At 46.5% G+C, this 72,089-nt stretch overlaps 2 protein-coding genes across 9 annotated transcripts; both read right to left on the bottom strand.

Annotated features, from left to right (window-relative positions):
- Window positions 1-3,375: 3,375 nt before the first annotated feature.
- Window positions 3,376-53,832, bottom strand: LOC144127932 (uncharacterized). Of its 8 annotated transcripts, none has more exons than XM_077660946.1 (8): window positions 53,612-53,832; window positions 43,111-43,163; window positions 40,029-40,124; window positions 35,188-35,217; window positions 29,829-29,947; window positions 22,117-22,206; window positions 20,188-20,242; window positions 3,376-3,776 (listed from the first exon to the last, which is right to left on the bottom strand). In XM_077660946.1, exons 1-8 carry the CDS (start codon window positions 53,724-53,726, stop codon window positions 3,768-3,770), a joined length of 567 nt encoding a protein of 188 aa, XP_077517072.1. In that variant the 5' UTR covers window positions 53,727-53,832; the 3' UTR covers window positions 3,376-3,767. The 8 variants fall into 8 exon arrangements, with proteins under 8 accessions (XP_077517072.1, XP_077517067.1, XP_077517068.1 ...); XM_077660941.1 differs by having other exon boundaries at window positions 3,376-3,568; window positions 53,612-53,831; XM_077660942.1 differs by having other exon boundaries at window positions 3,376-3,568; window positions 35,188-35,214; window positions 53,612-53,830.
- Window positions 12,965-17,262, bottom strand: LOC144127931 (uncharacterized). Its single transcript, XM_077660937.1, has one exon. It carries the CDS (start codon window positions 17,259-17,261, stop codon window positions 16,158-16,160), a length of 1,104 nt encoding a protein of 367 aa, XP_077517063.1. The 5' UTR covers window position 17,262; the 3' UTR covers window positions 12,965-16,157.
- Window positions 53,833-72,089: the final 18,257 nt, after the last annotated feature.

Consider the following 72,089-nt stretch of genomic DNA (forward strand, 5'->3'; position numbering starts at 1 on the left):
ATTCCGAAAGCCGGCAAAGCCATAAACACAGACAACCTCCGCCCCATCTCCCTCACGTCTTGCGCGGGAAAGCTGATGGAGACCATGGTGCGGGATAGGCTGTCTGGGTTTCTGGAAAATGAACATACATTCGCAGACACCATGTTCGGTTTCCGCCCGCAGAGGTCCGCTCAAGATGTTCTACTTCAACTCGACCGAGAAATTCTCAACCCTGTCGAATATCCCTTCAACGATAAGGCAGTACTCGCCCTTGACTTGAAGGGGGCTTTCGACAATGTCACACACGAAATCATCCTGCAACATCTCTCCCAAACGAACTGTGGACATAACACGTTTCAGTACATCAAGCAATCTCTCTCGGATCGACGAAGTTTCATCCGAATACAAGACGAAGAACACGGCCCATATAAACTGGGAACGAGAGGAACCCCACAGGGTGCGGTCCTCTCGCCATTACTTTTCAATCTGGCCATGATGAAACTCCCGGCTCAGCTGGCGAAGGTCGAAGGCATCCAGCACGCGCTGTACGCCGACGACATAACCATCTGGGCCAAACACGGATCGGTTGGAGACATTGAGGCCAACCTGCAGCAAGCGGCGGAGATCGTGGACGCTTACGCCCGCCGCTGCGGCCTTCAGTGCTCACCGTCAAAATCCGAATTTGTGCACATTCGCCCGTCGCTTCAGTGCGCCACCAAAATGGAACTATCTCTGGCCAGCGGCCCGATACCCGAACACGATGAGATTAGAGTACTTGGTCTCCTTATCCACAAACATCGACGGGCTGATACCACACTAGCAAAACTGCGCAAGGTGGGGGACCAGGTGGGCCGGATGGTCCGCCGGGTTTCCAACAAACGCGGGGGGTTACGGTGCAGAGACGCTTTGCGGCTGGCGCATGCATTCGTGACCAGTCGAGTCCTCTACTCGACTCCTTACCTCCACCTGCGAAAGTTTGATGAGAACGCCCTCGAAGTGATTCTCAGAAAGATGTACAAGCGTGCCCTCGATCTCCCGATCACCACATCCAACCAGCGTCTCATGGGCCTGGGGATGGTTAACACATTCGCGGAGCTCCGGGAGGCGCACTTGACAAATCAATACACAAGGCTTTCAAAAACGCCGTCGGGTCGCCGCCTATTAGCCCTACACATCCACCACCCAACACTTACGGAAGAGCGCGTACGCATTCCTGAAATCTGGAGATACGCCCTGCACGTACGCACTCTTCCGGCCAACATGACACGTGACGACCACAGTGGCAGGCGCCTTTTCGGGCGGAGGCACTGGCCCGTCACTATGGGAACAAACATGGCATCTTCTACGTGGACGCCTCAGGCACTCACCATGGGGGGTGGCACACGGCCGCAGTCGTCCACCAAAAAATCGTGGTGAATGGCCTAACGTTCCGAGCTCAAGACAACACATGCGGAAGAAGTTGCCATCGCGTTAGCCGCCGCAGACCAGGAGTCGCGAGTGATCGTCACAGACTCGAGAGGGGCCTGCAGAAATATTAAACAGGGGTACATTCCTATCTGCGCATCGCATCCTTCAAAACAGTAACTACCTCGGGGCCCCCGCGTCTCGAACGATTGTATGGGCTCCAGCTCATATGGGCCTCGAAGGCAATGAAACGGCAGACGCCGCCGCCCGCGCGCTCACTCTCCGGGCAATGCCTTCAGACCCTTTGGATACGGATCCCGAACCCAATCCGGCCCTCACTTTTCGAAAAATTACTGACTTATTCCAATTCGGCCATGCAATTTATCACAAGCCTTGTAAGGGCCTCACAAAGGTGGAGGAACGCACACTCCTCCGCCTTTACACCAAAACGCTGCTGTGCCCGGCAGTTTTAAAACACTTTGATCCTGCCTGTACAGGAGAATGCCCACACTGTGCGGAGAAGTCTTCGGACATCGTTCACATGGTGTGGGCATGCCAGTCAACCCCGAACCTCGCCTCCAAACCCAACCCCACCCGGGAGGACTGGGAGGCAGCCCTGCTCGGCTGCTCGGACCTAGCAAGCCAGAAGGCCCTGGTCCACCGAGCTCGAGTCGCGGCGGTCGCCAATGGGCTCCTGTAATGAGGAGCCCACCTAGAGATTGCGAGAGGTTGCTCCGGCTACCTCAAGCTTCCTCCCTGAAATAAAGTTTTTCACACAGCGTGTTATCATCATTCACCGCTCGCGAGGAGCGATCAACTAGCCCAATCCGGCCGTCCCACCGGAAGGAGGGCGTTTAACTGCCGCACTCATTTAAAGCCATATTCAAATGGCGACCGCAACTTCACTCGCGGACGCATTCCAGGCCCCGCTGCTGGCATCCTTGCCCCCCTCCATATTTGTTCGAGCCACCCCTGTAAAGCTGCCCATTCCGATGCTCGAGCTTTCGTCAAGCGTAAAGCAGGGCGGAGGTTCGGGATGCCTTGGTCTCCTACACCGAAATCTCCCTACATTATCATGAGCAGACTCCACTACCCCCCGCCCTAACTCCCAGTAAACTTCAGCAGGTGACCTGGCGCCAACTGCATCTCTCCCCACCACACCAATTCACACTTCTCGCCGAAATGCATCCTTTGCAGGGCACCCAGAGGCCATTTCCACCACATTCTACACATCTGCTCAGAGTTCCAACCACTTTCCAAAAGGGCAAAAAACAAACCTCGAGCGCTCAGATGCTGCGGTGTCCAGCTCCAATCGGGCTGTACAGCAGCTCATGGCCACTAATGCAACTAAGAGCCTACCTATTCATTGCTCGTACACGTTACGGCTCTAAAGCATGAAGTGTTCACAGAGCATTGTCGGCAGGACTTGTGTTGCCTCTTCTCCTTTAGAGCTTCCATTCCTTTACAAGCCATGCATGCAGTTGGTACATTTTGAGTCAAACTTTCTATCTGCATTTCCAATTTGGAGCAGAGTTATTTTTATGCTTCGCTGATCTCTGCACTGCACATTTTCCTTTTGGACAGTCTGGTCTGGGTTTGCTCGGTACAGGTATGCTGAACGCCATGACTTCGTTGGCAGCTGTACAAGTCTGCACGATAGCATTCACGCACTCGTAGCTCTGCACCTGCCTTCTGCAGATTCTTGATGCTTGGCCTGCATGTTCTATGGATTGCTTGCTTGACCTGTTCCGTTGTCGCTAGCAGCTAGTAACAGTTACCTGCTGCCTCCACACACTCCACCCCATGTTCACTACCACCCATGCTACACTGTCTTCTAGCATCATTAACCATGCTCTGCAGTTTGACATAATAGCTACCATAAATATCCCATTTTAAGCAGACTTGGGGAAATAAGGTTTGAGTACCAATGGTGATGAAAAGGACAGTACTCAGCCCCCATGTCATGCTACTGGATGAAAAAGGAGACCAGCCTTACATGCACACAAACAAACACATGGAAACCTTTATTGCCAGAACTACTCCAGCTGAGGTGCTGCTGCTGATGACATAAAATGATGATGTCCGGGCAGACTGTGCTTCAGCGAGACTGGCTGCGACTGCCTCGGCGTGCAGGGCTGGCAGTGCGCCTTCCACCGTTCTCAGACGCGTCCCGGCGAGAGCGGTGCTGCAAGCACACGCGGCCAAGTCAGGCACAGTGAGGGTGCACCCAGAAATGCCATGCAGCATAGGCAGTGATCCATGAATATACACATCAAAATTCTATTGAAATGGGTTTGTAACCGTGTCGCAAAAGTAAAGACGTCTCAAGTGCAGAAAATTTTTATTTTTACTGCTCACATTTTCAAACTACGGCACTCAGTACTTCAATCCACCTGAAAAGAGAAAGCAGCCAAGGCTTCAATCAATGCGATGCAGAATTTTTAACTTTGCACAAGAGGAGCCTAGGTCACTCTTGGAATCTTATGCTTAACAAATCTGCTTGCTTTAACCAGTAGTGCTTTAGTCCAAAATCAATAATGGCGCAACCTCTTTTTTTTTCTCAATAATTGCCAGCTATCTTGCAATTCCTTCTGCAATGACTCTGCCCACAAGGTTTAGGTTTGACTCCGAGGAATGTGGCTGATATCTTGCCACTTTGCAACCAACCAGGCTGCAGCTTACTCAACACAGCTAGCTGCTGGCCAAGCCTACAATTTGTGCAAGCTCAAAGGTCACAAAACATAGCCCTGTACAAAGAAGGACAGCACGTCTATGCCGAAGCATACCACACCATACTTTGTGCAGCACTGCTGCAGTCATTAAAGGCACATTGAGGTGGATTTCAAATCGTATATAAGGCGCTGAAGTTCACAACTAGACATCTTGCAGACTGTGTCTCAACTTATTTTTGCAACTGCGCAGCACAATCACACACAAAGTGCACCATTTACTCCCTTGTGTTCAGTGTGAGGGAAAGAACAGCACAGCAAAAATTGCCGTGACCTTAAAAATGAGGAATCCATGAGTGGGTTCACTAGGGACACTGCCACCAAGCAAGCTGTTATCAGGAAGCACTGTTTCTCACATACTCGTCATTAATGACTTGTGTGCAGACAGCATGTCAGCTAGACCCTAAGCAGTGCATTCAGCCTGCCATGGTACTGATTGGCGTTCAGATTCCAAGACATCGGCAGTTCTCTAGAGCTCATTCCTAATCCATTCACCAGAGGTTTCAATCAGCACAGCTGAACCATGACTCAGTTACTTTGATTTTTTAGCATAAGAAGTATGCCAAGAAGTGCATTTGCAAACGAAAAAACATGAGCTGTGGCCTTCTACTTCAGATTCCAGTTTCGTTATTTTGCAACACTTTAGGTGTGGTTTGTGTGTGAAGAAATAGGTTTAAAGTATTTGGCTCATATGTTACATTTGTGCCTCACTTTATTGCATTAGAGGAGATGTTCTTGATCTCTGTGCTCGATACTGAACTCAGTGGCACAAGCAAACAATTTACCACATGCGAAGATGTGACTGGGATGAGAATACCCCAGCACATGATCGCACTTGGGGCACGGATGTAAAATTACGCCTCACTGGTGCCTAATAATCAGCTCTGCATAATGCTACTGCCTTGAAAAGGCTCAAACATGCGGGTGGTATATGCGGTCGCAGTTCTTTGCTCTCACCATGCTACTGTCTAAGAAAACATTGGATACTGAGCTAGCCCACTGCAGTGTCAGTGCCAGCCAAACAACTTTCTTGCCTGCATCGTCTGTGTGGGTAAAACACAGCTTTAAGAGCCACTGAATCCCGCCCAGAAAGCTACTGTACGAACGGCTTCACCAGTCTATAACTGAGTTGTGACATTTGTTTTTGTCCTTTAAAATGAACGTTTCTCTTAAAACACAGTTCTTAATTTTTTTGGTAATTTTTTTTAGGGCTGAATAAGTTTTTTTCAGTGATACAGTCAAGCCCACTATTATAACGAACTTGACGGTCGCGCGAAGTTCGTTCGCAGTATGTGCACTTCCCATTTTGAAGCCAGAAATGTCAAGTTTAAGGAAAGTCGTTTATTGCTTATAAAGCTCGTTATAAACGTCTGCTTCTTCAAAGGAGACCATACCACAATGTTTTCCAAACCACCAAGACCAGACATACTTTATGTTCCTTGCCAAAGCCCGAAGTGCCTAAAGAAGCTGCTTTAAGAACAGGATATAACTAATAGCGGGTAAACCATTAGCGGCTACTAGATATTGATCGGTATCCTCGTCATCGTAACGATTCTCGGCAGCGGGCAGTGCTTTGCACCAACCAAGTCACCTCAGGCGAAATCATGTTCAGCTCTCTGTGCATCAACAATGCGTTGTTACAAATCCACATGTGTCTAATCAAGCGAATGTTCATCACTGTTCTTATCCGTTCCTTGGAACACAAAGCATGCTTTATGGAAGCAATTCCTGATGCACTCTACAGTCAGTCCCATCCACATGACCTTACTGATTTCCATAGCAGCGAATAAAGATATCTGAATACAAACATCACCACCTGGTGCGTGAACTGCGATCAGCATGAGCTGGATGATGCACCAATGGTAGCACATCTTCAGTTCGTGAGCGGCGGCCACGTCCTGTGGCTGAATCCTGCACTTCACACTTGGTGGCGAGAAGGTCGTCACTACAGCCATCGCGCCATTAGAACTTATGCCTAGTTTCATGATCGTTGCACTAAAAACGTCACGCGTTATCTGGGCCTTTGTGTTTGGCCTGCTGCGTACGAAAACATAGTCCCCGAAGCATAGCGCAGTGCGAGACTTGCTGGTGACGCCACTGGTCACTGCCGCTCCTCCTAGAGCCCATTAGGGTGTTCAACGCAAAAGCTTGCCGTCGCTTTCACCAATGGACGTGTCGCCTTTCAAGGCACGAGTTTTCAATGGCAGCATCTGGTAAAACTGTGCCGTTTTGCCGGCAGTGCCTCGCCTTTTTGAAGTGAAAGCTTCACTACACTAGGTAAAGCCACTCTTAGCGTGCGTCACTAAATTTGACCATCCTAGAGCCAGATATCATGCTTTTGCGGGGTTTAGGTGGCCACTGCGATGTAGAGACCCGAGAGCTATTGTGCCCTTTCCTTTCGTCAATACACATGCTTTCGCATTCCTCCACGTAAGCAGACATAAGTGCCCTCAGTTGCGTTTCGCCTCCATCGAAACGCGGCCACCGCGGTCGGGTTCGAACCCGGGTACTCCGGCTCAGTGCTTGCCAGTGATGTAGAAAGCAATTAAGGGGGGGATGAGGGTCTTGAAAACTTTTTTTTTATTTCTTAACATATCTTCCTGAAAATTGGCATGCAGATATATCTTTGAATGCTAATCACAAATATATATACAGATTTTATATATCTCATCTAGAAATGATGATATGGCAAAATAATTTATGCCACTTAGGTCGTTTCTTACGGGCCATTATGGTGATTTCTTAATTAAAAAAACTAGTTTTAAAGTAATTCTGTCATTCTTAAGGGCCCATTGCACATCCTAAAGCTCAAGAAATTTTTATAAAGTCATCACATAGGTCATGAATGAATAACAAAGTAGGAAAAAAAACAATGCGGGAGTAATTAGCTTACATCTGACCTAATTGCTAGTCTATTGGGTTTAATGAGAATTGGAAAGCTTTAGGATGTAGCTGAGGTGTTGCTGAAAAAAATGATACCTACTTCAATAAAATCAGTCGATGCAAACATTATGAAAAGTTCGGTTAGGCAAAGGCATTTTATCGAAAAAGCAAAGCTGAGAAAATTGCATTCAAAGTTCTGCTTACTCTGCCATTTTTGTTTACTGATCATATGGAAAAATTTAATGCTTTAGCATGCCGCCCAGTCATTGCCAAACACAATAACACCAAATTTACAGAAATCTGTTCATGTAAAGATTATGAAAACCTCTGTATTGCATTGGCACTAGACAAAAAAAAGCTCAGAAAATCACTTGCTATTTTCTTTGAATCTGCCAGACATTCACAAAAGTCCTGGGCAGTAGTCCTGGGTGCTGTCAGGCTTGTGCTTCTTGGCCATCCTCTTCTTCACCTTTTCAGCATTGGTGTGACCTTTATCAGACCTGCACAGCCTCTGTTTATCTTTTTCAAGGCTCCTACCAATGAGGCAGCTCCCAGGCCTGTAACCAAGCTGTGCTGCAACAGCTCTGCTGGTTGTTGCCATTCCTTGGTTGAAGCGAGAAACTGCTTCTTGCGAGGTTAAAAACAGGACAGTGAGGAGTGTCTAATGCCAATGTTCAAGCTTCAGCTTAGAGCGCACGTCTTGGCGCTCTGCCAAGTTCGCCGAGCCCCCCCCCCCCCCCCCCCCCCCCCAAGGAGCTCTCCTCAAAATATATATATAAAAAAAAACAAATGATGTTATCAGCGGCGGCAGCGGCTTGGCGCGCTGCTTGCCGAAGCGTTGAGCACGCCAGCTCGGTTCAGCCGGGTCCGTCGGCACCAAGCGTCGTGCGCAAACGCCGAAGTCGACGTTAGGCTTAGGTCAGCCGGCTCTGCGCTTCCGACGACACGGAATTCGAAGCGGCTTGCAGCGTATCAAATGTCGACATTTTCCACGGGCTCAGTCCAGGCACATCCACCGGCACTGCAGAGACTTGCGGTAACACCGAAGTTGACGGCGATCGGCATTGTCCAGCCGCGTCCACCGGCGATGCTGGCGTCAACAGGGTTTGTTCAGCCGCGTCCACCGGCGAAGCTGTTGTTGGCGAGCTCAGTCCAGCCGCATGCACCGAGGGTACAGCAGCTTGCGGCATCACCGAAGCTGCAGCTCTCGACGATGCAGCGCTCTACTTATTCCATGCGAGTCTCTTTTCGCCGACTGCTTTTCGCGTGCTTGCTTTCAAGCGCGCGTCTCGGGCCATTGTGACACACGGAACAAAGACACCAGGCAGGCAAATACACGCAAAAGCACGAAATTTGAGGCTAAAAGAAGCGATTCAATAGCCAAAATATCTACAATAACGATAAGGAAAACGGCAGAACGAAAAATACTAGGAAACAAAGAGGAGCGCGAAAAATGACGGGCGTGCAGGCGAAAGCAGACGACGGGAAGGAGCCGTACAAAGCAGCCGCGGGGACCAAAGCATGCGTCACGGCCAATCAGAGGGCTGCGCCTCGAGGAGGCGCCCGTTTTACCCAATCGGCGGCCGTCTCGCGACGCTTTCCCCCCTTGCGAACGGGTGCTGATAGCTCCGCTGTGCGAGGGTCTACAGCTTGCCGAAAGGTGCCAAATTGGGGAGCGGGAAACAAGGTTTCAAACGAGACCAAGATGGCGCCGATCGGTTCGCGTCGCGCGGAGCTACGGCAGCTTGAAAATGGGGCAAACCTTCGCGCTTGGCGTTCAATTTCGGCTCACCGACGTTTCTAAATTGCCGTTTTTTTCATACTTTGAGTTGGAATTCAGCTAAAATATTTTGTAGAGGCATAGTTGGGACATTAAAGACTTCAAAATCGCAATTTTTGAAAATTGCCATTTTTGACCATTTTTCGCGATTTCAAGACCCGCGTCCCCCCTTAAGAAAGCATGAATGGGTGATGCAAGATATGTTTGCGAGCTGGGTTTGCAAGTTTGACAAGGATATGGTGGCAGAGAAGTGGTGGGCTGTGCTTATCCTTAACAATTGCATAGTGCATAAAGTCCAAGTTTTGCAGTGAACTTCACATTTTTGCCAGACAACAGTAGCAATAAAAGTCAGCCCCTTGACCAGGGTGTCATCGCCACTGTAAAGGCACTCTACAAGAAACATATTTGCGAATGAGTTTTGCTGAACATATAGCAGCAGCAGCCCCTTAAAGGACCACTGACCACCCTCTGGTCGAAAATATTTTGTACCTCTCTCATAGCAAGGCATAGTCTTCGGAAGGCGTGGCGGCAAAAATTGTTTTGAAAAGTCTCATTAATAGCGTAGTTACAGCGATCACAATGCTTCTCTCCTCCTGTTCCCTCCCCGAGATTTTTCTCCCTCACGCCTCGTCGAGTAGGCTTTGCAAGCGAAATTCGCCCTTCCTCCTTCGATGTTAGCCGAAGGCGTGGTGTCTGGTGGAGTACGTCACTACCCGGGATATTTCATGGCGGGGGTGGGGGGAACGGGGGGGGCCACCCAACACCCTCTTTATTTTGCTCATCAGGGTGTTTCCTCGCGATATGTTTCTTTGTCCTTCCTGGCCCTAGTTATTTTTGTTTTTTCAAGCATTTTTTCGCCTCCTCCACTCCCTACCCGCCCTTCCCCGTTGGGTATGCAACAAAACAGCTTGACCCCCGCCTTTTCCCGGCCTGTGTTCGTCCCCCGCTTCTCCACCATCATTGCGCATTGCTTGACACGCGTGCCTTGCTCCGCTGTGCTCACAGATGTTTTTCTGCACTCCGCGCCTTCGATGTTATCTGAGGCTGCTTTGCCTAGGAGACATTTTTGCCTAGGATCGTGGTTCGAATCCAGTCGCTACGCGCACATCAATCGACGAAACAGCGTTGTTGCATTTTCTCTGCACACTGAACGATAGAGACGCGATCGGCTAACCACCTCAACATGTTAGCGAGCGCATCCTTTCATATATCTGTTTGCTTTTGTCAGTGACATACCCAGTTAGCGAGTGTCCTTTTCATGACTTTTTTTTTGTGTGCGTGCATGGTGTGAGAGGCCTCCCCGCCGTTCTACGACCAGAGGGGCGGGATTCACCTTTGTTCGAAACGCACGGCAAAGTGCGGACCCGGCAACCGTCCAGTATTTCTTGGAATTGCACATTTGCACTTCTCCAAGGGTGTTTATGTGTTCTGTGTGTTTGTGTCTTTTCTTTGCTCCTAAACTTCCTGTCTTTCAACAGAGCAGAGAAAAACCAAGGCAGCCGCAGTAAGATGGACGAGCGAGAAGCAGTGTGTGCGAGAGAGGGAAACCGTCTACGACACACGATGCGGCACACGCACAGAATACGCTGAACCATACATGAACTGGCACGTGTAACTAAAAACATTGTGGGGAGGGGGTGTATGTGTGTGCGTAAACGGAAGGCGCTATGGAAAGCGCGCGCGCAATGAGTAGACAGACACGACGAACTAGCTACGCCCACCCTTCGCACGTCAGTCAAAACGATGCACCAATGGAATGCCTTTCGCGAGGGTCTTCGAGATGGCGTCAACTTGAAGGCTCGGGAGCCAGAGTAGAGATAAGGAGGTTGGTTTCTCGAAGGAAAGAGTGAACGGGCTTTGATTTGAATTTTTACTGCTTTTCGGGACGGGCATGGCTCCAGTATTTTGCAGAGGTTATCTTCAATGCCTCATCTATGCACTGGGCTTGTTTGGCTAAAATGCCCAGACCCCTGGTCAGTGGCTCTTTAACTCTTTCCTGCCCACGCCTATGCCCATCGATAGCCCGCTATCGATGGTTGCAAGTTCGTATTTACGCGCTTTCGAAGCGTTTACGGACATGCTGCGCCATCTAGTAAGTAATAAAGGAACTATTCTTTCAGTTTTGGTTTTTTGTTTCACGTTTTCGCCGCGCGGGGGTTTTAAACGACACTTCGAAGTTAGGTGACGCTCCCTCGTTGTGTCCGTGATGGCGTCGACATCGCGCGCTTCTGCTCCGCGCAAATGTCGCGCTTCCATCGATCCCGATGCATCTGCGAGCGATGTTTTTGAAGATGAAAGCAGCAGCGACTCGGAGGACAACTTCAGTTCGTCGGATTTTAGTACTGAAAGCGAAAGTGCGTTGATCCAGCCCGGAACGGCCGCAGGCATCCGTCGGTAAGTTTCGGTTTCTCTGAATCGTTTCGCTGCGCTCCCACGCTGATCTGTAGATATCCTCCGTGTGCTGAAGGTCAGATTTCTTATCTGCAGGGTGGCAACGTCTTTCGGGAGGGACCATTTGCCGGCGGCTGCGCAGGGTGTCGTGTTTTCTCCTGCACGACGGCCAGGCCTCGACCTCGGCATCGCGCTCCGGAGTGGCGCTAGGCGGTTCTCCAGAGCCGTTGATTTCTTTTTTCTTTTTTTCACTGGTGAAATCATCCGAGAGATATGCGACAATACAAATAAATATGCCTGGATGCATATTCTTGAAAAACCAACTTACGGTGAGAGAGATGGGTCCTGGAGAGAAGTGACACCGGATGAAATGCAGAAGTTCATCGGACTGCTAATCTACATGGGTATCGTGCAAGTCCCACGTCTGCACTCATATTGGAACACGGGGAGATTGTTCGCAGGCCTTGTACCACCGAAAGTGATGCCGAGAAGGCGATTCAAGGCATTACTGGCATTCTTGAGTGTGACGGACCCAGAGAAGACCACTGCCGCAACCCACGGGAAGCTTCACCGCGTATCTTCTCTGCTAAAACACATGAACGTTTCGTCTCCGCAGTTCTTTCAGCCGCATCGGTACCTGTCCGTTGACGAGAGGATGGTGAAGTCGAAAGGTCGTTCTGGAATTCGGCAGTATATGAGGGATAAAGTAATAAAATGGGGGTATAAATTGTGGGTTCTGGCTGATTCAAAAACTGGCTACACGGTTCAATTCAATGTGTATACCGGAAAGCGAGAAGCGCCCAGTGCACGTGGTTTGGCATTTGATGTTGTGACGCGGCTGTGTGAGAACTACCTTGATCAGGGATACTTAATTTTTTTGGACAACTTTTACACATCAACATCTTTGTTCATCCATCTACTGGAATTCAAGACACTAGCTTGCGGAACGACCCGAAAAGACCGCCGCGGTTTTCCCAGCGAACTAAAGGACACAAAATGGGAAAAAAAAGCAGGAAGAGGAGATGTTCGATGGCTGCGGGACAAGGACGTATTGTATCTGCAATGGAAGGATAAGCGGGTTGTCCACATGATGTCGACAGCCCACACCGCTAACGACTATGTTATTGCGAAGCGAAGAAAAAAAGTCGAGAACAAATGGACCGAAGTCTCAATCAGAAAGCCGCAACTCATAGACGACTACAATGTGGGCATGCTGGGAGTCGACAAATCTGACCAGCTTATCGGATCCTACAACGTCCTCATGAAGTGCGTGCGCTGGTGGAAGACCCTGTTCTTCCATTGTATAGACATTGCTGTAGTCAACAGTTTTATACTGTTTGATGAGCACCGCCGACAGCATCCAGAGGTGGCAGAACTGTCAAGAATCTCGCGCTTCGACCAGTTCGCCTTCAGACTAGAACTGACTGAGCAGCTGCTGGGATTTGATGAGCGACCTTCTGTAAACCCCGCCGTTCCTCCAGTTGTTCCACCAGGTGGTGCACCCCAAGGTCTTCAGCACAAGCCAAAAAAAATGGAGCGTTATAGGAACTGTAAGTTGTGCTATGAAGACAGAAAAGTTGAACAGAAAACAAATGTCTTCTGTGAGACCTGTGCTATCAATTTGTGTTTCACTACGTCGAGAAACTGTTTTGCCCGTTGGCATGACACGCACCATGCCTAACGTTTTTTTTTCCGCCTCAATAAGTTCTGGACATAGAAAGCTGAAATTTTGTGAAACATTGTACAGATGTATCCTCAACAAAATGTATATACTGAAATTTTTTTATATTTTGTGTGTGTAAAAAAATGTTGATGTTTTTGTATATTTTGTCCAGTGTTGTTTGAAATTTTTGTGCAATTTTGTTTTTCAAAATTTTCTCCAATTAACATGTTCATTGAGACTAACACCATTAAAAAGACAATTTCCTCTTCTCAACAATGATACTATTTCCTTGAGTATCAAGCATGTTTTGTTGAAGGAACAAAAATATTTCCTATACCACCCAAAAACCACTACTTTTCCCATGGGCAGGAAAGTGTTAAGGTGCATTTAAGGAATTCAAAAAACATGGTGGTTGCTTCGTGGTGACAGTTGAAAGCAGCAAAATAAGCAAGTGCTTTCTAACAGCTGGCTTCGTATGTAATGCCAATGTTCTTGAAGCCGATGAGCAGAGTGATGTTGAAGTCGATGAGGCAGTCAACGCCAACGACGTGTGGTCCGGCCTCTTTGAGAGCAACTTTGTTTCTGCAACAGACACTTTTGAAGAATATGTGCATGCCAGTGAAACTGAGCTAGCTGTCTGCAAGGAACTGAGCATGAACACCGAGATTGTTGCAGCAGTGCGCAGTGACGTGAAGCTTGTGACCGAAGACGAATCGGAAGGTGAGGACAATGTAGATCCGATGCCATATGTGCCATGCAAAGAGGTGCTCGAATACCTCGGAGTGACAAGGCGCTTCAGTGTTTAAGCCTTCTTGAGGATGAAATCATTTGAAGTGCACCAGTCACCGTTGCGTGCTGCAGTGCTTTGGGAAGAAATCAAAACTAACCAGCATTTCCCACTTGGCTTTTTTTCTTTTGCGACCTCCAATCACTGCAAGCTGCTTATAAACAGTGCTATAACTACAGAAAACTCCCAGCTGTCGCTCTCACGCTGATTAAATTTTGCCTCTCCACCTCGAGTTTTTAGAGAAATTTTATAATACAAATATTGGCTATACGAACTATTTTTACTTTTTTTACCTCATCGCTATAATGAGATTTCACTGTATTCTCTCTTTTCATGTGACCAGATACTCACAAAAGGTATGCCGGGCATATATTTGTTTCTGCAATATTTTTTGGGAGGCCTCTTCAAAAACGTTCTTAGCTAAAACTGATTATGTTAAAAAGTACATTTATCAAGCTATATTTTGATACATTAACTTTGAAAATTTTTTGCTTCCAGTGAAAAATATATACAGGTGAACCTCGATATAACGAACCTCGATAGAACGAAGTTCAACTTTTTTTGGTTCAGTTTCTTGCTTCCACTGAAATGCATGTGTTTTTTTCCTCGATTTAACGAAGTGGTTTCGCGCTGAAGTTTCGATGCAACAAAGTTTATGGGAGCACAGAAAAACTACGCCACTTTATGAAGTATATTCAAATTTTATTTTGTAAGAAACATGTTTGTAGAGGAAAATGTTACCCCACTGCGGCGCCCCGGGCGCACAGACGTGCAAATAGTGCCCTCTCTGACGTTTCAACGTCTACAGCAATGTTGTCAATCCTATCCAACCCAAGCCTAGAGTCTCTCGTTCGTTGGCACAGGAAGGCACGCTGCCACAAGAAGTCATTTCTTTCTCTGATCGTGGTGCTCTTTTGTGCAACAATGAGTGGTGCGCCCCGGAAGAGAAAAGTGCTTTCTCTTGATCTTAAAGCGAAAATGATCAAAGAAGTAGCCGCCGGCGAGAAGAAGAAGAAAGTGGCGGACAGATGCGATATAACGCTGAATACCTTTTCAACCATTTTAAAGGCGAAGGACAACATATTGTGTGCTGTCAGCGACAGCGGCCTGAGTGGGACAAGGAAGAGGCTGAAAGCGGCTACGTACGGCGACGTGGAGAAAGCCACATTCATGTGGTTCATAGAAATGCGCAAAGAACATGCCTCTGGGTGGTGCCATACTTCAACAGAAAGCCCTGGACTTTGCAAGTGTGCTTGGGTGTGACGAATTCAAGGCTAGCAGCGGGTGGCTACATTCATTTTGAAGAGCGCCACAATATCGTTGGCAAAGTAATCAGCGGTGAAAGTGCGGAGGCGAATGCCATTGGAGCCGCTGATTGGCTTCGTGTCCGCGTTCCAGGCATTCTCGCCCGCTATGACATCGCGGACATTTATAATGCCGATGAAACGGCATTATTTTATCGCCTTTTGCCGAAGAGGACCCTGGCTCTGAAAAATGAACGTTGCCATGGCGGCAAGCAGAGCAAGCGTCTAACTGTGTTGCTATGTGCAAACATGGATGGAACGGATAAACGCAAGCTGCTGGTCATCAGAGTTAGTGGAAGACCACGTTGTTTCATTGGAAGGTTGATGCCCGTCAAGTACGTCAGTAACGAAAGGCTTGGATGACACGAGCCCTGTTCAGAGACTGGCTTAATGAGCTGGATGAGGAAATGGGGCAGCAGAAGAGAAAAATCTGCCTTCTCCTGGACAACTGTTCAGTGCACCACGTTGACGTGGAGCTGTCAAACGTCGCGCTAGAATTTCTACCCGCAAATTGCACATCCCTAATCCAGCCATTGGATCAAGGTGTAATAAACAGAGTAAAGTGTGCTTACAAGAAGCGCATGATCGAGAGAATTTTGCTCAACGTGCGCCTAAAGGGGAGAGGCTCCTCGAAAAAACTTTTTTTTTAATTATGAAGTTAGAGGGCTGAAATTTGCACAGCTAGTATAAATTGAGCTTCTGTTTTTAAATATGTAATCAGTTTTTTGATAACTATAGAAGTTCAATTTTTATTCTCAATGAAATGTATAATTAGCTCCTTTTTTGTGCACACAATTTTTATTAGTAATCATTATTACAGAGAATTTTAAAACATCCTGGGTAGTTCATTACAAGCTGCAGAATGTTGAAATCTAGGTGAAATTATATTTGTCTGCATCTTTTTCAGGCAAAAAATTCATGAAAATTAGGGTGTCATTTTCTTTTGTACGTCAGTCTGTTGATATGATGCTCTAATAAAAATATGGTAAGCCTAATTATATAAACTAGATTTCCACACTCTATGCACCCCAAGGAACATCTGTGCAAAATTTCATTGTGATCCAAGAAGTACAAGAGGAAAAAATTGTGTGCACAAACTTTAAAAACGGGCAAAAACACCAATTTGAGAAAAACTCAATTGAAAGTTCATTTGTATGTTGGAGGCCAATATTTTGTCTCAAATCACATAAAACTTGGTGGCAATATAGTTTAACATGTTGGCCACTAGCCCACAAGATTAGAACTCTCCTGCAGCATATGTTTGGCCCTCACGGTTCTTGCGAACGGAGTCCTCAGTGCGTGCTCGCTTCACCTGGCTGCGGCGATGAGACTTTGCTTCAGCAGTCAGCTTGGCAGACATCTTTTTAACTCTGCTCTGGTCACTTTCCAAGCTGAGTCTGACCAGCTGCTTAGAAGGGAGGATTCCCAGTTCTTCTAGCACCTTTTCGAAGCTGGAGTGGCCCCTGTTGAACCACAGGACTGCAATGGCAGTGGCTGTCTCCACTGCAGTCCGTGATGCGAATCGGCTCTTTGGACACAGCATCCAAATCTTGCTGTTGAGGGATTCAGCAGCGTTCTGAGTCTTCCCTCGCAAACAGCGGGTAAGCAGTTTCGAGTCTGTCAAGCGTTTGTATATTGGCAGCACTGCTTTTCCTTGGACTTTGGTTAGGAGGGGGGTGTGGTCCGGAGCTGGTTCTCCCAGAGCTTGGGCTCTCTTCTGCCTGCACCAAGACTCATTCCCATCAGGGCAAAACCTGTGGCTGCTTGCACCATTGCTGGAGCACGAATGGAGGTAGGACGCCCACATTGCACAGTACATGCCTCTTACACTGCCCCGGTTGCTTGTTATTGCAATCTGATAATAGTTTTGCAATTTCTGGATGGCCTTTTCACCAAGTTTCTGCCCACGTGGCAGTGGTGTCTTCAACTTCCTTAGTGCAGTGCCAAGACGTTTAGAAACGTGGTTTGTGCAGTCTTCTTTGGTCACTGCCGTCGGCCCATAAACCTGTGCGTCAGAAACTGCAGCATATGCCTTGCTGTCACCATCACTAAGAAATGTGGTGAACCGCATGTTGTAGGACTGCGTCCTGCTCCAGATGCGTAGTGCTGCTTCTGTTTCCATTGCATGCGATGAGCACTCAACATTTTTTTCACACACAGGAGAATGAAAGGCCTTCCATACTTCATCCTCTTCTTCACCAAGTGCTTTGTGGCTGCTACAGCCGTGGCAGTAGTTGGTCAGCACTTCGAAGTCTAGGCAAAGGCCAGTGTCCACAGAAATGGCAGTGCCAACACCATGGTGGCTCTTGTGCCCACGCTTCTGCCAGGTTCCATCAAACATGACCGCAACAACGTCAGTCTCAGCAGTCTCCAATGCAGTTATCCGTCTTGCTTCTGCAAGATTGGCGGCTGCTGCTTTGGTGGCGGCGATGTGTATTTTCTTCGCTATGTTTTGGAATGTCTTATGGTGAAGTGGCTTTTGATAATGCAAACAAATGCTCGGTAGCCGTGCTAGGCGATGCAACACGAGCGGATACGAAAGTGCGGAGGTGGCTCCACTACACGGCGACAGCCAATGGCGGCCTCGGGTTCGTGTCACGTGACAACAGGAGCGCTCCGCAGACGCGGGAAAAAAGCATTTTCTTTATATTTTCTCGTGAAAATACGAAACTGACGGAGGTGCCAGTCGAAAGAAGAAGGCTTAGCCTAATTTTTGCAAGTGGCCGCAATGGCGGCCGGCGCCGCTGCCATGAGCGGCGGCAGCTCAAAGATGGCCGAAATTGGGCAGCACGCGCGACTTTTTCGGTCACCGCGGGTCATTTAGACACGTTTTTAACTAACTTGTCGTACAAATCTTACTTTCATATTTTGCTGCATGAAAGCAGGATGTTCAAAGATGATATAGCAAGCGAAAACAGAAAATTGAAAATTTTCAAAATAATGCCGATTTTTCGACCCGCGTCTCCCCTTAAACGCGACACCAAGATTGACATGTCTATGGGCATAGAAATGCTATCTGCGTCCTGGCAGTCTATGAGCAAGGAAACTATTGTAAACTGCATTAGAAAGGCTGGCATAAAAGCTGTGTGCGACTCATTGGATGCGGCAGACAACGATGAAGCGAGCGAAGGAGAGGCGCCTGCACAGTCAGATTTTGCTGATGCGTGGCAGCAGCTGAGCGAGGAAGGCAGCATTCCCGAGGATGTAAGCCTTACAGACTTCATCACCAGTGATGAATATGCTGTCACAACAGAACAATTGGACAACACCGCAATAATTGAAAGCGTTCAAGAGAAAACCGTTGTGCAGGACGGTGACGACACCGAGGAGGCAACACAGATGCCTACAGCAACAGAAGTGCTCAATTCCATTGACATTTTGCGGAGTTATTGGTAGCGGTAGCCACCAATAACTCCACAAAATGTCAATGAAATTGAGCACGGTAGCCACCAACGAACGCCTCATTACGCCGATGCTCATGAGCAAACGTCAGGCAAAAATAACTGACTTCATGACTGCACCAACTCACACTGCATCATGAAGTGATTTGATGCAGTCATGAAGTCACTTGCCTTTTGCAATGATTTGAGAATAAAGGTTCTTCGTTTTTGAACTATGCTTAGTTTTTGAACTCGCGTCAATCTCGCCCGGTCGTGGTGGCTCGGTGGTCACGGCGCTGGACTGCTGATCCAGATAATGCGGCGGCTGCGTTTCAATGGAGGCGAAATGCAAGGCGCCCGTGTACTGCGTGACGTAGCTCCGGTTAAACCCCATGTGGTCGTAATTTTCGGAGCCCTCCGCTACGCCCTGTCCTGTCCTGTGAAGTTCCAGTTGACAGTAGATCACGTCCCGCGCCGCATGCGGTGCACAAAGCTAGCCTAACTACCTGCGCCATTTTGCAGGGCCTCATACTTGCACGTCCCATTCCCATCAGCCCGTGATGGAGCGCAGTGTTGCTTGATGCCATTAATGGATTTCCGCACCGCTTGGTTTCGTTTTCGGTGATGCCGCACGCTTCGTGGCACGTCTTCACAGCAACACACGAAGCTCGCTTTAATTTTTCACTTGCGGCATTATCTCCATATCTCATTCAAGATTTTGAGATACCCGCAATTCGCTGAGAAAATACTGTAAGGTAATGGGCAGCAAAATGCATGGCGCTGCGGGGAGCAGCTCGACTCTACAGAAAATTTCAACTAAACCAATAATTTGAGATGTGCCATTTCGAGGAAACGAAGCTTGACTGAACTACTCTTGCCGCTATATTTGCTTGTCGTTTCTTCTCAAATCGGTTGTAATATCATCACGTGAGCGGAATAAAACAGAATGATTGTTGTTTGAATGTACAATTTCATTAACGGAACTGGAAGACAAAAACCTCGTTGCAACGAAGTTCGCGATATAACGAAATTTTTTCCCGAAAAATTTCTAGCTCAAAAAGTTTTTGAGTTACGCGCTCTTAGTTTTGATGGCGTTTATTTGCAATTTTCACGAACTACAGGCACCACTGTAATCGAGTCAACACGGCAACTGTAAAAGAGATTCTTCCGATCAGCCTGGGTGCATTAAACTTCCTTGATTGCACACGTGAGTCATGCTTTTTTACTGAAGGTGAGTGGCCAGTTTTAGATAAATACATACTTTTTATTAGTCTGTGTAAAGCCCCGTACCGATGAAAAACTGGAGATCATCGACCTGTCCTGTCGCCCGCCTCCATGATGTTTTTAATGTAATGATTGCCAGTGCCAAGCTCCTATATAGCTATTTGCGGCCACGTTATCTGAGACTTGAAACCGGTTTTAGTTTTATGGGGTTTAACATCCCAAAGCGACTTAGGCTATGAGGGACACCATAGTTGAGGGGCCCGGATAATTTCGTCCACTTAGTGTTCTTTAACGTGCACTGATATCGCACAGTACATAGGCTTCTAGAACTCTGCCTCCATCAAAATGCGACCGCCGCGGCCAGGATCAAACCCACGTCTTTCAGGTCAGCAGCCGAGCACCACAACCACTGTGCCACCGCGGCAGTTTCGAAACTAGTCATTCATGAAAACGCCAAAACAAAATAAAAGCGAAAACAAAATTTTCCATAACGCTGTAAAATGCGCTTTTAGAGACACATTAAAAAAGAAATAAAAACAATACAACCAGGAAGAAGGCCCAGCACACAAAAAAGTGTGTCCATCACGGACAACCATCTGCTGGGCACTGCAGTGGGTCAACGATTGATGCTGGGACCACAGCTAGTGTTCTGCATGGTCTTACCCGGCTGTCACGTGGAGAGGGGCTGCGAGTCCAGCTGCGGCGACGGCTTGACGACCTAGATGAACACCGTTGAAACAAAATTAGCAGAAATCTGCAGAGTTCCAGTGGGGCATGAAAACAACGACGATTTTCCTCCAAAAAACTAAATTTAAAGGGGGACACAGCTCGTTGGGCCGAAAATTGGTCAAAAAATTGTATTTTTGATTATATCATTTTCGCGGTCCTGAGGTCATTGCGCACAGCTAGCTACGAATTTTCGTTAAAAAAACCACCTAATCCATGCGATATAACGTTCCAAATAAGTGAAATACGCGCTTCGTCGGCACCATTTTGGTTTTGTTTGAAAGGTCGCAAACAAAGAAATAATTGTAAAAAACGCGCGCTGCTATTGGTTTTCCAAATAACGTGACTAAAATGGCAATTTTTGGTTAGCTCGCGGCTTCAACTACTTGCAGCCCAGCGCCATTTTGAGTTGGTCATGCCGTCCCACTGCCAAGTGAGGTTCGTGAAGTGCTAAGTGCGAAATATTTCGATTCGCACAAGTCTTAGGCCTAAAAGCACTAAAAGGGAGCGAATGGTGGAGATCCAACGCACGGTAGGTATGCTGCATCATGTATCCTGGTGTCTACATTCAACGACGACGGTCTGCGATGGCCCAATAATGCCGTAACCGGCGGTGCTTAGCACGACAGGAAGGAATGAACACATAGTAGAAATCTGAAGCGCGTTGGGTACGCTGCATCGCCAAACCCCGTTATCTACAATCACCAATGAAGTGCAGGCACTTTGCAATGGCCTGATAACGCCGTCACTGGCAATGCTTAGCGCGACAGTGAGGAGTGATCAGGGCGATTCCTGCCGCATACAGATGGCGTAATTGTGACTGTGCCAGTGAAGAGGCAATACCTAAGCAGCTTTCATTGATAGCTTGCAACAACATGATAGATCCAGCTTTCCAGTAAAGCTGGTGGCGCGGCGCCAGCGGCGGTCGCGAAATGGCACCCTGCAACGTGCGGAATCAGAAGCCTTGACGAAATATACTTGGTTCTGAATGTATTGAGGTGCAAGACGAGCAAAGAGCGCTTAGGGGCCGACTGCGATCACCGATGTTGAGATACAATCGCGCACCGCAACTTTGGGGAGGTCGCGATGCAATGGCATTCGCCTCAAGTTCCAGCCTCCAGACCACGCCATCTGTTTGCCAGCAGTTGCCTTGTTGAGAGCGTAATTATGTCGACGGGGAATGGTGCTTCCACATCAGAAATCAGCCAGAACTCATTTCAGTGATTTCTAGGTAGCCCTCGTGTCAAGAAAAGTATGGTAAGAACATTTTACAGATTTCTCAAAACTGCATTTTTGGCACATTTAGAATTTTGGAGGAGCGATATCTCCAGTTCTATACCAGCTATTACTGCAATTCTTTTTGTGCCAGAAAGAAAAATGCACAGGTTGTGCAATAATGCTAACTTTAAACTGCCGCTTCCTTGGAAAAGTAAATTCTTTGTCTCAGTCACCAAAATGAGCTTTTTTCTGTCAAGTTTGACCAGCTGAACTTTTGCCCAGGTATAGCTAGAATGCACATTTATGCCTTATTGCACTCCTTAGTGACTCGAGATCATTTATAGATAGAAATCTTCTCCACAAGATCTTATGTTTATTAACCAAGCTTCCTCCAAACAAAAGGCACACTTTTTTAAGATAAATCTATAAAACTGTCTGCTGAAGGAGGAAACCATTTGCAGTTTTGGAATCAGTACATGAAAATGCATGAACAGTGAAAATTTGGTGTACATCTACGCATAAATAAATAAAATAGTTCTAAGAGTGGCGTCCCCCCATTAGGGAGTATTAAAGACCCCAGTAGTGTCTCCTAACCACAGCATGACAAGAAGTGCACAGAAGAGCCCAGAAAGGTGGTCTGCTCCTTACCTTGACCTTGAGCGGGAACGACGGCCACGTGAGCGGTATGACCTGTGCCCACTGCGGCTCCTGCTACGGCTGCGACTACGGCTATGGCTCCTGCTGTAATGCAATTCAAAGGCCGAGGACAGACACGCAAATCAACAACACCACTCTGTCAGCTGCGTTCATGGCTACCCCACCCATCAAATTATTATTAGCAAAGAGAAGTTTTCTCTCTTCTAAATTAGAATGAGCATCAGCAGTATGGGACCCTCAGCAGATTACCGCATTCTCCTATGTTTCAAGTCCCACCTCCCCTCCAAATGGCAGTTTTTCTCAAACAAAAACAAAAATGCACACGAGTCGCACCAGTGTAAAACACACACGGTCATTCAGTAAGTGCAATAAAAATGCACGCACTTCAGTTAGAGAGAGAGGCAAAAATGCATGCACCAGCTGTTGTGCTTAGGCGATCCTTGAGCTTTGGACAGCGTGCCTTCTTCACGCGTTCTGCCTTTTAGAATGCGAGCTCAGAGGTCGAGCTTTGTGGTGCTGTTGGCGCCTTATGCAGCACAGACAATGGCAGCGTGCTAAGAGCAGCAGCGCGCCATACATGGCCAGTAGTGGTGCGTTTCTGAAAAGCTATAGACAACAGCCAATGCTTAAAATCTGAGACACTAAACTAGTAACCGCCCAGCGAGTTTTTTTTGGTTTCATTGAGCAGAGCGCTGTCAAGGCTTGACACAATTCCCGGATCTTTTTTTTTTGCACAGGTTGACGGCATGGTTCCGATTCTCCAGCACATTACCAACAGCACGCAACTTGAATTTTGCACCATAGCTAGCAGGTGGTGCCACGAACAAAAACAATGTGCAACACGCATGGTGCCTTGAACGCACGTGAAGCGAAACAGAAGTGAACGCCCAAGCCACCTGTAGCCTCACCCTCACTTCTCCCTCCTAACACCCCAAAATGAGGGGAGACATCCCTTTTCCACTGGTCTCCCCCACTTCCCTATCACCACTTTGCCAACTGAGGCAGGTGGCGCTGTGAATGCAGACCACAGTGCGAAACTGAGGAATGAGCTGATAAGAGTTAACGTGCTAAAATGCTGCAAAAGACTGGAAAAGAAATAAAGAAGCAACATACAAGCGCCGAACGTGAAAATGAGTTTCACGCGATGTCCCAATAAATACAGAAGCCCTAGAGCTCAAGCAAAAAAAAAGCCAAAATCCAATACTGATATTACCACTTCTACTGGCCCACATCTAAAAAGCCTCCCTCTATCTATGATAGACAAACAGACAGCACGCTCAGGCACTTGTCACCTCTTTTGAGGGTATGGAAGGTTCGTGCAATTCTTATTTTCGCCAACTTCCAGAAGCGCAAAGCACCAGCATGCTATCACACGCTTAGAGAGTTGGTCCCTTTGTCCACTCTGACATCATTGGTGTGCCCTCTTAAGTCATTTAAGCATCGCCCAGTCAGGAAGACTGAAGTGGCACCGCATGACTGAGGAGTTTCGTATGCCACCTAGCTTTTGGATTTGATAAATTGCGTCACGTGCTTCGTATGACACTCATCTTGTTTCTGTCTTTGTTGATCTCGTTAACTTTCCTGCACCATTTGCACACCACCCCGTCCCTCGAGTTTCTTCAGCTCATGACTAAAGCGATGAGTACGGGAATGTTGCTGTCTTGACAGCACTTCCTGCAAGACACTTTCAGGTGGCTGGTTGACGCAGTTCATACACCCTGGCTAAGTGACTTTATGCTAGCCCATGCTGATGGAAATTTGAACCAGGCCCTGCATGGCAGCAATTCTGAGCATGTTTTTTGGTTCGTAGACGACTAAATCATAATCTTCAGGAATTAAAGCAGTAGCTTCCCAAGGGAAGCTGATGCCTATCCCAAACGTACTGTCCAATACCCAGGGCCTTTGAGCAAACGAATAAAAGAAGTAAAAGCATGTCACTGCACACTTCACACTTTTTCTAACCTATGCACAACTGGGACCCTTTTGGCACATTTTGTCAGTTTTCCTGATGTGCCATGGCCATCAAGTACCAGTGTCTCCAGCTTGCTGAATGCAACTACAGTAAAAGCTCGTTAATTCGAAATCGCTTAATTCAAACCGCCGGTTAATTCGAACTGATGCCCGGGTCCCTGCAAAGCCCTATGTATATCAATGGGCCGGAACGCCCGATAATTCGAACGTACCGGTACTCACGTCGGTTAATTCGAACTAGGAGCCGGCAGCCGACATTGCTTCTCGTAAATAGAAGTCGCCTCGTAACGAGTACAATGCATTGAAATTTTTTTTTTTAATATGCACAGCGACGAGAATAAATTAGCCAGCGCGCATTTTTGCACGCACGAGGCGAGCCGCCAATTTCCTTGCTGGAGCCTCCGGCGTTGTTGTTGTTGCGACTGAGGGAAGGATGAAAAGGAAAGTGCACGGGCCTGCCGATTGGCTCAGGCCGAGCCATCACCGCTGCCGCGTGCAGATAGAGGAGAGTTCAAAGATAAGAGGAAAGAAAGAAAAGACGCGCGTCGCAACAACCGCGTACGCCACAGCGGACGCTGGCTGAAAAAACAGATTAACGGCTGAAGCCGCGCTCGCTCATCGCTCGCTGCACACCACTCTCCGGCGCATGCCGTAGCAGGTTTTCTCTGACGCGCGGGCGCCGCCGCCGCCGATGCTCCGGAGCAAGCCGTTTCAGGTTTTCGTTGCGCTGCGGCGGCTGCGATCGGTGGAATGCACGAGCAGTCTTTTCTTGTCGCATTTTGCATGAGCTTGCTCGTTTGTGTGGTATCTCGCCGCTGACGTCTCATCGACTGTGCCGATCATGGCGAGCCGTGGAAAGTACTCGGCAAAGGATTTAAGGACTAAAGTTGAAATATTGCACGCGGTTGAACGTGGTCTCTTAACGAAGACAGCGATTGCCGAGAAGTATGGCATCAAAAAAAGCACGTTGTCTACCTACATCAAGAACAAGGACTCTATCATCGATGCTTACCAAAAGGAGATTGAGCCCTCGCGGAAAAGACTACGGACGTCGGCTCACCCCGAGATGGAGACTGCTGTCATTACGTGGATAAAGGATGTTCGCAGCAGAAATATTCCATTAAGTGGACCCATAATTGCTGCGAAGGCAGCGGACTTCGCCAACCAAATGGGCATCAGCGACTTCAATGCATCGGAAGGCTGGTTATCACGTTTTAAGGCCCGCCACGGGCTGACGTTTAAGAACGTCTGCGGAGAGGCAGCCGCAGTCGACAAAGAAACCTGCGAAAATTGGGTCTCAGGTGAATTGAAGGAATATCTTGCCGATTACCCGCTCAGCGATGTTTTCAATGCTGATGAAACCGCACTTTATTTTAAGTTGCTCCCAAACAAGACTGTGAGCTATAAAGGTGATACGTGCTCGGGCGGAAAGCGCAGCAAGGAAAGAGTTACCGTGCTAGTGTGCGTGAATGTGACGGGCACGGAACGGTGCTGCTTGCTCGTGATAGGCAAAGCAGCGAAGCCTCGTTGCTTTAAGGGCACAGGGTAAGCCCTATACTTCCCATGCATTTTAGGCCATGTTGAGGTACATGTTTCTCACTAACTGATAACAGTAGCTTAATAATACATATATCATTGTTTGCCAAATTTTGTGCTCTTTTTACTGAACTAGAATATTTGAAATGTGTTGAAAATTCGATTTTTAATAAATTTTGTTCCGGTAGTACACAAATCTGGCCTTTCTTTGCGCATTTCAAAATTCATAACAGAATAACTGCTCAGTGAAATTGCTTAATTCTAGTTCAGTAGTTGGCAACACTTATGTAGATGATTGCAAAAAAAAATCAGCCGTCTGTCTTGAAAGGCATTGGAAATAATGGTACCTTTGTAAGAAAAAACACTGTTTTGAGATAATAGAGCGTAAAGAGAAAAAAGATGTGAAAAACCATTTTTTATTCGCAGAAACGCCTCCATAGTAATTGGTTTAATAGTCCCCTGCTTCGTAGTCACTGTCGCTGTCATTTTTTCGCTTTTCGGCTTGTCGTTTTGACTGTCGGGCCTCTTTTGTAAGCTGTCGTGTTGCTCGGTCCACAAAGTACATGCGCTTATGGTCAGCTTCCCTCAGCCACTTGATGGTGTTGCTCCCTGGGTTCAATCCACACGCCTTCAAAACGTTGGCCCGTGCGATGCTACCATCATTAAATGAAAGAACAGCATCCAGTGTTGCCATCCGTAGGGTCCGAAGCCTAACAAACACATTCTTTGGCGCGCGTTCCCAAACAACATGGTTGAACGACTCATTTGCATTTTGAGTTCGCCCATGCAGGCACTTCTCTAGGAGCTCAGCCTTCGATAGCTCCCTATAAATGGGTTTGATAGCCTCCAAGACAGATGCAGGCAAACTCTCCTTGTGGAAAAATGGCTTGCCCTCTGACTGACTTCTGTTGAAGGCACACCACGTATCAGGTCCCTTTGGGCAAAGTCCATGGCATGGGTCATCGTCTGTGGCCGATAAGTGGAAGAAGGTTGCCCAAACGGCCTTTCGCATTTCATCCAGGTTTCCTACATTTCTTCTGATGGCCAAACCATAGTACGTCTGGAGCTTGTCTATTACTGCATCAGTCAGTCGGCCTCGGCCCGAGAGGCTCTTTCCATCAGAGAGTTTTCCTGCTTTGTTTCTTTTTAGCCTTCGTAACCTTGTGCCCATCCTTTTTTGCACGTGCCCTATGCACTCAACCTTGGATATTTCAACGGAATCACCATATGGCATTTGTGCCTTCACAGCCATAAAAGCCTTGCTGTCACCATCCCCAAGGTATTTGACGTATCGAACGCCGTGAAGCTCCTCACTCCTGCCGAAAATTTTCAGTGCTCCTGCGACATCCATTCCACCGCTGGTGCCTTGGTAGTTGCTTTGGCACACCTCTCTATGAAGGGGGTCACTGTTTGTACCCTTGATGCTGCACTTTGGACAACGTTTAGACAAAACCTCCACATCCAGCACTTTCCCAGAGTCTACACTGGTCGCAGAGACTATGCCGTTATTGGAAGTATGGCCTCGCTTCTGCCAGCTTCCATCAAGAGCAACTGCGATGTCTTTATCCCCCTCATTCAGCTGCACAGCTTCGTCAGCTGCCCTTTTCATCGACTCCTGAGCAGCAGCTTCGATGTGACCTAGAAGCTCTTGATTGTATTTCGCAAACTTTGTCGGCGGCTTAGGAAGGTTTAGCATAGCACAGAGTATATTTCCTGCAGCCATTCCCTTACCAATGGACCTCAAGGCATACACTAACCTGAGGTTGGCTTCATAGAGGCCAGAAGAAGTTTTCTTTGACGTCTCAAATCGTTGTGCGGCACTACACACTTCACAGTTCAAACTGTAAACGCTTGCAACACCTACCCGTTTTGTCACAATTTCGATGAGCTCAACACTTCCACCGCACTCTCTGCACACGCAAATCTGTGTAATTGCGGCACAAATGCCGTCCATGTCCATTAAGGCATATTGGCTGCTGCTCTGTAGCACATCCTCTTCCTGGAAGCACAGAGAAAATCTTGAAAGCTTCGATGTCGAGGAGCTGGCGCGTTCGGCGTTCGGGATCTCATTCGGTCGTGGACATCCTTTTGCTTTTTCACGATGAGCGTAGCGGTTGCCGTGAAATTCACGCCTGACGAAGGCCTTCTTTGCCCTGGGCATCTCAACTTATCAGCAGCAACCAACACCGGCACAATTTACAATACTGATCGAAAGGGATAGCACTCGGACGCAGCTGCATGAAGGTTGCAGAAACGTGGAAAAAACGTGCAAAGCGTCTCAGGATTGTCTTGGCTAAAAAAGAGGAGCTGTACAATAGTTGCCAGACAATTTTGTATATGTAGCTGATTTTAAACAAGTTTTGAAATCAGGTGGTGGACTTCTTGGTTGAAAAAATTGACGTTAATCCTGAAAGGGGGCGTGGCCGCTCACTACTTGGTTTCGGAAAAAGTTTTTTTCAGTTGTAAATATGGCTTTCTGAGGAAAGTGCGATCATGGAACATGTGTAGAAAGAATTGAACTTCTAAAATTCCAAAAGAAAAAAAAAACGATTTTTTTCTAATTTTACCTTACCCTGTGCCCTTAAAGGCGTGAAGACTCTCCCTGTTGAGTACACTTCGAACAAGAAGTCGTGGATGACGCGAGCAATCTTCACGGACTGGTTGCGCACACTAGACAGAAAGTTCGCGGCACAGAATAGAAATATTCTTTTGTTCGTCGACAACTGTTCGGCGCATTGTGACATCAATGGACTGAAGGCGATCCGTCTGGCATTTTTGCCAAAAAACACTACTGCTGTGCTGCAGCCTATGGACCTCGGGATTATTAAAAATCTAAAGACTCTGTACAGGCGCCACCTCCTAGAACGGATTCTTGTATGCATGGAAAGCGGGAAGCCTTATGATGTCAACCTGCTCGGAGCTTGCCACATGCTGGCAACATCGTGGAACGCCGTCAAGGCAGACACTATCGCTAACTGTTTCCGCAAGTGTGGCTTCAGTGAAACCACAGAAGCCTGCTGCACAGCCGACTTTGATGTTCAAGTGGATCAAGATGATGGCTCCATCGTGCTGGACCCTGCCTACGTTGTTTTATCGGAGGGTGTGGACTTCGAGAGCTTTGTCGACGTAGACAACGGCGTGGAGACAACGGGGCCTTTAACTGACGCCGAGATTATCGAGGCTGCGTCCAGTCAGCAGCACGACTCACGCGCGGCGAGCACGCCTGACAGCAACGACGAGTCCGACAAAGAGGACGATCCGTTGTCTCCTCCGAGCGCATGTGAAGCAGCATCGGGACTCGATCTGGCTGCGCGCTATTTCTCCACCGATGAGAATTCGGATGCTGCGCTGGAGATGTTGGGCAAGTTGCAGACAATGCTTCTCGAGTCGCGGCGAAGAAAGCGCAAACAAATGCAAATCACCGATTATTTTTCATGTTGATATGCTTCGATCATTATTCTTTTGTTAATAAACATGTTTTTGAAGCATAAATAGTGTCATATTTCATCATTAAGCCTGACGCTCACGTGGGTACATTTATCATTAGTTCCAGGCGCATAAATTGATTGGATATCTTTATTTCCTTTGGTGTTTGGACTCGCATGATTTTAATACCCGCAATCGCCGACCTCAAAGAGTAGTAGTGCGTATTCCTCGATAACGATCCCAGATATGGCTATTTTGGCTTCGGCCCTAGCAGCCAAATGCAATGGCCATCTTTTTTTTTTTTTGCCGCCCGCTCGTTAATTCAAACTCCGCTTAATTCGAACAATTTTTCAGTCCCCCACGAGTTCGAATTAACGAGCTTTTACTGTAGTGTGAGAGCAGACAGCTTAGAATGTAAGCCTCCCACTATACTACAGAAAAGCTGGCAGCTTGCAAAAAAGAGATTTTGGCAACCTCAAGTTATAAGCCCAATTGTATGCAAATCAACTGCACTCACATAAGTGCGCACCAGAAAGCTCGCATGAGAGACTGTTTTGCTGTCCTCACGTTCCCCGCCATTTCTAAATCCTATGCTGCAATGGAGTTCAAATGGCAAAAACTAAGCCTGCTGAAAGATCTGGCACAGCTGTACCAAGTAAAAAAAAAACAACAAAAACTACCACCTAGTATCGTAGCCAAAGCAACAAGTTCAACAATGGGAACAAAAAGTCTCTGCCAGGACAAATTGAGAAGACTTGTTGCATCCTCACCGTCCTCCTCCCCCATAGTAGTGGGCCCTCTCACGGTCCAGCTCGGGGCAGTCACGGGCCCAGTGGCCAGTCCGACGGCACCGGTAGCACTCGTCAAAGCTTTGATACCCCATCCGGTCCTAAAGAATGAAAGAGGGCCCCTGAAACCATACTCTGCACACAAAGGGGTGAATGCATGTGCCTCCCCCCGGTTCGAGAAGCGCTGTTTGGTGCGGATGAAGTATCAATGTGATAGTAAGCAGATAGGCTGTTTTCTCACAAACATTTTCAGACTTGATATAAAAGAAGTGGGCGCAAAACTTGGACAAGGACCGAAAAGAAACACAAATGACGACTGAAAAGCGCTTGTCAGTCGTCATTTGTGTTTCTCTGTCCTTGTCGAAGTTTTGCTCCCACTTCTATCATGCAAAGCCAACTAGCCCGACAACGCGCTCTCAAAAGTGGCCCATTGCTGTAAACCTGCTAGGGTGGATTAGCGGGTCGGTATTAGCACAGTCCCATACAATAATCCAGTGGAAGTTACTTGGAACATTCTAGAAGATGACTCTACACATGGCCATATAAGGTCAATGCAACCAGTTCCAACAGAAGTTTTGGCGCAAAGACCTTAAGGACAGCATCAGACACTAATTGTAGACACCATAGCAGGCAACCTAAATGTCATTGCATTTTATTTTTAAGACGTTAACAAGGTCCCCAAGTTTTAGACGACTGAACAAAGTGCCTACATAGCTTCAATTGGCAGGCGGTCAATAAGCATAAGCAACCTTTCTGTCTCCACGGCAAAATCGCAAGGTGACACTCTAGCAACAGCACAGCGATAACAATAAGAAAGGAACACATTAAGAGCACTCGGCTAGTGATGACTCATGAGCGACATGGACACGTTTTCTATCAGACAGACACTACCTAACTGAACACTAATTACATTTCAGACCTACATGTAAAGTAACAAAGTCCCTTTATTGCGCACTACCTGAGAGTTGCAATTAACAAAGTCCCTTTATTATGCGCTACCTGAGAGTTGCAATTTGCATTCTTTTCTACTCCACATTACAAGTCGTTTGCAGCACTGCATAGGCTACAGCAAACTGAGCCAATCAGAATGGCGTGTGCTGCAAAACGTGTTCCTCCGCTCCCCTCACCCAGTGACTGGTGCTCCACCAGTGGGAAGGAAAGGGTCTCGGCAGGAGTCTCGACAGACTTGGCGGACGCTCCGTTTATGAACGGCAGCATCGCAACAGGCCTCCACAGAGCTGTGTTCGTACGGACTTTCTCTGCTAATTCAAGCAGTGAATGAAATGCTCACTGTACTTTCAAAACACCACCCTGAACCACCTTTTCAATTACTGCAATGATTGTTCAAATATAGTCCCAAGACTCATATGTTGTCTTCCTTCGCCGCTTATTGGACAACAGCTCTTTCACAGTGCTGCAAACAACTTGTGAGACGAAGTATAGCTGTACGTACAGGGCCGTCCAAAATATGTGTGAACACGGCACAGCATGGCCGTGCGCTGCGGAGAGCCTGCGAGTCCGGCGCGGCCACGCATCGAAGCAAAGCCGCGCAAGTGCACAGGGAACTAGGGAAGGTGCTTTGCGTCGTCTGCTACAGCGGGTGCCAGCAACTGAGGGCTCGAAGCGGAGTTGCTAGAAAGCACACTTCACTCAATGTGCCATACTGCAGCTGTTTTAGAGTGCCAGCACTGAGCCGAAAAGGCGTTGTCTGCGGCAGTTAATGCAGTCCCTGGTTTGGCCTTGATGGGCCGTGTATAGACTGCATAGCATGATACTAATCATGATTTGGCATGACTCAACATGACTTCCATGAGTTAACATGAATATTATACTGCATGATTTTCCATGACTGCCACAATTTGTACTGACTCAACATGACTCGGTAGGACTAACATCAATAAACGTCACTATTACAGCCTAGTATGGATTTCCAGGACTGCCACGTCACGTTTTGTTATGGCAAGTGATGCTCTAAAGCCTCATTATACTGTGCGATGTCAGTGCACATCAAAAAACCCCAGGTGCTCGAAATTTCTGGAGACCTTCACTACGGCGTCACTCATAGCCTAAGTCACTTTGGGACGTTAAACCCCCATAAACCATAAAACTATAAAGCCTCATCATGATTTGACATGACTAGGCCAGGCTAAACCTGACCAAGTATTTAACATGACTTACCACAACTAAATATAACTATCATGAAAAAGCATGATTTGCCAGCACTGCAATGACTTGCATGGCTTGCCTTTGCTAAAGTAAGCGTGATTAAAAATGATTTGCATGATGCTCCATGGTTAACCATGTTTAGCACTTGTCATGCCTAATAATTATATGACTCAGCATGACATGAAAACAGAAGAAAATTTAAACATTTTAAAATTTAAAAGGTTGCTTTTAAGGCGAAAGCCTTTAATGGCTCATGCTCGTGGCCCTGTCCGTCCGTTACGCTCTTGCGCCATTGGCAGTTCACTGCGTATGTGCAAGGTGGAACCACCGGTGCACGCGTCGTGCCTGCGCCAGACGCCTCAAACTGTCAACCAAGTCAGGTGCCATGCAGCCTCCCTCCTAGCGCTCGCTTCAATGGAGTCTCAGAATGCAGGCAAACGCAAGGGTACAACTTCCCCAGCCACACAGCGACAGAAGACCAATGAGCGAATGCGTCGGCATTTGCTTAATGCTTCATTCCGTCCGTACGCGAGATCTCTCACAATATAGCTGTCAATCAAATGATGTCAACTTGATAAGAAAAAAAATCCTTGCGCACGGCAGGATTCGAACCACCATCCTTCCGTTCCGCAGCCGAGCATGCTAATGACTGCGCTACTTCTTGCCAACGCATATGTAGTAACAATTGTGTACCTAATTAACATCTTAACCACATATCAGTGACACAAGCATCAACACCGCGCTAAAGGCTTTCACCACACCACACTTTAGGTCAACAGAGAGCACCCCTGAATTTTTTTTCTTCTGATTTCTAATGATGTGTCTAAGTAATTACCCTATACTGCCACTGATGAGCACCGCAATATAATGAAAAAAAAAACACCCCCATGGTCCTTGGTTCTGATACTGTTGGCTTCCATCATGCATGTTTAGCTATGGCAAGCTATGCATGTCATGGCAGTGCTGGCAAATAATGCCGAGTCATGTTTAATCAGGGCATGTCACGCTCAGTAGTGGAAGTCCTGGGAAATCAGTCATGTTATGTTAATCATGCTGAGTCGTATAGAGTCGGGGCAAGTTCTTGCATTCGTGGCAAATCATGCTGATTCATAAAAGTCAGGTTTAGTCAATGCAAGTCATGGTAAGTCCTGTTTTATACTTTTAGTCAGGACAAGTTCCGATCAAGTTATCAGGGCAAGTCATATAAATCATGGTCTGTCACGCAAATAATTTTGAATCCCGTTTATAATGAAACTCATGTTCAGGAAAGGGAAGTCATGCATATCATGGTAGTCCTGACAATTTATTCCGAGTCATGATTGTCATATTTAGTCATGGTATGTGATGTTGATACTGAGTCCTGTTTAGCCTGGGCAAGTCATGCTAAGTAACGAAAAACAATGATAAGCCTTCATATGCATGTTTAGTCATTGCAAGTCATGCTAATTTGCAGCAGTCCTGGAAAATCCTACTGAGCTGTGATAGGGACATTTAGTGCTTTGAGTCATGGTGAGTCAGTTCAAGTTACGATAGTCATGGCACATCATGTTTTACTGAGTCAAGGTAGTCACGATAAGGCATGTTTAATCATGTCATCAATCATGATTACCATGCTATGCAGTTTATAGACTCTGCTCATCAAACCAGGCCGGGGACCACATTAACTGCGGCAGACAACAGTTTTTAGGCTGAGTCGAAGCCTCAGTGGTGGCGCTCTAAAACGGCTGCAGTATGGCGCAGTGAGTGAAGTGTGCTTTCCAGCAACTCCGCTTCGGGCCCTCAATCGCTGGCGCCCACTGAAATGTACTCCACGGCAAAGCAAGAGTGGTGCACTCCAGCACTGTAGCAGACGACGTGAAGCACCTCACCTAGTTCCCTGTGCGTTTGTGCGGCCGCGCCGGACACGCAGGTGCTCCGCAGAGCGTGGCCCCGCTGAGCCGTGTTCACATATATTTTGGACGACCCTGCACATATGGGAACCTCTCAAAAAGCAAGTGACCAATGCTGCGCTGTGACCCTGGAGCCCATTTATGAAAGACATGCTTTGCAGACAAGCCACGTCATCTCTCTGCACTGCAAAAACATCAGGTGCTTCTTCAGAACAGCCCACACCACGATGTCCCTCGGGCATCTGTGTCGATAATTCGCCAGTCCCTTTTAGTGCAATTTATTGGCAGCAGAACGGGGGGAAAAAATACAGGACCTTCAACATACTAACTATGCTCCCAGGTGACTCAACACAGTCGAGCGACTTCCATATTGAGAGCAACGTAAAACTAAGAATTATCTTATTTAGGGCTATGAAATGTATTCTTCAGAAATTGCCATTTTTGCCATCACCCAGAGATCTCTTGCTTACCGCCATTCCTAGAATAGTAAAATGCAAATGCCAACATTCTTCTGCCAGGTTTCTCAGCCTCACAATCAGGTATATATGAAAATTAGCTTTCAAGGTCGCAAAGAAATGAAGGTAGTAAATGACAGTAGGCTGTCCCTTTAATGCATATGGATGTTACAATGCCTCAATGTACAATGTCTTCCTACGCACAAATCACTGAACAAGACATACAGAACTATAGCCACCCTCCTTCTGCAGACATCTAAACTAGTTCAAAAGACACAGAGAAGACACAAGGACAGGACGCATACAAGTGTGTGTCCTTTTGCACTACTTGAGATGCCTGCAATTAGTAACAAACCACCCTAATTAGGAGCCTTGGCAGCCCCCTCATTCCCTGAAGAATGACAGATTTCTAGCAGAATGACAGATTTCTAGCAGAAAGGAGCTGTGAACTCAAAACTCCAACACTGCCAACACACCTTCCCTACCTTAGGCTACTACAAGTGCCCATTCCTGAGAAAGGAGGTCAGAAGAGGAGGGCAGTGATTTAGAAACCAGTTATGCCAAAACCAGACTACAGCATGCAACCCCCCTTCCCACTTGCATAACGCACTTCATAGTAGCTACTGTGGTACAGACTAAATATGGACACTGAATGGCAGCCAACACATATCTAGACACAAGGAGACGGACTCCTTCTGAAAGCTGATAAGATTTCCCAATGCTAAAAGTTTGTCAACCTTCATTTTACGAAAGGAGCAGTGAGCCCAGTATGGAATCAATTTTAAGAACTGCATAACGCAGCACCAGTACTTGCGTAGTATGGCAACGTACCCGAGGTCTGTCTGGTGTCTGCCTAGTCTGCTGGGGACACACATGTAAAAAAAGAAAAATAACAGCAACCCACGTATGTGGCACCATCCCAATGTGGCAGCAGAAACAGGTGCTTGATGTGCACACAAGGCGAGAGAGCTGCTTTGATCACCAGCAGCAGCCAAGCTAAATCTGCTGCACAACAAAGGCCTCTCCATATCCTTCCAAAGCTGCCCTGTACCAGCTGTGTACCTCATTCACCCACCTGACTCTCTGGCGCCACTCCCCGTGTGTCTCTTGAAATCCATTCCATTGCGATAAGAGACCATCGGTTATATCTTCCCTTCATATTATATGCCTTGCCTGCAACCATTTCTTTTTCTTGATTTCAACTTGAATATTGTTCAAATCGCATTTGTTCCCTGACCTCTCCTTAATGTCACACCAACCATTTTACTTTGCATAGCTCGATGCACTCTCCTCAACCCAACTTTGGCCCTTTTTGCTAGCCGCCAAGCTTCGGCCCCACATGGGAATACAGGCAACATACAACTATTATGCACTTTCCTTATGAGGGATACCGTTACATTGCTATTCATTACCAGAGAGTACCTGGCAAATGCTTGCCACTCCATTCTCATTATCCTAGTTATTTCATGCTCATCCAGACCTACAGGACATCCAAGAACTACTGTGCAAAAATCTGGCAATAACAGACATCCGTACAACAAACACAAACAGCAGAGACTGTGCTAGGCTTACTGCACTGGCCAGCAACACTAGTGAAGCCAGTTTACATGCAACTATCACTGATAAAATAAGCACTACAACAACAGTATATCACAAACTCTTTCTGGTACAACAAAACTCCTGGCAATTTTTTAAATATCTGAACATTTTTAAAGTTCATTTGCTAGGTCACCAAACACTTAAGAATTTTTTTTGCGCTGTATGTACAGTATGTTACACAGTTAAAGGGAACATGCGGTCGCGTGAAGTTGACTTTTTGCGAGTCAGTGCTGCGGAAAGCCGGAAAGAATGTTCAGCTGATTATGGTCCAGAGTTTTTTTTTCAGCATTCTGTCCCTGTGCATGGATCTCATTTTTCACACCCACAACATATCGATTACCTCTTCTCGCTGCTGAATTGGCTTTTTCCATTCTGTGGTCGCGTTCCGTGTAAAATAAGCAACATTTTCTCCGGACTAGATTTTCCACGTGTGAGTTACTTGGTTCATAAGCCACTCAACGCGTACAGTACATGTTAAGGGGAATATGAACCAAGGCACTGACATGTGAATAATCTAGTCCAGAGAAAATGTTGCTTATTTCGCACGAAACGTGACCACAGAATGTAAAAAGCCAATTCAACAGCGAGAAGTAATCGATGCGTTGTGGGTGTGAAAAATGAGATCCATGCAAGGGGACAAAATGCCGAAAAAAAACTCTGGACCATAATAAGCTCGGCATTCTTTCCAGCTTTCCACAGCAGCGCCTCGTGGAAAGCCAACTTTACGCGACCGCATGCTCCCTTTAACAGTGTATCATACTGTACATGGCACGCTGCTCTTCTGGTGAGCATCAGTTCTGTTTTCTTTCTAGCTGTCTAACAATTTAGAACTGCCTTTATGCTCTGTTACTTGGTATACATAGGCGACTAATTTTTCAGACCTGTACAATATTACAGCTTTCATTCAGGAATCATCACGTGCCTAACAGGAACGTGTATTCACAATCCATATTTCAGGCTCTCTGGAGTAGATATTGCGAACTAGCATAGATGCAAACGAAATCACTACACAAAACCAAGTAACTCTCTCCAGCAGAAGGCATACATAATGAGTGGATTGTTTATTTCTGCACCTCACTGCCAATCGAGTTAATGGCACGCTCTTCATCCAAGTGGCAAATAAAAGTGTGCGATCCAGGGCGTACACAATCGTCTTCATGAACGGGACAGTGCGAGCATCATGGCTCAACACGCCACCGCTACGCGTGGCGCACTGAAGAGTGGCAGGAGGGGGAGGGGGGGGGGGGGGGGGAGGGCAAAGGCCACTTGGAGCAGCACACGATTGCTCACTTCTTCCTGATTGCTCACTTCTTCCTACGAGTTCCACCTCTTGTTTTTTGCGACAGCAGTTGCCCAGGGAATCAGCCACTGTCCTCGCCTCAGGCGGTAAGCTGTGTGCATATCAGCAAGCCAGCGCAGAACTGCTTTGTGGCATGGTTCATGGCATGCCATAGGTTTGCACAAAGCTCACAGCCATGCCACACATTTTGGTATCGGTCACGGGTGGACTCACATGACAGACCAAGGACCACTTTTCACCCTTGGATTAGGCACCACGTGACATTTCATTTCCAGTCCAAGTGGTGGAGGCCTGGTCATGTTGGTGAACTAAGCATAGCGAAAGGCCCCTATGCATGCTTAATCTGCTTACCATCCACGATAAACATAAAAATAAATTGTTTAAATTGCCACTAGGCATTGATCACAGGTGATTGAAAAACTCAGACTGCTATGATACGCGAACGCGGCAGTTACGGACTTGCTGAGTCATCTGGTTTGTTGTTCACACACTGAACTTTCATTCCTGCCTAACTTGAATTTTTGCCATGATGTGGTAATTTTTGAAATGCGCTGAGGGTGCAGCGTCGAATGCTCCGAGCAAGGCGTTAAAATCTGGAATGGTGCGATGCACAGATTGCTCAACAGGATAGAAAGCTGGGCTGGTTGAAGGTTGTCAATGACAAAATTGACAGGCGCGTGTCCCGTGCCCTCTTTTGAAGCAAAAGCTTCACTGAGCTAGCTGCAGCGCGTTTCGCGTATGCCGGAGTTTGACGGCACGATTCAGGTGTCCATTGATATAGTATGTGAGACAGTTACAGCCCCATATCCTTCCCTCAAAACCAATTTTAAAAACCAATCTTCAATTTTCGCTCAGTCGTGCTTTGAACTATGTGGTGGTAGTGACAGATGTGCACTGCATGTGTTGGCATTCATAACGCTGAAGCAGAAACGCGGCATTGAAGCTACTGACCGTCGGCGTTCTTTGTGTTTGTTGGGGTTAGCATCCGCAACGTTCTAGACTCCGACGATTTTGAGGAAAGGAAGGTGCATAACTGGCTCCCTGGGGCAGTGGACGGCTCAATTGCACTTTGAGGTACGTGGCTCGCGGTGGTGAGAGACGTGGGTGGTGAGCGACATCGTTGTGGCAGACACGCAGCACTGCAGCAATAGGCTGCACAGTTCATTGGGTGACCAACCTCTCATGTTTAACCATTAATTTAACCACCACCAAGCAAGGTGGAAGCATTGCCTATCCAGTGTGCGGAACGCACGCAATGTTAGAGACCAAGCCACGTCTACTTACCCCATACACCACAGCTTTCGCTCTCTAACCAGGTTCACCAGTAGTTGAACCGCAGCTAATTTTTTTCTCTGTGCTTGTAAAGTTTACGCCTATAAATTTCGTCATGCACAGATGGCGTAACATTCGGCAGTGAAAAAGAATGCACACTGTGAACTTGCACTGTTTCCTCCCAATTCCCTTGTACCACCGCACTTCCAACCTAAACACGCATTTTCGAACCATCAGTATAATCATCCATGAAGCTGTCAGCTTCCTATGCATAGACTATACACTGCATGTTTTCTTTTCATAACGGATACAAAATTAGCACGCTCTGAAAGATTACTGTGTGGCATTTACCCACCACCACTCAAAAGATTCACATGAGGCACAAAAAAACTGAACTGACATCGCTGTTGCTTCGTCATTTTATGCAGTACCAATGCTAGAGCCAGCCTGACAAGAGCTGGAATGAGTAGAAGCAGTGAGGAAGCAGTGATACAATGCACTTGAAGAGATTTAGTTATAAATTGTTAAGCTGTGGTAGGCAAACACATGGTGACCCATGCATCTTAAGCATCATTACAAAGCAGAAAACATGCCATCAAAATTTGGTGTCTACAGTGAAGTTGCTCTGACCAGCAAAGATCTTTACTCTATCAGTTTGCTGGTGATAGCTTGGCTCTCGGGATGCCGTCTGGTAATTTGGGTACATACTGAAGAACAGTTGTGGTTTAGAATAGGAACACAAATACCTTCCATCCTGCTCTTATCATCCCGTTAGGAGCCGCCGAAAAAAAAAAAGCTAAGCTACATTCTCAAGTGAACTTCAAACTGTCCACCCTTTTGAAAAAAATAACCCAAGTCACCCAACCCCTAGTTATACTCATTATTAAGGTACATTTCTAAGCTGGCTGCAGATTTTTAACGATACAGTCCTGAAGGAAACTTTTTTTTCATTACAGCAAATTGTTTAGGCACATTGTGTAAAAAGATTCTAGAGATGGTGTCAGATGCATTAGCGACGAAGTACAGCACAGCAAGCTAAGTGCGAGCGTATGTCCTGCAGTCAAACTATTGACAGTGTGACAGACACGCCGCCCCTGCACCTCTTTTTCCACTGCCAGATTATTCTGGCCGTCTAATTTTCACGGCAAATTAGGTCATGAGAAATGACAAACTGTGGGTGCCCATGCAAAGGTTTCAAAGGAAATGGAATAGTGTGGGTGTATATGCCAGCTGTCTTTGCATTGTTAATGGGTTTTTTACACAGCAGAGCAATATTACAGGCTATCAAGTGTGCCACAGTGGACAGCTCCGATTGTTCTGACAACACATGGGGTTCTGTAGCTGTGCACTGTAACCAGGGCGTATCTGAGACTGCACCTTGACATCCATTATCAGATCTGCTACAAAGCTGCCTTGTTTTCCTTTCTTCCCCACAGCCGCCTACACATGTATTAGCAGTGTATTCAAACAACAGATAGTCACGCAGTTGGCGACGACTCACCTTGCCGGCCGAGGGTCGGAAGGAGGGCCCACGGGCCCACTCCACCACCACGCTCTGGCCCCGGATCTCCCGGCCATTCTCGTACTTGACCGCATCCTGCGGTGGGCCCAGCGCAGCTGCGGGTCAGCTCTCACGTGTGGCGTGCACCACACTCCATTGGGAAGGTAGGTCACCACCGCTGGGCACCCCCCCACGTCTATCCCCTCCCCCCCCCCCAATCAGCCACTTGAGCCCCACTATGCTCCCACAGCTGCCACCAGAGCGACCCCCACCTTTGCATGAGACAAGCGGGACAAACAAGCATGCCAGCAAGCACAGGCTGCACAAGAAAAGCACACTTGAAAAGCCACAGGGTGGCAATGCAGACAGCATGTCTTTGCCAGCAAGAGAGGCGCGTGCTGACAACATCAGCAGGGCACAAAATCAGCCGCAGTGTACTAACCAATGACTCGTAGCATGTCCCTGAGAGCCACAAGAGTTGCCCCAGTCAACAGTTTCATGCGACAAAAGCTTACACTGCACTTTCCACCTTGTCAGTTGCTAGGCACTTCATAAAGAAACGGCTACCATAACACACAGCACACAAGGAGCCAACGGCAGATCCGCATCACCTGCATCCAGCTACAACTGCCGTTTTATGCCTGAAATATGTTTTCTGACATCCTATAGAGCTGCCATTCATGCTTGTGAACAAAGCTTTGAAATGCTGGGTTAGGATGCCGAGCCCACCTAACGCACCAGTCAAGAGCATAGCAGGGCCAGTATTGTGGCCTATGTCAAAACGCAGTCAAGTAATGGAGCCACACACGTGCAGCCAGTGCGGCAACAATGAAAGAAATAGTGCGGCCGTTTCAACTGGGGACAAGAGTACAGTACCGCAAATGCACCATTTGGTCAGGAACAAGCAAGCTACCTGCTGATGACCGCACTTAACAGAAAGTGAAATTTAAATACAAGGGCCGCATTTCAACACGGTGAGGAGTGTTTTGCAAGGCATGTATGCAATGGCATGCACGTGCCTTGTTTCTCTGCAACATGCTCTGCAGCATAAACACTTCTGCCAGTTCAAGCACTGGTGCTCGGAAAATAATATCCCACGAGAGGACAGCCATGATATCTCTGGCCACTGCCAGCTGCGCGTTCGCAAACTGCAGGCCCAGCGGTCTCGAACTTGTTGCTACAAGGCACTGACTCGGCGATCACTTCCCTCGCCAGCTTACACACATCTAGGCATGCAACAAGAACAGAAAAATGCTCAAGAAACAAAAGGCTAAGCGGCGTCAGTGAAAGCAGCACAGAAGCAGACTTCTTACTCTCAAGATGAGGGATGCCAGCATGAGTGAAACCAGCAACACAAAGCAGCAACAAGCAACTAGCAAATGCATGCCGATAGGAGGGAAAAGGAAAGGAAAAAGGAAGGAAGTGAAATAAGGCAGAGGCACACCACCTTGACACGCAGTGGGCAACACAGCGTACCCAAGGGGCCGCTCCGCTGGCAGCCCGAGCAATGTGGATGGATCACTAAACAAAACGGAACAGGAAGGGGCCGAGGGACGCCATAGTCGCCGCCAGTTGCAGAGAGGAGGAGGAATTGGGCACCGTACGCACGCACACACACGCACTTCCGCTTAATGCTCATTTGCAAACAATGGGTGGCTCTCTCTCGCCGCGGGGGTGGGGCGCAAGGCAGTGTCGTGTCGTGTCCGCACACAAAGGCAACGCTCTCTCATCATCATGGCCGCCGCCGGCTGCCCAGTCGGTAGCGCTCGGTCAGTCGGCGTGGCTCTCAGTCGGTAGGCCAGAGCCCCCCTCTCTCTGTCAGTGGTGCCCACACTCTCCCTCCGGTCGGGCGGTCTGTCCACTGGAATGAGCCAGCGGCTGGAGCAGGCACACACGCGGCCATACCATTCTCCCCACAGTGGACCACCACTCAGGCAAAGGGTCACGAGCACCCAGCCATAGCCCATGCTGACCACGCATGTTGCACTCACATCAAACTATGCTCCTGCTATGCTGTGGGTGCAAGCCTAACTGCAGAGTGTTTCAGAGATACTGAAGCGGTAGTAAGGACCACCTGACAGCTTACAGCATTCTAGCTACAAAGACACCACTCTCGCTGAAAAGGGAGCTTTTAAGAGCTAGAAAAGGTAAAAAAAAAAGAAATAAAGTAGATGTCACCACCAGCCCCGGCCATATCGGCAAACAAACTGCGGTGGCTTCGGACAGATTTCATGGCATGCACCTCTGAGGCTAAGCTACACTGCCTTCCCTTCTGAATATGCCAGTGATGAGTTTGAATCGAGTGGGAGAAAAAAATTCTGAGTACAATTTTCTTGGCTATAAATACTTCTTTTGCTGCCAAACATGGACACACGAGCCAAAGGTTCAATTTGCACAAGCAACAGAAGTTGGACGGAGTTGTCCTCAGCCTTCCCTTAAGGAACTCATGAGCCACACACTCCAGGTCTGAAAGACCTGTAAGGCCAAAATTTTCACACCTATTTCCAAATCGCAGCACCTAGGGGGAAACGCCGGAAACAGTGATCTGGGTGCTAACATGCCTTGGGGCAGCATATGCTGCGACAAACCACACCTACAATCTACAAGTTTTCACACGAGAATTTTGCATCAATTTGCCTTCCCCACGAGAAAATCAAATGTGTCCAATCATGCTGCCGATTTCACAACCTAGTGGCCCGCAGAAGCAGATTTAGTGTGAGGCCACATCCCCACCCAAACCTGCTCGATACAAACCAGCTCACCGACTGCCACAGTGTAAACGAGAAGTAAAAAAAATCACCAACTGAGAGTCCGATGAAAAGGGCTGAGCCCCTCTTGCGTCTCACGCAGCTCTGGCTGGGAAAAATGCACTCTGCTTGCCAAGCAGGTACATTTGATACCCCCTCCTGAATCTCAACGCACTTTCTTCCAGTGCTCCTGGTTAGATTTGGGAGGAATCAGCCACACACACAAGCGAGACCTGGCAGGCTCTTCTGGCTGCCCAAAGGCTCCTTCTGCAGAGCACAACCACACTCTCACCACAGTAGTGCCTCCTTTTGCAATGGAAGGGAAGCACACTTACCTCTGCATCGCGGTGATCCTCATAGTCCACAAATGCATAGGCCATGCCAGTGCCTGGAGGAAGCAAGGCACCAGTTATCAGTCATGATGGTGGCGGCAAAAAAAGAGCAAGGGCAGCCCACAGGCTCAATTCCTCTGGACCACATCCAACGAGCTGGCCCCACCGAGCAGGGCGGTTTTATGGGTCACTCTCGAAGGGAGGGTCATTTAAGCGATGCATTTGTTCGACTTAACTGACCAAAAATGGTGTTCAGCATGGTTTTCCTAAGTAAGTAAATATTTCTTGCCTGGATGGGGGGTTGCCTTGACAGTTTGTTCATTGAAGGCGATGTCCTATTCAGGTCAAGAGTAACTGACAACCCCCCTACAAGTTCCAAACTGTGCTGCACTGCATGCAGGCACCACCTGACGTTGCATTCCCGGTATCGACACCGGCACAGTGCAGTGTAATGCGGCATGGTTCGGAACTTGGAGGGTTTTGACCCCAACAGTACACTGTGGTGAATCTACATCATCACAGACCAATAGTTTTTAATGTCAACAAGTAACAATGCCCACCTTCCTCCAAACTGAAAGACAACGCAAACTGATGAGTTCTACATAAAAATATCAGAGGGGAAGGACAGGCACCTGCTCTTTCATGCAATGTAAAGACTGGCCACATATGGGCACAGGACTAGTACCCTACATATACTACAGATCAGTGTTTCCCCATGTATTCAGGTATAAGCAACCTTCAGCTTATTCATATATAGACATTTTCATGACCCTCGGGAAAAACGCTTTCTGGGCTGTGGGAACAACATGGGAGAGGTTAACACTAACTCTTTCCTGTACTACCACACAACCCAGTGCCCAATATGGCGGCACCCATAGAGCTTTTTGAAAAGGTTGCCTTCTACTATATGCAGCATGTTTGTAAGGTGTCCGCCAGAACAAGATATTTAGCCGCTGCAGTCGCTCAGTGGTTATGGTACTCAACTGTTGACCCGAAAGACATGGGCTCGATCCTAGTCGCAGCAGTCGAATTTCGATGGAGGCAAAATTCTACAGGCCAGTGTACTCTGCAATATCAGTGCACGTTTAAGAACCTCACGTGGTACAAATTTTCGGAGCCCTTCACTACAACGCCCCTCGTAGCCTGAGTCGCTTTGGGCCATTAAACCCCCGTAAATAAACAAAACAGAACAAGATATTAACCCAATTAAGCCTAATTCACAAGACGTGTAGCTGATGTACCCACATTGAAGGGCCGACATCAAAACTGAGAAAATGGCATGTCACCAATTAGTAGCATTTAGCATTTGATCCATATTGTGTAGCTAAAGAGCTACACAAAAGACCAAACTGAAGGCTTCGAACCATCTCAAAGGCCCAGAAATAATAAAATTTAACCAACAAGTCGCATCTTCCAAAAAGCCAGATGAATTGTTGGAAGTAACACATCAGCATCCCCTTTTTTCTTTCTTTGCACAGGTTGTCAGAGTGATATCGAACATTTGAACCAAGCACAGACTGTTGACATCACCACTACCAGCCTGACTGTGCCCCCCGCAGGGCAAAGGCGAGAACACAGTGCTCAACAATTAACCCTGCCCTGCGCCAGCCGCAGCCATTCTATACACGCAAACTTCTTGATCTCATCCGCCCACCTAACTTTCTGCCGCCCCTGCTACGCTTCCCTTCTCTTGGAATCCAGTCTGTTAATCTGAAGGACCATCGGTTATCTTGCCTTTGCATTACAACATACTGGCAAATTCGCAACAGTGGGCAGTATAGGGCTGAAATCCCTACAAAATTTTTTTTTAACGAGTTCCTTGTTATTACAGCTTTCCCAACCAAGTCGCGACGGCAAACAGTGATGTGGTGGAAGCCTCTTATGCGCACAGTTTGTATGCATTCACAATGATTCACTGCTGTGTATATTATTTCCACTATTCTTGATGATGTATGTCAATTAAAATCCAGTTTAAAAAATTTCTCTGAAATTTATACCAATCAAGGAGCACTGACACCAAATTTTTGTTTGTGCATTTCTTTCAAATGGTGCGCTAGACACTAGCATACATGATAACTGCTCCCTTATAATTGACTGTTTTTCGTGCTGTTTCGGTTTTAACAACCAAATGATGGCTGCGACATGCAAGAACTGTTATTTATTTATACAAGTACCTGCAGCACCACAAGGGCATTATTGCAGGGAGGGACGATTGGAGGAAAATGAACATGTGACAAAAACTTAGACCAGCTAAGCACAGTTGGTTGAAGCAAGAAAGTAAAAATACGTAACATCAATAAGTCATCTCGATGGCAAACGGTCTTCAGTGAACGCCGGTGCAAAATTGCAACACAGAAATGGAAAGGTTACACTATCGCATGAAGTGCACTGCCAGCCAGAAGATATGAAGTAAACGGGATATTAATCTACGACAGACTGTGTGACAATAAAGACAAACTGAACACGTTTTACATTCACCAATGCTCTTGGGAAGCCTATTCCAGTGTGCGGAAGCATGCGTAAAAATTGAATTACAGTAGACATCAGTACGCCAGTACATTTCAAGAACTTTCAGCTTGTGTCGCATCCTTTAGAGATGAAGTGGGGAGGGAAAATGTACAAGTTCTTATTCATTCCTGTGAGATCAGGGTAAGCTTGGAAAAAAAGTAGTAATTTTGCAGTTAATCTGCGGTGTACTAGTGTTTTCCAACCAAGGTTCTCTTTAACTAATGTAATACTGCTACGGAAGTAATAATTACGAAATACAAATCATGCAGCGCGGTTTTGGACACGTTCCAAGCTTTTCTATAAAATTAGCACTTTGAGGATCCCATAACGCGAAAGCCTATTAGAGTACCGGACAAACATTTATGTAAAGCAGTTCTTTTACTTTCTGGGGGGCTTTATAAAAACTACGTCCAACGAGGTTTAGCATACGAGATGAGTTTAAGGTTAAGCATTCAATATGTCTGTTCCAGGCTAAATTTTCTGAAAAACAAACCCAGAGATATTTGTATGTCGGACCTTTTCAAGAAGTAGTCTGTCAAATTTATACACTGATCTCACAGGAAAGAGTTTACATGTGAATGAAATAAACTGACATTTAGCACTGCTCAAAGACATGCCCCACTTAGCACACCAAGCATGAATTCTGTTTAGATCATTCTGCAAACTGCTAACATCACAATATATTTCTACATTCCTGTATATGGCACAATCATAAGCATATAACCCTCACTTTGCATTCTAGATTTTGGACGTCATTTATAAAGACTAGAAATAACAAAGGCCCCAAAACAGACCCTTGGAGCACGCCAGAGGTTACGGTGACAGGTGTTGATTTAGTCCCGTTTATTAAAGCATGCTGTGTTCACCAAGACAAGTAATTTCTAATCCAATCTACTATTGTAGGGTGTATACTGAGACAAGAAAATTTATGCGAGAGCAATGCATGAGAAATGGTGTCAAAAGCTTTCCGGAAATCCAAAAATATGCAGTCTATCTGAAATTCAAGGTCAAATGAGCAAAAGAGATCATGGGACAGCTCTACCAGTTGAATCGAACATAAAAAGCCAGGCCTGAATCCATGTTCAGCATTCGAAAAGAAATTATTGCTTTGAAGGTGTTTCATCACAGCCCTGTACATAATGTGTTCTATTGTTTTGTAACATATGCATGTCAGAGAAATAGGCCTGTAGTTTTTTAGTACACTTTTGGGACAATTCTTATGAATAGGAGCGACGTGGGCTACCTTCCACTCTACAGGCAATGAAATGGTATTTAATGATTTATTAAACAGAGCTACTAAAAATGTGCAATTTCTTGTGAACAGGATTTTAATGCCTGCAACAGAATGCCATCAGGACCGCCAACCGATTTGTTGTTCAGGTCGGAAATAAGCTTGAGAACACCGTTATATGTGACAGTAACCATAGGCATTTTCTCGAAAACTATTCCTTGTATTTCAGGCAGTTCACCAGTGTACGTCGTAGAAAAAAAGCTTTTAAAATAAGAATTCAGACAGCAAGCCTTCTCATAATCATCAAGCACAGTTTTCTCGCCAACTGATAAACTAGGGACAGTAATGGCCTCTTTACTATTATAACAAATTTCCAAAATTCTTTAGGATTATCCATCAACTTTGCGTCAAGCGATGAAATATAAGTTCGTTTCTTTACCTTTATTTCTTGCTTATTTTTGTAGTTCACGTGACGCATTTCCTGGAAAACAGACTGATCGCGAGTCTTTAAATATGAAGCATACAGGCGGCGTTTCTTAATTAGTGAGCGAACTTTCTTATCCACCCAAGGTTTATCATTCCGGCGCCTATTGTCAAAAGTTTGGAAGGTATATATGTTTCAATTAAAGCCTTTACTTTATCTCTAAAAAGAATCCAAGCTTCATGTATGTCCACTGACTGGCTGACCTCATAAAAAATAGGGAAGAAATTATAAAGCTCTCGTGACAAAGACGTGTAATCACCTTTCTAGGATATTTATGGCCTGATCTAACTGAAGCGGCACTACACGTGGCAACGACGCAATCGTGATCACTGATACCAGGGATGACAGCTACATTTTGGATCAACAACTCAGAGCTAGCGAAAAACAAATCCAAAGTGCTGGCAGAAAAATGATCTCGTCGTGTACATTCGGACACGAAATGGATTAGGTCATTAGTTGTAATAAACTCTAAGGCAAGAGATAGGGCAGTCAAATCTGTGAATACAGGTATGCCATTTTCCCAGTCAACAAAAGGCCTATTAAAGTCACCCCCAAGAATATACTTAAAAAGTTTGATAGCTCGGTAAATGATTCCGGATTACACGAACTAGGAGACCGGTAAAAAGACCCAACAGCGAGGTAACTGCCATTGCTCGTTCTAACCCTGCACCATATGAATTCAGAATTATTTAAAGAAGTAGGTAGTTCACTACTCTGAAGGCATTCATTAATGAGAAGAAAAACGTCAGCACCATGTGTGTTTCTGTCACACTAATAAACATCATAACCACACGGAAATACTTCAGCATTGGCGACGGATTCACGAAGCGAGGATTCAGTTCCGATCACTATGTGCGGTTGGACAACAGAAAGCAAAGTAGAAAACTCGACCTTAGATTTCAACCTTCGGCAGTTAACTACCAAAACATTAAGAGTAAGGTAACAAGCGTTACATTTCGCGCCAGTACATAAGGTTTAAGGTTTTGCACAATGCTTGACCATTAGCTATTTTTTTATTAGCGTTACTACCTTTTTTCCTCTATCATAGCCAAAGATTTTTTTGCCCATGTGTAGTTTATTGAAACGAGCTTAAATGAGAGGTTTGTGGCTAGAGCATATTCAACAAGTTTTGATTGTGCATATCGATAGCACAACTGAAATCCCCTTGAACTGCGCATTCCTTATCTTTCAGCTTGGATCCACATGACAAAAGTTGTTCCTTAACTTTAAACCTACAGAAATTGACAATAATTGGCCGCTTCTTTCCCTCACGAAACGTTCCCAGCCTATGAGCATGCTATATATCTTCTGTTGTGGTAGTCTGTTTGAAGTTAGTTTCAAAAAACGCGATGGCTTTTTCTCAGAGTCTCTCCAACTTTCATTTTCATACCAAGTTATTTCTGCACGACCTGTGGTTTGCATCGTCAAGGGATATTTTAATTTAGACCATTTTTTGCAGATTTTCTCAGGACCCTTCTTTCGCTAAAAAGAGATCACTTTGAAGAAAAGCGACTCTGTCCTGTAGTTCTTGTAGCGAAAGAAGACTGCTCTCTCTTGACATCTTCAAGCTTGGAGAAAAAACGAGTCTGCCCTTGCTCAAGCCTGCGGACAACCGCATAAATTCCTTCAATACTAGCACTACCTTCAGTACAACCAGCATCTGGATAAAGGACAGGGTTTAATTCGATATCCCCGGAGAGAAGTAAATGTAATCCACAGAAAGCACGATAGGCAAAAGAACGTAAACCGATACATTTTCTCACGACACCGCAACCACACATCGGTCAGAACACCGGTAACAAGATGCAGGGATTCGGTAACTAATTTGTGCAAAAAGAGGAGGTAAGCTCATGTCGACAGCGATGTCGCACCTTGTTTACACTATGTGAGGCATAAAAAAAAGAAAACGCTACACAATCGCTGATACGTAGCTTTAGTTCATTACAACACTTAGGGCAGCTTGCTTGAAGAGCTGGAATAATAAACGTCAGCAGTTATACTGCAGTACTTTTCCTGCCTCATGTGACCTAAACAAACCTTACTCTTTGCAGCCATCATTCAGTTGATGAAACCAGAACAGCATGAGAAAAGAAATTCAATTATAAATTATTTCGTGGTTGTAAGCAAATACCACATGGTGGTCCATGTGCTCTAATGTCTTAAGCATCAATACAAAGAAGAAAACATGCAGCCAATATGAGGTATCTTTAAACTCCTTTAACCCTTTGCGGTCCTCAGTCGGGCCCCACCCAACAATACAACTCTCCTGTAGGGGTCCACTGTCTGGCACCACCTAACAAGCTTTTCCATAGTTGAATTGCACTTTTTTTTTTTGCTGCACAGGATGCACCACCTGCTAGGCAAGCAATAAGCTAATTTCTCTTCTGTTTGTAATTTTTAAGCTCAAGGGCAGTGCATAAGTGATTTGGATCTTTGGTACATATGAACGTTCTGCGGTTGCTTACACGCTGCTGGCAGCACAGCATGGCCACATTCTCTCAAAATGCTTTCAATGGCAAGAACAGTTAAGATTTCAGCAAAAGAGAGTATAATTTCAGTAAGGAAGACTACTGTGTGCCTCCATGAGGTGATGAAGACAGCGATATCACAGAATCAAGTGGCAGCAGCAACGACGACAACTGCATTGAGAGACTGGTGACATGCGTGCATCAAATGGTGGAGGAAGCTATTTTTCTAGCTTCTGGAAGTTTCCACCCTAAACAGCTTCACTTTAATAAAAATGCAGCAGCTCAGACAGGACCCTAGGGTGCAGTCACACCTTCAGTACCGTCGGAACCTCATCAAACAGCTGGTCGGTGATGCGACGGCCTGCGCTAAAACATGGGGCCCAACTGCACGTTTAAACAGTGAGGAAAGGCTGGATAGCAGGCCTAGCTTCACATATATGCTCCCCGGCTGAAGCAGCAAAGATTGCATGGTTTGCAGTGACCGAAAAACTACAGAGGTTTACATTTGAATCAGTGTGAAAGCAGATTTCTGCCACTTTGAAGACGACGATGGGTGGGCACTGGTGTCCAAATCCTGTCCACACAGCCCACAAAAGCTTTTGCTTTAAAATCCCTGACTGCACCCGAGGAAATGCTCCAAGCAGTTCCACACGCTGCCAAAATACTATTGAGAGGCTTGGACAGGTACAGAAACCTCAAAAATAAACTTGACTGATGTATTTTTGCACAGGTATCATTTTCTTCCATGGCGTGGAAAACGGGCAAAATAGTTTCGGACTGGAAAGGCCTTGAGGCGTAAAGTTTCCCGCCCCGATTCAAACTTGTGACACAGAGAAGGAGTGGTTGCTTTGAAGCTTATGGCGGTGTCCATTCAGTGGAAACAGTGCAGCCAAACTTTCCTTTCATACTGAGGTTGCCCACATATAGGCGTTGCACATGCGCAGGTTCATGCACCATACCATATGCCATCTGTACATGGGCAAAGGCACCTGTCCTCTGTAAAATAAGCTAGAGGCCTAGAGATTTCTGAGCATTTTTCATACAAACACGATTTCTACTCTGCTGCAATTCTATAGGTTCAAGTGCACTAATCATGTGGATGCAGTGGTGCAATATTTAACCCCTACATGCCAGCATCCTAGATGTAGGACCCTACTTTTATGTGCAGTAACTAAAAGTTTATAGTGCAAAAGCTTGCGCCCGCTAGTACAGATTCAAGAGGTTCTTAACTTTCCCCATGCAAGGGCTGCATTGTGTGCGTTGTGTGCACTATGAAATATCTGCCAGTCTTCTGGAAGCCATTTTTCAAAATCAACTTCACTGCAATTCTTCAAGAGGAGCAAACAAGATTTGCACACTGTCATGATAGAACCTAACCCCATGCGTGACACAAAATGTAATATTAGAGTCAATATCATATGTTTGAAGCCTTACCACGTGTAATAAGTAGTGTATCTACATTATAGGACGCCACAAAAGTCAGTATTTGGAAGTCCTTCCATCAATAAAAGGATAATTTTGACGTGGAACAAACAGTATACATAAGAAAATAAAATATTTTAACTTTTTTTAAATTCCTGAAGTTTGGCATATGTGTGTTAAGAACTGTATTTGCCGGACTTCACTCAACTCACAAATTGACCAATAAATCCGGTTAGATTTCTAGACATTGAAATAACTGAGATGTGCACTTATCACAGCCACATGTGCTTGCTACATAAAAAGGCAAAATGATATGATTATGATATGTGTCGACGCAAAATATGTGTGGGTCGAAGCTACACTGTGAGATCAGAGATTTTATAGTACCGATGGCATATGAATGGGGTGGTGCATAGTGTTACAAAATCATGTGAATATAAGGAAGGGCATAGCATTAAGCTCAAATAAACAGCAGCAAGCAGCTTTCCATACAACCGTAATGGCTCTATTACTTGAAAAATACAACCAAAATTTTTTAAAGAAAATAACAAGGAAAGAATGATGCTTGATGCACTACAGAGTGCACTCACACGGGAGGTTGCTCTATGCACCACAATGTAGTGCCAACTAGGATCGAATGAAGCTCCTCCATAGAGTTTCTGCCAAAGAGCGTGAAGCCTGTTTCACATGCAAGCGAAAACACTAGCGAATCCTGCCCCCGCAGCGCAAAAACCTGTTTCGAGTCATCGTGGCAGCTCAAGCAGCGAGGTTCCAACAAGTTGAAAATTTTTCCTTGCGACGCACTGCTCAACCGTTCACTTCGCTCAGCTGCTTGCCCATTAACCAGCCTTGAGCATCACAGAGGGGCTTTATCAAGGAACAGCCTAGTCAGCAGGTGCCTTTTAAACAGCTAACTTCTCTCCAAAACAACTCATAATGTAGCCTAAAGGGTGGGAAGCAATAACTGATTTGCAGGCAGGTAATAACTGGTTACAGGTGGAAAATATAAGGAGATTGAAAAAATGATTTAGACAATGGTTTAAACAATGATTTGGCTCAAAAGCATCCCAAAATGCAACCTGGAAGTGAACACACCTCCAGTGGTAATGAATTTGTGTGCTGTTAATGCTCTGTTGAAAGAATAGAAAAAAAGCAAATCAGTAAAAAGAGGACACATGCGCACAACCGAAGACAGAACGCTGGCAAATGGCAACAAGTTATGCCGTGCATGTAGCAAAATCCGTTGCTGGCACATGCCGCAGTGCACAGAGCATTACTCGAGAAGGAAAAAGCCAGGCCTGTTGTGATGGCACATATACACAGGCTCGAAAGATTCTTTGAAAGCAGAATATAGCAGCTGTTTTTATTTCAATGTGTAAAAAAAAGGTAAACTTTAGTGGAAGAAACGCGAGAACCAACGCTAATCGCAGAATGAACCTTCCCCTAAAGTTGACAAGCGTTTCCCGTTCATTTGTTCTTGCACATCCGCTAGTAATAAGCCATTTCTTAGTTCGCCAGCCCCTTATTATGTCTCAATGTTTGATTTACACGGCTGCAAGAATGTCAAAAATTCTAACTTCGGTCGCGTTTTTTTTTTTTGTTTTCATCGAGTAAAAATAGCGTGTCGGACAAATATTCCTCAAAAAACACGAGGCCACCTTTGCCTCCTCACTGCTGGCACAAGGCACGTATGCAAAGAACTTTGAAAATTGAAGCCTTAAAGGTTTCCCGGTACTCGACGTTTCTCTTGTATTGTTCCTGCGCCGGCTTCCTTTAGGGAAAAAAAAAAAAAAAAGAACCAGCATGCACGTCACACCGCACTAAACCGCCCCAAATCAGCCAAACCGCAACAGCTATAGCAAGGCGTAAAGAGCCTTTATTAACAGAAATGAAGCTGGACGCAGCTTTTTACTGCAGTAATGCTCGCCCTGTTTACGCAACTTAAGAAAAGAAGCACACTTGCACCATAAGAGTACCGGGGCACCTGCTGTCGAACGTTAGGCTGCGTGGACTTTCCAATCGATCAGCGGAGCGCCGCGAAAGCTAATCGAAAACACGGCGAACAAGCAATATCGCGCAGACGGCCTCAATGCGATGTGCGTACAATTAACAGACATTAGCGGCCGCCGAACAATAAAGCACAACGAGCGGTAACTGCGTAATGAGGAGCCATCTTGGCTCTTCTGCGGCCTCAAACGTTCCAAGCGTCGTCAGGTAAAGAAGCGTCGTTCAGCTTTCCCCAAGCGCTCAATGTGTAAAGATATGCTAGGACGTGACCTCAGCATTAAAGTGACGTACTCAAATTGGTCCGATCATGTTCCAGCGGCACCAGTTGTCTAGTCATGAACGGCCTAACGCGGCGCAAGGCTTAGGAGAGGATACGCCACTCACCGTATTTAACGTCGCATCGAAGCAGACGGCCGTACCGCTCGAAAACTTGCTCCACGTCTCGTTCTCTGGTATCTAAAGGCAAGCGACCGATGAATAACTGCCCGCGACCAGACATATTCGTGCCTCTTTACGTAGGAAATGACCGCTATACACAACTACGCAGCCACAACAAAGCGTGTTCTATTCTGCCGGGGCTATGGTGGGGGGCACTCGAGAGCCGCCAGAGGGCCAGAGTATAGCCAGAGCTTCAGCCAGCCTCAGCTCTATCACCGCCAGAGGGCCCTAACAACGTCACGGCATTACAGTCACTGGATAATTATTTTATCCAGTGACTCTACACAGCATATGTAAAGGGCTACACCCTACAGTGGAAAGCAGCGGCTGATTTACTCGAGGCATTGGGGCTAAAGGACAGCGAAGGGAAAGTACATTTTAAGCGGGTAGAAATAACTAAGCGAAGGGTATCTGCTTGGTGGCTAAAATCAAGAGAGAGTAAAATCTCATAAGTAATGGCTAGGTGGCTTGAGTTACCTCTCGATTTAAGGGGTTCAGCCGTATCCATCCATCCATCCATATTGTCTCAACGTGATCATGGCCGCTGTCACGCTGATTCAGAGAGGATGATCTTTGCATTTATCCAGTTCTATAACAAAGCGAGAGAGAGAGATCGACACAGAGAAATTAATATTGCCACGCTATCTGGCAATCGGCGCGCGTGCTTTGAATGACGCTTGAACACACGTAGTGGTTAAAGGGGCTTGAACGGATGCTGGTTACACTTCAGATAGATTCTTTGTGTCGCACAGATGCTGTCTCAAAAAGAATGACTAGAATCGATGCATAGGAACGGGAGTTATTCAGCGAAGAAATTTCAAAATACAAGTAAACAAAATGCTGCTCTCAAGTCTATTTTCGCGCAGCTTCCCATTCTTATTTCACTCTCCCAATGACGACACACTGTGCGACCAATCAAAACAGCCAATCTTAGCACGTGACGGAAGTTTACACACCATGGTTGCCTGTTCTCTGCAACTCGCTCATGACAAGGCTGGCGGCGCCGTTTGCATGGTTACAACAACCATGTGAACGCCCAGCTGACCCAGCGATGCTTCATCGTCACCTCGACGGCGCAGAAGGGAACACTGATCAGCGACGTTCCCTTACTTATGGACCCCAACTCGAGTGCGAGATACTGCGACGGTGTGACAGCCTGCGCAAGATATCAGACATTTAGCATAACGCGTACCTCTACTGCTTACCGCCAACCATAGCCCCTAGCGCGCTGGTTGGTCACGGCGAGCAAGGAGCACGCGCTGATGACGGGAACGTTGCGCCATCTGGCGCCGCCGCCCGGTGATCCTCCACAAGCTGACGATGCACACTGTCTGCTAAATGTTAACTGTACGCATCATTCCTTGGGACCGAAACGAACGCTTATAGAGTGCAATGGCTCGATCGGATCAACTCCGCAAAGCCGCTCTCAGATACATAGACAGTACCCATAAGTGTTAATGCTAAGTCGTAGGATGTTTACAGAGAGGCGCAAAGTCCGCCGATGCAAAAAGTAGCCAGAGCACGCAGGAAGGAAACCATAGGAGAGGCCCTCGCTATACAAGCGTTTGCGGGCAGGTGGGCTGGAAACGCTGATTGGTCAAACAAAATGTGACGTCACGCCTGAAACGTCATGTGACGTTTTGGTCACGTGATTTTTAATGACGTCATGTCGGGTTGGGAAGAGAGATATTTACTCTAGATTTTTCTCGGAATTCCCCACGTTTTTGACAGCGCGCGCGGGTTCAAAAAGCGCACCTGATGCGCCGCGCTTTCACACACTGCATGCGCAAATCCTTGGCACATCCCCCCGCGTGGGTATGTGCCATATATATTTACTGACGTGAAGAAGAAGAGTGTGGGCTACAAACACTGCCTGTACTTGTGCTCTTCCTTTTATTTGTTGTCTGTTTGCATTGTAAGGCATTAATAGGTAGAAAGGCATGCACGTAATGGGCATACCCTGTACGCATGAATGCGGAAGATGGTCATGGTTGTCCAAGCATTGCCATCAAAGCAACGGGACCTTCAAGAAACAGCTAGGATATGGTTGTGACCCCTCACATGCAGTGATACTCACACAATTTGAAAATGTTGCAAGTTACAGCAGTCCCGTGGTTATATTGCTGCAAAACAATTAAGCTAGCCCATTCATGCGGAAATATTTTTAGAGGCTGCCAAAAAGGAACATGTCAAAAAGTTACACGTCCTGTTTCATTGTGTTTGAAATGAGGCTTAAGATTAAATTAATGTTACAAATACGCGCTGAAGAAATGAAACGATTAAACCCTCATGTGAAGGAAATACAAAAGGGTATATTTACGAAAACTTATTTACAAGCTAAAATAGCATCGCACACACACTCTCACGGGTTCCTTGTCGTCTGTCACTTGACTGAGTCGCCTCCAAGCGCTGCAGGCTACCGCGCACCTGCAGTGCACCGGAAGCGCACACACACACAAACACACACTCTCACGCGCACACGTGCATGGGTCCACTTGAAAGGAGACGCCGCACGGCTCTCCGGTTCGTACTTCGGGCAGCGGCGGCATTTCCCGCGGCCCTAACGACCACACCAATAAGCTAACGAAGCGGGCGCCCATCGGTCCGTTCGCAGAACGGAGGGTGCCGCCAAGGACGCCCTCCCGCACCGAAAGCACACATGCGGGCACAAAAGAACGCTCGCTGCGCAGAACGACACTCACAGAGAAACACATGTATATGAGAAATGGCCCCTTCTTACAAATGATGGTGGTAAACGAAATGAACAAGCAACTGCTGTGCAATCCATGCACTGTCATGCAGTACTTACACAATCACAGTCCAGTGACTGCAGAGCGGTCTGCAACCAGTAACTTGCAAAAAAACTATACTATGCAGCGAGCTTGTTTGCACGGTATTTGTTACATTTATCGAACGATCACATGAAACTGGTATGGCTATTTCTACACAGTGCATTTCCTAAAGATTCCTTTCTGCCATACTGTACTTTTTGCCCAAAATGCTTCTTACAGAGTCATAAATTGTTACGTACGCGCATAAAGATGTTTGTAGCAGGTGTGTGAGCGTGAACAAAAAAAACTTATTTTCCTTAATTCTTCAGTATTCCTGATTATGACGACATATGGGCATTTATAAGTTAGTACAATTTTTTTCACGCATCACAATTAACTGATGCACCGATGTGTTTGGTACACATTCATCTTCAGACATTTCATGTCTGTTTGGTCAAAAAATACGAAATAATAGTTGACTGCATTAGTTTTGACTAGCATCACACAGCATACTCTTGAAATTCCTCTAGCTGTTGTACAGAAGTCTGTAATTGGCTTCATTGCATAGCTTCATACTTGAACCATTTAAACTCTGCAAACTGTTCTTTTTACCGCACATGGCGACATGGCATGCGAAGCCGCGTGGGAACGGGCGAGGAGGATTCGGAGGTACAGCTGCAACTTCGCTGGAATCCAAAGACAGCTAGGCACTTGTCACGGTTTATTTCGGAAAGGCGGCTATGCCCCAGTAAAGTTGCGTAAGGTCTTTCCTTGCAGACCTTACTAAGTTCCTTCACTTCGCACCAGAAATGCTCACCGCCCGAGACGGTTACTTGGTTGGATGACCAAAGGCTTCTTGGCACCAAAGGTGCTCCGTCAGAGACGATATTGCGACTTTGCAGAATGCAGGTATTTCAGGGGAGTATAACTTGACTGTATTTACACAAATATTTACATTGCAAGCAGATTGATACACATGAAAGACAAGTTAAAAGTGGCAAAAAGGTTAGAAAGGGGGGGGGGGGGGGGGGCACTTGACCCCAATGGCGCTCCTTTTCAGCACCACCCCGCCGTCGCCCGCCTCCGATTGAACAGGCGGGGGGTTCAAAGGGGAGCTGCCGCGGAGAGGCCGGGCAGCTCGTCCTAATGACCGCGCAGAACATGCGTCACTGACAGCCCCCTTCCTTTCGCCGTCTTGTCCATCGTGCGTCGCGTCGAGCCCGACAAAGAAAAGGCCGTCACCCCCCCCCCCCTTCCCCTTCTGAATCGGGGGGCGGGGGGGGGGGGCGGAAATTCCGCAAATAGTTTCCCAGAGGCATCCTTTTTTTTTTCATGGGGTCAAGGAAGGTGGCCCAAGCAGTGCGAGGCAACGTTCTCTGTTCATTCTAGAGAAGCAAGCTTACACTGCAAAATTAAACCTTGTCTTTCTCTTCCAAATGCAATTAACTAGGAGTCTTGTCCAACCATTCCAGCTTGTTATGTGGGCACACCCAAACATTTTTTATTTCCGTGTAACTCGCAGCTCTTCTTCACCTTGGTCATTGTAGCCGCTATTGTTTCTCAAGTACCATGCAACATCTTGTTATTAGCAGTTGCTAATTCAAGCCTTCTGCAGGGTTTGAAGGACCTTTTTAATTGGAAATGAGAACATGTGCACAGGGTGGAAAGCGCGTGATCTGCCAGGAAACACTAAAGCGGCCCCGAGAAGGGATCTTTATTAAGGATGACAGCCATCTTGGGCCTCTTCACTTGGCAACGACGACACAGCGTGCGCGGTCCCTATGGTTAGGCCCCAGCTGTGGAAGCCATCCTCGGACACGACCATGACCTTCGACATCTGATGTTTTTATTTAAAAACACAGGGACCAAAGTCGTGCTGTATGCAGTGCGATCGCCATGTGGTTCCATAATCATCCACCTAGCCCGGCTCTTTGGACGGATTCAGGAAACGACTGAAAAGAACAAAAGTAACGAGCAAACAAAGGTGCGCTGCATAAAAGTTAGAACGCAAAGAAACGAAGGCGCGCTGCGCTGGGATAATGCTGTAGCGAGGTCTAATACGTAAATTTTCATGGCTGGCGTGGATTTCCACAAAGCGCAAGTAGTCGCTACGGAGATAAACAAAGGCGCACTGGAGCTGGGTATGTATCATGTTTAACTGCGCAAAGAAACGAAGACAGAGAACAAGAAGGCACGACACGAGCGCAGACTATCAACCGATTTTTTATTCAAGGAAAAAAGGCCTATATATGCATCTTCAGCCCGCGAAAAACATGCTAAAAAACCCGAAAGCGCAAACCCTATCACACACCATCTTGGCACATGTAACGTGATGCCACTGATCACAACCTAAAAGCAATCTCCGCATCGTCAGAGACAAGATACAAAACAAACAAATAGCGAACTCACAGGCACACTCCTGCCAAGCTAGCGCTCCACACCGCCTGCTTGCGCTAAAGAAACTGCGCAAAAAAGGTATCTCCCCATCAATGAGGCCTACAGATGGTGATTCTACACAGTCATCTGATTCCTTCTTGATCTGGTACGCTTCCACCAACTCCCTGCAAACCTGATCCCTGTGTTTAAACAAGACGCTGGTCTTGTTCAATCGTGGGAAGCAATCTTTGCACTCTTTGCAGTGCAAGGCGAGATTAGAGGAAGGTGCGCCCTTCAACGACCTGCGATGCTCTGCTAACATCTCGTTAATACATCGACCCGTCTGGCCGATGTACTTCTTCCCACACGAGAGGGGGACTTCGTATACGACTCCAGTCTTACACTCTGTGAGCCTGGTTTTCTGTCTGTGCGCTATCGAGCACTCAGCTCCAGCACGATTGCTCTCAGGCTCGAGCTTCTTTCGCACAGCACTACAAATCCTTGAAAGATTATGCTTTGCCATGAAAATCACGTCCGCCCCGTATCTCGCCACAACTTTTTTGAGCCGGTGTGAAATTCCATTCCCTGAACGTTCAGGACAATCATATCCGAGCGCAACACTTGGCAGCATGTTGTGTCGGGATTTGTACAGCGACATTTGAGCTCACTCAAGCTTTCGGATCCTTTCTTGGTGAACAATTCCGCAAGTGTGGGTAAGTACCTGTCTGGGCTGGATAAGAAAAAGTACTCTGCCTTCAGCATCGATGTGGAGGACTTATTTTATTCGCTACCCCATGCTCAGCTCATGAAGAGAGTGTAAGACTGCATTGTAAAAGACAATGACGAGTTGGTGTTCGTGGCGGGGTGCGGGGGTTTTCATAGAAAGTTTCCTGGAGCTGCTATCATTTTACCTAGAGTCAACCGTTGTTGGGCGGGGCGAAAAGGTGTACGTCCAAAAATCGGGTGTGTGCATCGGCTCCCGTGTGGCACCCGTTTTGAGCGATATTTACTTGAGCAGGATGGATCAAGAACTGGCACAAAATCTTGCTGACCTCGCGCTAAAAGTGTTCCGTTACGTCGATGATTTTTTAATCATTCTTGAGTCCAACTCTCCCAGGGCAGTTCCGGACGTCGTCAAAATCTTCAAAGATACAGGTAGTGTCCTGAGATTCACCTTCGAACTACCCAGCTCAGCTACCCTACAGTTTTTAGACCGACCGCAGCGGTGGCCAAGTGATTGAGCATCCGCCTCGCATGCGGGAGGTGCGGGGTTCGATCCCCAGTGCCGCCGGGTACCCACCGGGGATACAATGGGTACAAGCTTTTCCCTGGTCTGGTGCTCGGCTTATTTAGGGTGAAATGCTTGGGAAATGGGTCTTTGACCCCACCTTGAGAAAAAGAAAATACCTTGTGTCAAGGCGTATTTGGCCATAGATGCCCTTGCGCCATAAAAAAAAGTTTTTATACCTCAACATCCATTATCTAGAGAGCAGGGTCTGTTGGGAATATCACCCTAGGGCAAAAAAAACCTCTCTTGAACGTCACTTAGGGGCATTCCACACTCGTCAAGGCGGGTATAGCGACTTCATGCTTAAAAGAGCTCTTGGGAAATCCTGTACACACAGAGCGGAGGCTTGCTTCCTGGGGCAGGTAGAGAGGCTGAAAGAAGCCGGGTATCCTGATCTGAGTTCGCTCAGATCTCCGAAAGGATCCTGTTCAAAGGAGGGAGGCCCATGCTAGTAAAAAAGAGGACGGTGGACGTAGACAAGTGGTGGGCATCTCCATACATCCATTGAATTTCACACCGGCTCAAAAAAATTGGGGCGAGATACGGGGCGGACGTGATTTTCACGGCAATGAATAAGCTTGCAAGGAATGTTATCGGCGGTCGCACGTGCATGACAATCCTTTCGACATGCGTGACGATGCCCACCGAAGGCATTTCAGGCTGTCGAAGGGACTTGTACGCTGGCTAAGCGAAGAGCGCGGAACATGCGTCACTGACAGCCCCCTTCCTTTCGCCGTCTTGTCCATCGTGCGTCGCGCCGAGCCCGACAAAGAGGAGGCCGTCACCCCCCCCCCCCCCCCACCCACCCTTTCCTCCTGAATGGGGGGGGGGGGGAGGCGGAGATTCCGCAAATAGTTTCCCACAGGCATCCTGTTTTTTTTTTTTTTTTTCATGGGGTCAAGGAAGGTGGCCCAAGCAGTGTGAGGCAACGTTCTCTGTTCATTCTAGAGAAGCAAACTTACACTGCAAAATTAAACCTTGTCTTTCTCTTCCAAATGCAATTAACTAGGAGTCCTGTCTAAAACCATTTCAGGTTGTTATGTGGGCACCCCCAACCTTTTTTATTTCCGTGTAACTCCAGCACTTCTTCACCTTTGTCATTGTAGCCGCTATTGTTCAAGTACCATGCAACATCTTGTTATTAGCACTTGCTAATTCATGCCTTCTGCAGGGTTTAAAGGGCCTTTTTAATTGGAAATGAGAGCATGTGCACAGGGTGGAAAGCGCGTGATCTGCCAGGAAACACTAAAGCGGCCCCGAGAAGGGATCTTTATTAAGGATGCCAGATATCTTGGGCCTCTCCACTTGGCAACGACGACAAAGCGTGTGCGGTCCCTATGGTTAGGCCCCAGCTGTGGAAGCCATCCTCGGACACGACCATGACATTCGACATCTGATGTTTTTATTTAAAACACAGGGACCAAAGTCGTGCTGTATGCAGTGCAATCGCCATGTGGTTCCATAATCATCCATTTAGCCCGGCTCTTTGGACGGATTCAGGAAACGACTGAAAAGAACAAAAGTAACGAGCGAACAAAGGTGCGCTGCATAAAAGTTGGAACGTAAAGAGACGAAGGCACGCTGTGCTAATGCTGTAGCGAGGTCTAACATGTAAAATTTCGCGGCTGGCGTCGATTTCTACAAAGCGCGAGTAGTGCCTATGGAAATAAACAAAGGCGCACTGGAGATGGGTAAGTCTGTATACAAGCACGAGTTTTTGTCTCTACCAGCGATTTACTAGCTCACACCGCGCTATTTTGATGTCTGGCGTCGATTTCGACAGAGAGGGAATACGGGCACGAAACGGGACGCTCGCGATCTGCCAGGAAACAATGAGGTGGCCCTAAAAAGGGCCGTTTGCAGGAGCACTTCAACCGCGACCTGCAGCGGCGTGGCGGCGCGGTGAGCAGTAGGCCCAGCAGTGGTCCGTCTTGTGCCCTTTGGCTCCGCACCGACGACACCGGTGCACGACGTACACCTCTCCTGGTCTTGCCCTTGAAGCCGACGCTATCCCTGGTCCGTAGATCTTGACGAGGGCCGCGACGATAATCTTTGACATCTGGTCGATGCCCCGGTCTCTCGCCACGTGATATCGGTCTGCGGCAAACAAGGAAGCATCGGCTTGCCAGAAGCATCCAGGAAACGATGCTGCAAAAAAGGTTACGTTACAAGCGCCGCAATTTGGTGAGTTCTGCTCGAGAAAACTTGCGAAAATGTTGTTCAACCCTTACCTCGGGATTGAGAATGTGCACGCCCGACAAGCGCTTCAGCGTGGCTGACAGACGACGGTTCAGCTGGCGACGCCGGCGGTCCTCAAATTGCGCCTTACGTGGCTCATCGAAATGGCGTGGCAAGACTTTGAAGACCAGCACGACACTGGCCACATTCTCCTGCAGCAGCAAAACGAGGTCCTGGAATGCGCAAAACATGTAGGTAAGCGGTACAGCACTTCATGAAGCGAAATTTGAGATAAAATGCCTACCTTTATGTGGCTGGAAGCGAAATTTGAGATAAAATGCGTACCTTTATGTGGCTGGCGATTTCTCGCGGGTCATCTCCTCTGTCGAGATCGTTGCCGCCAACATATAGGACCACAAAATCGGCGCGCCGAAAGCATGTCTCGGGAATTATTTCAACTAGGCTGATTGCGTCGTGGCCGCTAAAGCTGAAAGTGCATGTTCTCACTACCGGCGAAAGCCGCAAGCGAGAACTGCACAAAAATTTCAGCTGGCTGTCGCCGACGAGCACACCACGCAAAAAAGCCATAGCTGGACAGCTCCCGAAACAAGCGCTGCTGCCGAGCCCCACGAACCGAATGCCATGCTGCGCGGCGGCCGGCCAGCCGGCCCTAGCGATTCCCCAGGCACTCTAGGGACAGGCCGAGAGAGGCGCGGCGACCCCACATCCGGTTGAGAATGAGGGCGAAGCGAAAAAACGTCACGCAGACACGCATCCCACCGACCAATCGGCGTTTCCAGCCCACCTGCACCCAAACGCTTCTCTCGCTATCCAAGCCGCATGACAAAAAACGTGCAGGAAGTCACGTGGTTTTGCAAGGCCTACTGGGATTTGTTGGCCGATGGCGCAGCCAATAGCAGCGTTGGGCGCAGCGGCGTCGTCTGCGTGTTCCTTCATTTTTGTGTATTTTTCCCGCGCTGTTTTAACCACGAAGAAATACAAACTCGTCCAGACCGTGTCCTTGTAAGCATACCCGTTGCGTCTACATTCCCCTATGCATGACGGTCACAACTGGTGGCGACCGATATACGTGGGCCGCAGTGTGCTCACCGAAGCGTGCAGTGCCAAGGAAGCCGCGCCGCATGCGATGGTATCCGTCAGCAAAGCGATACGCGAAGCAGTCTGAAGCGTACCATATGTTTACTGTACGCTGTGCGAGCGATATGTCAACTGCGTGCAAGTTTTCTCCGATATGGACCCAGTGGATCGACCGACCCGCGCTCCTGTCTCGATCGAGTGCTGTTGTGCGAGCGTAAGGACACATAGCCGGGTTTATGAGGCGCAGTGTTAGGTTTAAAACATTTGCGCTTAAGGGTGGTGAAGTGTAAGGCCATGCCTCTGTAAGATTGAGTGTACCTCGCAACTTACCGTTTACCGAGATGCCGAGTCGACCCTCGCGACCACCTCGCCGAGTTGCACTTTCTTGCATTCAGCTGATTAAACGGATTAATGAAGTCCAAAATATGTATTTTATTGGACAATCAAAATATGAGCTTTAAAAAGGTTTGATACAGCATAACACTTATTACAAAACATAGCTTGCTACCTGAAGCAAGCAAAACCTTTTAACAAAAGTGATAACACATGGAAGGAGAACACACATAAAAAGGATTCAACAAAAAAGACCAGAAGAAAAAATGCACAACTGAATTAGATCACTTTGCAACCATGAAACATTCGAACAGAGAGAGTAAAACATATATAGGAAGGCAGTAAATGGGGGCTTTGAGACAGAAAAATATTTGTGGACCGATCTTGCCAAATTGTGTGAAAGCTTTCATTTCTCGGTAGTTGTTTCTGCATCACAAAGTTGATAAAATTTAAGCGATGCAAATGCAAAGTAATTGGAGCACTGCATGGAAGTGACTTGAAAAATTGGTAACGGTTGTCGCAGCTAGTGGAAAAAGTGAATCATTTTCCTCCCTTCTGCTTCATGTATTCCTTTCTGTAATATATGTAAAGAAAGAGAGCACCCTGCTGACACTGTTTCTATTGTTGCATTGTTGTATTTGACTTTTATCTGCCTAGCCTGAAACAGTATAGAAATAGCATAGTTTTCTGTCCAATTTTCTGCTCTGTTTGTTGTGTACTATGTGGTACTTGTGTGCACATGCTGTTTTATATTTGTCAAAACCACGAGCCAACCAACATAGTCTGCACATAAGTCGGGCATTTGAGCTGTGCACAACTAAGGCATGATGACAGCTAAAGAATGTTTAATATAATGTACAAATTGCGGCTGGTAGAATGATAAGGTTGTCCTCTGTATGCATGAATGTACCAAGTGCATGTGGAAAAATGTTTTCATCATTTAAGAACATGAATTTGTTGCAAAACTTATATGCTAGGGCTTACTCTGTTGCTGCGTGCAGTGGGATGATCACCCCCTTTTGACACTATTACTTTGAAAGGCCAAAATCACCGTCAGTTGTGTTGAATATCTAGAACTAAAATTGTAAGTATGGTACACTAATTACTCTCTTGATTATTCTGGCTTCTATAGTATGAAATGCACTTCATATTTTTTACAAAATACGAGATACTTCAGTCACCGTGTACCCTAAAGGACAGTAGTGCAGGCACGCTGTAAAGAAAGCTGTGGGAGACTGCTAACTGCAGCCCCTATTCTTGAACATCAGTGACCAATAGTATATGTCCATCTGTGAATCTACAGCATATAGATTCATGAACAAGAACTAGCATTTGCGCTCTGGTTGATTCAGTAGCAATCAAGCTAAATGAAAACCCTGATTACTCCTGAAAAAACTGACAGTGACTGCCATCAAGCATGAGCCTAAGTCGGTGGTGTACATGACGCATTCACATTAAAAAGCTATTCTTTTCAATACTCAGTATGACAGGTTGTAATGTACTCTAAACTGTGAGCGGCCGTTTGAATAGAATTTTATTCTGACAAAGTCAGACATGAAAGTCTGTTACATGTGAGATTCTTATTCAGCTCATATTGCGGCAGCAAGCTGCAGTGTCAACATCAAGCATGGGACCCCTATGGGCTGGTTGCATTCATACTCTACGGTAAATTAAGACATGTGCTGACGAAAACCAAGTCTGATTTTTGAATTCTCACTGTCGCATCAGTCACTGCCCCTTGAATTGAGTTATTTTTTTAAACATCTGCCGGACCTGAGCAGTGTGCAGGCTCTCGGTTGCCTGCTTGCCAACATGAAACAAGCGCATGTTGATGTAATTTTCTGCAACACTTCTGACAAGGTGTATGTAATGATTGTCGAGTGGAGAGTTGTCGAACATGTGCTCATGAAGTACATTGAAGAGCTCTCTACCGTGGAATGCGTAAAGAACCTCGTGGAGAAGATCATTGAGTAGTGTTCTTGATGCCAATTTGTTCAGGCGCACTGCCGTCCTGATCACCGCCTCCGATTTTTGACAGACCTTCAGTACACTTTCTGATGGGTATTTCAGCCCTCCTCTGCTTTTTCCCTTAATTAGTGAGTAAATGTTTCCTCGTTCTGTTGTGAGTAGTGCACTTGTGCAGTGCTCACAAGTCAGCTTTGCAGCCAATTTATGAGCTACATAACCTGCCATGTAAGCCACAATTCGGCCTCCACATTCACTGATGTAGCCTGGAGCTATGATGTAGTCATGGTCTGCAGCTGTTACCTGAGACTGCTGAACAGCATCACTGTCTAGAAGTTGCCTCCTTGGTGCTGATATATTCAAGACCTGAGAAGAAATAACTGTTGCACTGCTGCATGACAATATGGAGATGCTGTCCAGGCTCAGACAGTTGCCTGCTGATACATCAGCCAGTTCACTTTGAACAATCACTTTTTTGAAGGCAGCACGAAACTGCTGTGTAGTAGGGTTGTCATTATGCCCGCCATGTGCTCGAATCAGGCCAAAAAACAGTTCCAAATGGTCCTGGCAAATTTTGTGGGCCGGAATGTATTTCAGCACTCGTTTTTCAGTGACAAGAAAATGAAAAAGACTAATCAGGCTTTGCATGCAGATGATAAAACCTAAGAAACCTGTCTTTCGGTTTGTTTCAATCATTCGTCTTCCATTTGCAGACTCCTTCAAGGAAGAGAGGTAATGGGTTGTGGTTTTGAACATGCCTTCGAAAGCTTCAATGTTCTTTTCATTTATAGGTTTCTTCCAACCTTTCTGATATGGGCTTCTAGAATTTAGGGCATCAAATGTCTCATTAATTTTCAACAAAAAATTCACTGTTGCCTGTGTGCCAGAAAAACCTTCCAGGTCAAGTTCCCTGCACTCGGCTAGTGCTGTCGCAACAGAAGTGCTCATTACTTGGGCAGCAAGTCTAACTTTCATGGGCTGCCTCTGGCACTCAATATGAGCTCTGCGCAACTTGTTAGCCAAATGTAGGCCTTCTTTCTGTTGCACAGTATGCAGCCGCTCAATATGCTCCCATGACACTGTCCTTCCTTGGTGGTCAATAAAGTACCTCTTGTGTGCCAGTGCATTCCTCACAAGTTTTAGCGTATGGCAGGGATCCAAAAAAGCTGCCACTGGTTCCTGGGTAGCATGGTGTCGAAAGGTTGTTTTTAGGTCTCCCACATGTTGAAAATCACACCCAAGCTCTTGCAACATAGCCAGATTTGCGGGCGCCCCGTCACAAGTGAGTGAAGCAACCATAGCTCCAGCATCATGTGCCTTATGAAGGCACTGGGTGACAAGGTTAGCCCTCTGTGTTCCAATTAGGCCATCAACTAGGAAGTACCAAAGGGGCAACTTCCATCGCCCATTAATAGCCACAGCCATTATAACGAATGCAGCCTTTGCTTGTGGCAAAGAGTCGCTGTCAATGCCATTGCCAAAGTCAACAAACCCTTCAAAGCTGCGTTTGTTCCACTGGATGTTTTGCCGAATAGCCATTTCATCAACCATGAGGCTGCAAATTGTTCGGTGTCCCTTGCTTGCTGTTTCAGCACACTTCATTTTTAGTGCATTGAAAGCTTCTGTTGAAAGTCCTGCCTGGCCATCAACAGTCTCATTCCATTTTCGCAGAGTTCTGGGATGTGGGAGGCACGTGTCAAAAACTTTCCTGACATACTGATAGGCTCGTGGGGAATAGGAATTTAAAGTTAAGGCAAAAGTTCTCAGTTCAGGGGAGTACTGCTTTGGAGTGCCAATTCCACCATGCTTTCCGACTTGTCTTTCAAGTAGGTGCTTATTTACTTTACCCAGACCATCTAAAACAGACACTTGCTCTGTCAGGAGGATATTCTCCGTAGTTAAAGCTGACAGAACAGATTTTAGTTCCGCATTTTTCTTTTGCAGTCTCCGCCTTGTTTGCTGCAGCCTTTTTATGCTTTTTCTTGACTGAGCATGCATTGCAGAAAACCATGCAGCCCTTGCTCTCAAGTAAGCTTTTTCGGGTGTGTCCTCCTATGAAGAGAGATAGAAAATGCAATGCATCATTAGAGCAATGCACACCCAAGCCTTGCATACCACAGTTACAACAGTGTGCACATATAAAACACAAAGCACTCTGAATGTTCCATTGAAAGAAGAATGAAGGAGCTCAGTTAATCTTCTCGTCCTACTTTAATATCAAAGTGTTTCACCTCCTATGGAAATGCTTAGCATGCCATCACTCACAACGCACAGAAAATTCACTTGATCATCTTTTTCTCGCACATTGTACCATAGCAACAGATCATTTGCCCTGTCACATATTTTACCAGTACCTCACCTCGCATCAAGCCGGTAATGCCTACAAGGGTAACCCTGTTTTTGTCCAGATGGAAAAGTACAAAAATTCACCTGTGACCTTAATGATGAAAGAATGCAATGATTTACCTTGCAGGATTGCCATGATAACAGAGTCTTTGTTATTTCAGTCAGGATCACTTTCTTACATGGATTCCTCACACTTTCAGTAACAAAATTTGATTTCTCAGATGACTAATTCGCACCTGCTGTTTATTTTTTCTTTGTGAATTTTCGTAAGAATACTTACTTGGCAATGATGTTTCTTGACTTGCACCTGAGTGCCGTACCTACGCTGCTTTTTTTGTTTTTGAAACAATTTTGTTCCGCTTTGAGTTCCCCCGATCTCCCCCTATGTAATGCCCCTAGTGGACCCTTAGGGTACTTGAATAGATCAATAAATGAAGCTGTGACTCACCGATTCTCCTCTGGTAGATGGAGAGGTGTCCAAGAAGAAGATTCCATAATGTGCTCCTCAGCTTGATATGCAGGCCACTCACACACTTAAAAATTCATTGGTTTATTGATTCATCATTGCATACAATATACCATGCAGATCAGTTAGTAGATATTAGTAAAAACTGCCACGGCGAAATCAAGCTAAGTCCATTCACACAGTCTGGGTGCCTGCACATGCTGTGTTAAAGATTATGCTAATAATGCATGCTGTGGATGGGCCACTCACGCTATCAAATACGCTCTTGGCATATGCACAAGCATTTGACATTCATGGTGTTGAATTCTGCTTCAGAAATAGGCACATTTGATAGGTCCATTTACCATTGCTGGCCTCCTTCGTGGCGTCCCAACAGAGGCTGGGGCGGTTGGCAAAGTCGGAAGTTCCTGCATAAGATAAACTGTTTAGTAATGCAGCCCACCTTAGAATGCCTGTTGCCCTGTTCCCCTCCGCCATGCATCAAGGCATAAGAAGGAAAGTAGGACATGAGGCTAATCACAAAATTACTCGGCATGCCCACTACTGGGCCACGCAACAGCTTCAGTGCATATTTACTCAATGCCTTTCGATGTCACTGCAAAAGAAAAACGCTCGCACATTGTTAAACTCATATCACCAAGCATGTTAAGGTAATGTTATATGTCTACACATTTTATTTTTATTATACACTCAAAGTGTTGCAGAAATAAAGCAGGATTAATAGCACAACTGTGTAGAAGCGTGAATACATACAGCTTTAAAAATTATTGCATTAAATTTTGTGTCGTGCAATCTCCTTTTCCGAATGCCCACTGGAACTGACGTTAAAGAGGTTGGCATGTACCCATATAAGAAGTATTTCATGAAAACTTATACAAGGAACAACTGAGAAAAAATAAAACATGACAGTACAAATTTTTCATGTAGCACGCATGCCAGTTTGCACCGAATACTTTCTACATAGCTGTCAATGACCTTGTCCAAAATCAGTAAAACCAGTTTGGAATAACGTGAGAAAATTTTGTAGAAAAGATATCACTGACCTGGTGGAGTATGTCTTGCATAGCCAAATTTTTCTTGATACTGACAGATTATTTGTAGTGGAACTCTGACGAGATGACTATATTGATTTGTGTAACGAACATAAGCAATGAAGGCACATGAAAGAATATTGTGGCAGTTACTAATGTGCTTATGTGGTTCCACAAAAAGGTACCATCCTATATGAAGGATGTTTGCAGAACCTACTGCACTCTGCTACTGTCTCCGGTAAGCACGGGGCCTGACAAACAACTGCACGTTCTACTGCACTTTACATTGCAGAATTGCAACGACATCCTACCTCATGCAGTGAATAAACCTGGATGGAAACCACACAGGACGATATGAAACTTACTGGTGTAAGTTGAAAGGCTTGAGATGGCCCTGGCTGAATGTCCAGCATTGTGGCCACATCCATAGATGCCTGTAAAAAAATTTTGTTCAGGAGAAATGTGTGTGTACCGAGACATAACAAGCGTTCAGTTTTAAGCACCTAGTGAAAAGTGGAGAAGCATCACACTACTAGACCGTTTTGAGTTATGTCTGAAGGAATAAAGATATGACTGGTGTGCTGAGGTGGCTTGGTCAAAACTTCCTCTGAGCCTGCGCCAGGAAGCTTTCTTTTACATAAAAATTCACCCGTTTCGTGACTCGTGCTGCGAGATAAACTGAGACACTGTCAATCTTCTAGCAGTTGCTGTCACAAAATTGTATATCGTAACATACCTGTTGTGATGGGCCTGGTGAAGTTTCCTGGCTTTCAGTGACATCCATAGGTGCCTGTGAAAAAAAATTTTATTCTTGAGAAATATGCTTCTACCAAAGCATAAGATGTATTCAGTTCTAAGCAACTACTGAAAAATAGAAAAGCATCACACTGCTAGGCTGTGCTTTCAGTTCTGTCAAAAGGATTATAAAAAATGACTAATGTGTTGAGGCGATTCAGAGAAAACTTCCTCTGAGCCAGTGCCAGGATGAATTCTGTTACAGAAATTTGTTTTTGGTCGCTCGTGCTGCGACATAAACGCAGACACTGTTGTTCTTCGAATTGATGCAGTCACAAAATGGCATATTGTAAAAGACCTGTTGTGATGGGCCTGCCAAAGTCTCCTGGCTTTCAGCGACATCCATAGGTGCCTGTAAAAAAAAATTTATTCTGGAGGAATGTCATCATCGTCATCATCAGCCTGACTACGCCCACTGAAGGGTGAAGGCCTCTCCCATGTCTCCAATTAACCCTGTCCTTTGCCAGCTGCGGCCACCGCATTCCCGCAAACTCCTTAATCTCACCCGCCCACCTAACTTCCTGCCGCCCCCTGCTACGCTTGCCTTCTCTTGGAATCCACTCTATTACCCTTAAGGACCAGCGGTTATCTTGCCTTTGCATTACGTGCCCTGCCCAAGCCCACTTCTTCCCCTTGATTTCAACTAGGATGTCATTAAGCCACGTTTGTTCCCTCATCCACTCTGCCTACTTCTGGTTTCTTAACGTTACACCTGTCATTTTCCTATCCATAGCTCACTGTGTTGTCCTTAACTTAAGCTGAACCCTCTCTATTAGCCTCCACATTTCTGCCCCACAGATGAGTACCGGTAAGATACAGCTGTCGTAGACTTTTCTCTTGAGGGATAATGGTAAACTGCCATTCATGATCTGGGAGAACCTGCCATATGCGCTCCACCCATTCTTATTCTTCTAGTTATTTCCCTTTCATGATCTGTATTAGTGGTCACTACCTGCCCTAAGTAGGCATATTCTCTTACTACTTCCAGCACCTCGCTACCAATTGCGAACTGCTGTTTCTACTTTGGTTTTCTGCATATTATTTTTTAGCCCCACCATTCTGCTCTGCCGTCTAACTCATTGATCATGCTTTGCAGTTCTTGTCCTGAGTGGCTTAGCAAGGCAATGTCATCAGCGAATCGCAAATTACTCAGGTAATCTCCATTAACTCTTATCCCCAAATTTTCCCATTTCAGGCCGCGGAATACCTCCTGTAAACAGGCAGTGAATAGCATTGGCGATATCGTGTCTCCCTGCCTGACACCCTTCCTTATTGGAATTTTATTGCTGACTATATGGAGGACTATGGTAGGTGTGCAATCGTTATAAATATCTTCCAATATTTTCACATAACACTCTTCCACACGCTGATTCTGCAGTGCCTGCATGACAGTTGAGGTTTCCACTGAGTTAAATGCTTTCTCGTAATCAATGAAGGCCATATATAGGGGTCGGTTATAATCTGTGCATTCCTATATCACTCACTGATAGCGTGAACATGATCTATTGTTGAGTATCTTTTACGAAAGCCTGCCTAATTATTTGGTTGATTAAAGCCTACGGTTGTCCTGACTATTAGCGATTACCTTAGCAAATACTTAGTAGGCAATGAACAGTAAGCTGATCGGTCTGTAATTCTTCAAGTCCTTGACGTCGCCTTTATAAAGATAATGTTAGCATTCTTCCAAGCTCCTGGTACTCTCGAGGTCACAAGGCATTGCATATATAGGATGGCTAGTTCTACTAGCACAATCTCCCCTCCCTCCTTCAACTAATCT

Source organism: Amblyomma americanum, chromosome 4 (assembly GCF_052857255.1).
Source record: "Amblyomma americanum isolate KBUSLIRL-KWMA chromosome 4, ASM5285725v1, whole genome shotgun sequence".
NCBI classification, from domain to species: domain Eukaryota; kingdom Metazoa; phylum Arthropoda; class Arachnida; order Ixodida; family Ixodidae; genus Amblyomma; species Amblyomma americanum.

What these genes read in the sequence shown, in the direction of transcription:
- LOC144127931 (XM_077660937.1), bottom strand. Translation starts at nt 17,261, where the DNA reads ATGTTTGATGGAACCTGGCAGAAGCGTGGGCACAAGAGCCACCATGGT.
- LOC144127932 (XM_077660939.1), bottom strand. Translation starts at nt 53,726, where the DNA reads ATGTCTGGTCGCGGGCAGTTATTCATCGGTCGCTTGCCTTTAGATACC. An exon ending in TCGATGCGACGTTAAATACG is followed by an intron (nt 43,164 to 53,611) that starts GTGAGTGGCGTA and finishes TGCTTCCTCCAG; the next exon opens with GCACTGGCATGGCCTATGCA. An exon ending in TCCGACCCTCGGCCGGCAAG is followed by an intron (nt 35,218 to 40,028) that starts GTGAGTCGTCGC and finishes GTGTGTCCCCAG; the next exon opens with CAGACTAGGCAGACACCAGA.